The sequence below is a fragment of the Tachyglossus aculeatus genome, unplaced genomic scaffold (assembly GCF_015852505.1).
Source record: "Tachyglossus aculeatus isolate mTacAcu1 unplaced genomic scaffold, mTacAcu1.pri SUPER_32, whole genome shotgun sequence".
Taxonomy (NCBI): domain Eukaryota; kingdom Metazoa; phylum Chordata; class Mammalia; order Monotremata; family Tachyglossidae; genus Tachyglossus; species Tachyglossus aculeatus.
The window spans coordinates 3,430,635-3,502,723 of record NW_024044838.1 but is presented as its reverse complement, the minus strand read 5'-3'; the positions used below and the strand labels follow the sequence as shown (position 1 = coordinate 3,502,723).

The 72,089-nt window shown below is 46.2% G+C and overlaps 1 protein-coding gene and 1 non-coding gene across 2 annotated transcripts; both read right to left on the bottom strand.

Moving 5' to 3' along the window:
• Positions 1–24,106: 24,106 nt before the first annotated feature.
• On the bottom strand, positions 24,107–24,244 carry LOC119921933. Its single transcript, XR_005448606.1, has one exon. It is a non-coding gene; the product is annotated as a small nucleolar RNA SNORA7 (small nucleolar RNA).
• Positions 24,245–35,321: 11,077 nt separating this feature from the next.
• Positions 35,322–36,242, bottom strand: LOC119921905 (olfactory receptor 14A16-like). Its single transcript, XM_038741885.1, has one exon. It carries the CDS (start codon positions 36,240–36,242, stop codon positions 35,322–35,324), a length of 921 nt encoding a protein of 306 aa, XP_038597813.1.
• Positions 36,243–72,089: the final 35,847 nt, after the last annotated feature.

The following is a 72,089-nucleotide window of genomic DNA, read 5'->3' as shown; positions in this document are numbered from 1 at the left end:
AGGGTCTGGAGCAGCTGGCTTCTTCACGGCCCACCTGTTTCTGCCCGCTGGTCCATCAAGAGGATGGGAGTTTTCTCCTGATCGCACGGAATCTCTCCCCATTTCCCTTCCTTCCCGAGGCACCCACGAGCCATAGAACACTCCCAGAAGTGATGTTGCTGCCAATGCAGGCTCCTGAATAATAATCCCTTCAGGCCTTGGTGAAGGGCGGGGACCAGTGGTTCCCAGAGCCCAGCTGGTCCCTTCGTCGTCTCTGCACCATTCTCCCACCTCCATTGGGATGGTTCACTGCACGACCCCGTGGAAAGGCCAGGACAATCCCAAATGAGATCTTGGTGCAGTCATTCCTCTCTGTCTCTCCCCACTTCAGTCCATACTTCACTTCATTTTTCTACAAAAGCGTTTAGTCCTTAAGAATTTCCATTGGCTGTCCATCCACCGGCAGAGCCAACAGATCCTTCTTACTGGCTTTAAAACATTCAGTCTTCTCATTCCCTCCTCCCTTCACCACACTGATCTCCTACTACAGCCCAGCCTACACACTTCACTCCTCTAATGTCATCCGACTCACTGAACCACAATCTCACGTACCTTATGGCCAACCTCTTCCCCACATCCTGCCTCTGGCCTGGAACTCCTGTCCCCTCGGCCACACACCTAGATATACCAGACTACCTCTCTCCCCACCCTCAAAGCATCATTGAGGTCACATCTCTTCCAAGAGGTATTCCCTGTTTAAACCCTCGTTTCCTCTACTCCCTCTCCCTTCTGCTTAGTCTTTGAACTTGAGTCATTGACTTTTGGACAATTGTTATTCACCCACCTTCAACCTCACAGCATATATATATATATAATTCATAAGATATCATATATATGATATGTATATATAAATGACATATTATAAATTATTCATTTATATGAATGCATATGTCTCCTGTCTCTCCCCACTCCAGTCATCATTTTTCTACACAAATATTCAGACCATGTTTCCTCTCTCTTCAAGGAACTCCAATGGTTGACCATCCACCTCCTCATCAACAGAAACCCCTTACTATTAGGTTTAAAGCACTCAATCACTTTGTCCCCTCCTACCTCCCGTCACTAGTCTCATCCTACAACGCAACCTGCACACTTCACTCCTTTAATGCCCACCTTCTCACAGTACCTCAGTCTCATCCATCTCGCCACCAACCTCTCACCCACATCTGGCCCCTGGCCTAGAATGTCCTCCCTCCTCATATCTAACATCTCTTTCCCCACCTCTGCCCACATTCAAAGCCTTATTAAAGGCACGTCTATTCCAAGAGGCCTTACCTGACTAAGCCATCCTTTCCTCTTCTCCCACTCCCTTCTGCATCACCGTGTCTTGCTCCCTTTATTCATCCTTCTTCCCAGCCCCATGGCACTTATGTACATTTGTGTAATTTATTTATTTACATTGCTTTCTGTCTGCCCCTCTAGATTGTAACCTCATCATGGGCAGGGAATATGTCTGTTTATTCATTCATTCGTTTAATCGTATTTATTGAGCACTTACTGTGTGCAGAGCACTGTACTGAGCGCTTGGGAAGTATTATTGTTATAGTGTACTCTCCCAAGTGCTTCCTACAGTGCTGCGCACACAGTAAGCGCTCAATAAATATGAATGACTAACTGACTCTAGAATGTAAGCTCGTTGGGGCCAGAAAACGTGACTACGAACTCTGTTGTATTGGACTCTCCCAAGTGTTTAGTTGAGTGGTCTGCACACAATAAGTGTTTAATAAACGTCATTCGTCTATATAAGAGAGTTTTGAAGATGAGTGAGAGTGTATGTTCACTGTGGGCAGGAAACATGTCTACCAACTCTGTTCTATTGTACTTTCCCAAAAAAGTGTTCTGCACACAGTACGTGCTCAGTAAATATCACTGCTAGATTAATTTTCACATGGTTTCAGGTCAACGGGGCAGAAACAAGCCTCAGACCCTCAGCTTCCTGACTGTGGACTTGTTGCAAAGCTGGCTACATCAAACGTCTGTGTCTCCTCAATCCTGGGACACCTGCACTACGATACAATCAATCAATCAATCATATTTATTGAGCGCTTACTGTGTGTAGAGCACTGTACTAAGCACTGGGAAGTACAAGTTGGCAACATATAGAGACAGTCCCTACCCAACAGTGGGCTCACAGTCTAGAAGGGGGAGACAGAGAACAAAACCAAACACATTAACAAAATAAAATAAATAGAATAGATATGTACAAGTAAAACAAATGAATAAATAGAGTAATAAATATGTACAAACATATATACATATACACAGGTTTTGTGGGGAAGGGAAGGAGGTAAGACGATGGGGATGGAGAGGGGGACAAGGGGGATAGGAAAGAGGGGGATTAGTCTGGGACGGCCTCCTGGAGGAGGTGAGCTCTCAGTAGGGTCTTGAAGGGAAGAAGAGAGCTAGCTTGGCGGATGTAGGGAGGGAGGACATTCCAGGCCAGGGGGATGACGTGGGCAGGGGGTCGATGGCGGGACAGGAGAGAACGAGGCACGGTGAGGGGATTAGCGGCAGAGGAGTGGAGTCTGCGGGCTGTGCCGTAGGAGAGAAGGGACGTGAGGTAGGAGGTGGCGTGGTGATGAACAGCCTTGAAGCCGAGGGTGAGGAATTACTGCCTGATGCGCAGATTGATTGGTAGCCACTGGAGATTTTTGAGGAGGAGAGTAACATGCCCAGAGCGTTTCTGGACAAAGACAATCCGGGCAGCGGCCTGAAGTATGGATTGAAGTGGGGAGAGACACGAGGATGGGAGATCAGAGAGGAGGCTGATGCAGTAGTCCAGATGGGATAGGATGAGAGCTTGAACGAGAAGGGTAGCGGTTTGGATAGAGCGGAAAGGGTGGGTCTTGGCAATGTTGTGGAGCTGAGACCGGCAGGTTTTGGTGACACCACACAAAGTGACTCAACACGAACTCATCTGAAGATAGGTCACCCCATCCTGCAAAGTGCATGTCACTAAATTGTCCTCAGTTCCTCTTCTCCCACTTCACTCTTCCCACCTTCACACTTGGATTTGATTTGCATCCTTTATTCACCACACTTTCAATCCCACAGTCCTTCTATGTATATCTCTAATTTATTTCTTTTAATGTTTATCCTTCCTCTGGAGAATGTAAACTCGTTGTGGGCAATAAATCGGTCCAACAACTCTGTGTAATACACTCTCCCAAGCGTTTAATACATTGCTCTGCACATAGTAAGCGCTCAATAATTACCGTTGACTGATTAATACCCATTTCCCCAGATCTAGACTGTAGCTCATGGGCTGGGAATGTGTCTACCAACTCTGTTGTATCGTACTCTCCCACGCACGTAGCCCAGTGCTCTGCCCACAGACAGCAATAAACAGAAATGATGATGATGATGAGGATGGTTTTCAACGTGTTGGGTGGAATCTTATGAGTAGCGTGGAGTCACTCCCATAGAATGTCTGGCAAGTCAGGATCTTAAAGACAGTAGTTTCAGTGGAATAATCTATTCCACTGTTCCACTAATAATAATCCAATAATCTATTCCACTATCTACTTCAATGGTCACAGCCTGGTCTAGTAGAAAAAGCACGGGCCTGGGAGTCAAAAACTCCTCATATCAGGCAAAAACTCCTCACATCAGGCAAAACTCCTCACCCTCGGCTTCAATGTTCTCCATCACCTCGCCCGCTCCTACCTCACCTCCCTTCCCTCCTTCTACAGCCCAGCCCGCACCCTCAGCTCTTCTGCCGCTTACCTCCTCACTGTGCCTCATTCTAGCCCGTTCCGCCATCGACCCCCGGCCCACGTCATCCCCCTGGCCTGCAATGCCCTCCCTCCGCACATCCACCAAGCTAGCTCTCTTCCTCCCTTCAAAGCCCTCCTGAGAGCTCACCTCCTCCAGGAGGCCTTCCCAGACTGAGCCCCTCCTTCCTCTCCCCCTCCTCCCCCTCCCTATTCCCCGCGCCGTATCTCCTTCCCCTCCCCACAGCACCTGTATATATGTATATATGCTTGTACATATTTATTACTCTATTTTATTTGTACATATTTATTCTATTTATTTTATTTTTGTTAATATGTTTTGTTTTGTTCTCTGTCTCCCCCTTCTAGACTGTGAGCCCACTGTTGAGTAGGGAGCATCTCTATATGTTGCCAACGTGTACTTCCCAAGCGCTTAGTACAGTGCTCTGCACACAGTAAACGCTCAATAAATACGATTGAATGAATGAATGAATGAGTCAAAGAACGTGGATCCTAATCCCGGCTCTGCCACATGTCTGCTGTGTGACCTTAGGCAAGTCACTTAACTTCTCTGTGCCTCAGTTAACTCATCTGTAAAATGGAGATTCTAAGACTGTGAGCCCCATGTGGTACAGGGACTATGACCAACCTGATTACCCCAGTGCTTAGAACAGTGCTTGGCACATAGTAAGTACTTACCAAACACCACGACTATTATTATTGCTACTATTGTATTGTGATTGCATTTTTAAGTGTTCACTATGTATAAAGCACTGTTTTAAGCACCAAGGTAGATATAAGTTGATCAGGAAGGACACAGTCCCTTTCCCACTTTGGGCTACAGTCTAAGTAAAAGGGGGAATAGGGATTTTTTTAATGGCATTTGTTAAGCACTCACTATGTGCCAGGCACTGTTCCAAGTACTGGGGTAAACGCAAGGTTTGACACAGCTCATAACCCACGTGGGGCTCAGCCTTAATTCCCTCTGTACAGATGAGGTAACTGAGGCACAGAGAGTCGTTGAGTTGCCCAAGGTCACACGGCAAACAATTGGCAGAGCCAGGATTAGAACCAAAGTTCTCTGACTCTCAGGACTGTGTTCTTTCCACTAGGCAACACTGCTTCTGAACATAGTCTTTATTGAGCATCTGGTTAGCAGGGATTGTGTCTACCAACTTTTGAGTCTATTGTGTCTACCAACGTTTGAGTCTTGTACTCTTCCAAGAGCGTAGTACAGTACTCTGCACACAGTAAATGCTCCACTGATTTACTCTCAATCATTAACTGATTGATAGCCTGATGTGCACTCGGGACTGTATTACGCAGTTGCAAAAGTATGATACAGAAGAGTTGGGAGACCCAATCAATCAATCAACTAATGGTATTCGTTGAAAGTTTACTGTATGCAAAGGACTGCACTAAGCAATCAGGAAAGTACAATACAGAAGTCGATGGATACAATTAATTGAGAAATTGATGGTATTTATTGAAGGCTTACTGGGTGTAGAGAACTGCACTAAGCACTTGGGAGAGTACAGTACAACGGAGTTGATAGACATGACCCCTGACCACAAGGAGCCTACTTGTTAAGCACTTACTATGTGCCAAGCACTGTTCCTAGCACTGGGGTAGATACAAGTTAGTCAGTCAGGTTGGACACAGTCCCTGTCCTATGTAGGGCTCACACTTTTAAACCCCATTTTACAGATGAGGTAACTGAGGCCCAGAGAAGTGAAGTGACTTCCCCAAAGTCACAAAGCAGACATGTGGCAGAGCCATAATTAGAACCCGTGACCTTTTGACTCCCAAGCCTATGCTCTATCCACTGAGCCACGCTGCTTCAGATGGAGACAGGCATTAAAATAGATTAAGGATAGGAAAAATCTTGGAGTCTAAGAATTTTTACGTGTTTGCTTTGGAGCCGGGGTGAGAATGAAAGTTCCTAAGGGGCACACAGCCGAAATAGTTGGCTAACATAGCAGCCAGCAGTGGCTACTGAGGTTGCTCAGTTATAACACAAAGACTTTGCAATGATACAAAGTTCTGGAAACTCTGACCATGAATGGATGGGTAAAATAATGTATGCTGGCCCTATAGAATGTACTTCACCCCTGACCACCCAAGCACTCAATATACTCCATACCCCAGAGGAAATAAGACTGGCAGGGACAAAGAGGGCAAGTGTGCACTGAGCAGAGGTTAGCGTTATAATCCATTCAGGCATGGTGGTCCTTGATCTTGAGGCCTCAGCAACTGTGCCTTCCCATCCATTTTTCTCTGTTGGAGGCTCCATGGACACCAGTGATTCTCATGTGACTGGGGGGGACCCAACATCTCCTGGCTAAAAATGTCCATGATATCATAGAGAAGGAGGTTCTACCACCATTTTAGAGGCATTGAGCTATTATCATTCTCCTCAGGGTGGCCTTCATGTCCTGTTTCCTCAGAGTGTACATGAGAGGGTTCCAGGTGGCAGGTACCACAGTGTAGAGCATGAACATCAGCAGGTCCAGGGCCACAGGCTTGAGGTGGGGAAAGGAAATGTTCACTACGAAAAAATTCGCAATGGCGAGGTAGGGCAGGCCGGTGGAGAAGGCTTTGGCCCGGCCCTCAGTGGCCGGCATCTTCAGCGTGGCCCAGAGATGCACACATACGAGACACGATGGCAAGGAAATAACCGAAGATGAGGCCGGCAGAGGAAGGTTTAGCCACCAATTCCTGAAGATTTCCATCGGGTTCCAGGAGTCTGATGAGCTGGGGGATATCACAAAAGAACCGAGGGAGGACGTTAGATTACCAGATGGGGACAGATAAGGTGGCAGCAGTGTGTGTCATGGCGCTCATCATGCCAAAGAGCCACGAGATGACCGCCATTTTTACACAGGCCCAATCGTCCATGATAACCTCTTAGTACAGGGGGCAGCAGATGGCCACGAAATGGTCAAAGGACATCGCTGTGAGCAGGGGTGTCTCTGCACAGGCGCACAGTATGAATGCAAACACTTGGAAAGCGCAACCCAGAAACGAGATGTAGCTGCTGTCAGTCAGAGAGTTGAGGATGGATTTGGGTGCGGTGACATAGATGTAGCAGAGGTCGAGGATGGACAGGTGCCTGAAGAAGAAGTACATGGGGGTGTGGAGGCGCCAGTCAAGAGTGGTGATGGTGATGACGAAGAGATTCCCCAACAGGACAGCCGGGTAGACCAGGAAGAACAGAATGGCATGGACCCGCTGCAGCTCCCAGACTTCTGAGAATCCCAGGAGGACGAATGCCATCACCGCCATGCTATTGGCCTTTCACAGGGGAGAGATGTTTTCCAGCCTGTGTGAGTTAAAGGACAATTGGAGAATGAGAAGAATGGTAGAGAACAGGAAGATCGGGGGAACCATTCCGTCTCCCATGTGCACTTGCACAGTTTCAATCCTTCCTGCTTCTGATGCGCTAAACAATTCCTGACATTCTTTTACTGCCCTCATGTTTGTGCGTCTACCAAGAAGCAGCATGATGTAGTGGATATAACACGAATTTGGGAGTCAGAACTAATAGCACTCCTCCACTTGTCTACTGTGTGGACATGGGTGAGCCATTTAACTTCTCTATGCCTCACTTACCTCATCTGTAAAACGGGCATTAAGACTGTGAGCCCCATGTAAATAGGGACTGTGTCCAACCCAATTTTCTTATATCTACCCCAGCATTTAGTACAATTCCTGGCACTTGGTAAGTACAACTAGACCCTCTCTGGGTTGATTTTTAAGGTGTGGAGGAGGAATCACATGAGCAAGTTGGAATTGCCTCTATATTAAGGGCCTTTTTAAATGCTATTTGTTAAGCACTTACTATGTGCCAGCCACTGTACTAACTCTGGGGTAAATACAAGCTAATTAGGTTGGACACAGTCCAAATAATAGTAATAATAATAATAATAATAATAATAATGGCATTTGTTAAGTGCTTACTATGTGCAAAGCCTGTTCTATGCTCTCGGGAGGATACAAGGTGATCAGGTTGTCTCACGTGGGGCTCACAGTCTTAATCCCCTTTTTACAGATGAGGGAACTGAGGCACAGTGATGTTAAGTCACTTGCCCACAGTCACCCCTTCCACTACTTACTGGATACAACCTCACTGAACTTTGGTCATTCCAGGAAGAGGAAGGGGTAGGAATTCTGCTAGGAGGCAGACAACCCAGGTAGCCTACTTTCTTGTTAGTATGGTAGTAACTGTCCCACTTCCCAGAGTATAAACTCCCTGTGAGCAGAAAGTGTGCCTTATGACTCTTTTGTTCTTTCATAAACACATTATACAGTACCTATAAATTACAATTATTATTACTGCTTCTATTAATACTACCTCTATTACATTAACCACTCTACTATTACTACGTCTACTAATATTGCTCCCTCTACTGTAACTACCATTAATATTATTCCTATTACATCTAATGCCACTACCTCCATAACATCTTCTGCTACTATCATTACTATTACCTCTATTAATGCTACTGTTTTACTACATTTATTATCATCATTATTGCTATTAATAGCAATAATAATAACGATGATAGTGTTTGTCAATCACTGTTCTAAATGATGAGGTAAATACCAGTTAACTGGTTTGGATACAGTCACTGCCCCAGATGGGATTCACAGTCCAAGTAGAAAGGAGAACAGATCTTGAATCCCCATTTTCCAGGTGAGAAAACTGAGGCATAGACAAGTGACTTGCCCAAGGTAACACAGTGGATGAGTGGCAGAACTGGGATTCGAACCCAGAATCTATGAATCTGTGTTGTATTCTCCCAAGTAGATTCGAGCTAATTATGTTGGCCACAGTTCACATTCCATGTGAGACTCACTGTCTTCCTCCTCGTTTTACAGTTGAGGGAACTGAGGCACAGAGAAGTGAAGTGACTTTCCCGAGGTCACACAACCAACAGGTAGCAGAACCAGGATTAGACTGTGTCTACCAACTATGTTGTACTGTACCCTCCCAGGTGCTTTGTACAGTCTCTGTACATGGTAAGCACTCAATCAATATGACACTGATTTGTGGAAGATCACCAAACTTGTTTTCAGGGGGACCCCTGACCTATGTTTCAGAGCTACTGCATTCTCCTCCAGGACACATAAGATCATCCAGTGACATATCAATCAATAAATCAATCGATCAAGGGATCATTGGTACTTATCGAATGCTGAGTGCAGAGTATGGCATTAAGTGCTTCAGAGATCAATCCATTGATTGACAAGGAGCTTAAGTCTAGAATTATTTGACAGTCAAAGGTATTCATGGAGTGCTTACTGTGTGTAGAGTACTATACTAAACACAGGGGAAAAGCAAATAGCAAGACTTGGTAGACAGGTTCCCTGCCCACAATGAGCTTCCAGTCTAGTGTTTATTCTGACCAGTAGGAAGCCGGGCTGTACAATAAGGAATTACAAGAATAGCCAGCCTCTAGGACAGAAAACTAGTTGGAAAGATTATGGATGCAATTATAATTAATCCGTGCTACTTATTCAGTGCTTACTGTATGCAGATCATTGTACGAATCACTAACTCTAACCCCCACATCTAAACTGCAAGCTCCATGTTGACCAACCCCGTCATATTGTACTTTCCTAAGTGCTTAGTACAGAGCTCTGTACACAGGAAGTGCTCAATAAATACCATTGATTGACTGACTGATTTCTCTAGGTTGTATGCTCCTTGTGGACAGGGATCATCATAGTGATGGGGACCCCCCATGCACCATGGAAAGGTTGCAGATATTGTTTAAATGTATGCGGTTCTGTTGCCATATTTGGTATGGGCCTTAGACTCTGCAGCCCACTGGCTGGGTCCAGGAACCAAACCAAATAAGGAGATCGACTCCACCCAGCTCTGCACCAAATCTGCACCAAATCTGTACCAAATCTGCACCAGTCCAGTCCAGATTTGTTTTCAAATCTACCAATCACTGTGATCAGCAACAGCAGAATATAAGCCCATTGTATCGGGCACTTGGGGCCTTTTCCCTTAAGGAAATGAGCCCACCGGGTGTGTTACCCCCTATTCAGTCTTTGGGGCCTTTTCCCTTAAAGAAATGAGCCCGCCAGGTGCATTACCCCCTATTCGGTCTTTGGGGCCTTTTCCCTTAAGGAAATGAGCCTGCCGGGAGCGTTACCTATTCGGTCTTCGGCCTTACCAATAAAACTTTATTAAAACTTTCGGCAGTCACATGCTGTCTGCCTAATTCTTTAGTCACCCGGCAACTTGGTGACCATCTGGAACAACCGCTGCTTATATTACTGTTATCAATAGTAATAATAATAAAGTAATAATGTTGATATTTGTTAAGTGTTTCTTATGTGCCAAGCACTGTTCTATGTGCTGGGTAGATACAAGGTAATGAGGTTGTCCCCAGTGGGGCTCATAGTCGTCATCCCCATTTTACAGATGAGGTAACTGAGGCACAGAAAAGTTACGTGACTTGCCCAAGGACACACAGCTGACACGTGGCAGAGTCAGGATTAGAACCCATGACATGTGGCTCCTAAACCTGTGCTCTTTCCACTAAACCACGCTGTGGATCATGTCTGCTAACTCTATTACATTGTACACTCTCAAACACTTAGTACAAACAGGAAATACTCGATAAATATCATTGATGATTGATTGACGTTAGAGAGTTTAGTACAGTGTTAAGTGCTTAGTACAGCAAGCACTTACACAGCAAGCATTCAATAAATATGATTGAATGAGTGAATGGTTCTGGGGGACAACCCTTATCTATCGCCACTATAAAAGATAGAATACTGGACTGGAAGAAGTACCAGCCTAACCCAGATGGCCATTTCTAATAGTCCATGGCTTTTTGGAATCTCCTCAGGAATTAGGGTCATGAAACCAGGGGGAAAAAAGCCTAACGTAATGATCTAATAATAGAGATATTTGTTAAGAACTTACTTTTTGCCAAGCACTGTACTGAACACTGGGATAGATGCAGTTTGGACACAGTCCCTGGCCCAAATGTTCAGAGAAATCAATCTTTTCTGTATAGACACTGGGGAGGATTTTGTTAGTTATCATATAAGGTAGGCACTCAAAGGTGCCCAGAACTGTGATAAGTGGCTGGGGAGAGGCAAGATGTTAAGGGAAGCAGTGTTTTCTAGTGGATAGAGCACGGGCCAAGGAGTGAGAAGGATCTGCATTCTAATCCCATAATCTGCCACTTGTCTGCTGTGCCATTTCACCTCTCTGTGCCTCAATTCCTTCATCTGTAAAATGAGGATTAAGACTGTTAGCCCCATGTAGGAAAGGGACTGTGTCCAACCCATTTACATTGTATCTACCCCAGTTACATTGTAACTACCCCACTGCTTAGTACAGTGACAGAAACATAGTAAACACTTAATGAATATCACAATTATTATTATATCATACACCATCCATGTTGTACTTGGGGCACCTAGCCTAACAGGTAGGGCAGGTAGATGTCAGCCCCATTTTACAGATAAGCAAATGGAGGGGCAAAGTGGATGTGACTTGCCCAAGGTCAACCAGTCTGTCAGTGGCAAAACTGGGATTAGATTAATTGGGTCTCATACCCATATCTGTGGCCTCAGTCTAACCTGCTGGGAGATCCAGATTCTATCTCTCTCTTTCCTAAAGTCCTGTTCTCCCTCTGCCAAAAGGACAGGAAGCAATAAAGAGCACTGTAGGGATTGGGGAGAGGAGGGAAGCAGGTGATCGGTGTGATCTAAATTGGAGATGCCTGAGTCACCTCTCTGTGCTGCTGCTGCTGCTGCTGCTGCTGCATAAATGCTGGGAGTCTCTGGACCCACTCTGAATAGGTGACCTATCAGAAGGACAGCATCTAAGTCTCTGCATGGGCAAGGGCATATGGAGGAAACCTTGGGATTTATCATTCAGAAGCCTTCAGGGACAAGCATGCTGAAATCCCCTGGTGTCAGCCCAGAATGCATCTCTGTATAGACCAAGGGGACACAGCAGTGGAAACACAGTCACCAGAGGAGAGCAGAAGTGATGTCAGCCCTCAAAGTCCCCCAGCTTAAATGCCCAAACTGAGAGAGTTAGAAGAGTTAGGGGGAAAGAATGAAGCAGGCTCTGGAAGGTTCTGACTTGAAGGCAAATAATATCAATCAATCGATCAGTCAAATTGCTTAAGTGTCTACTGGGAAGCAGTGTGCTGGATGAATAATATTTGTTAAGTGCTTATTATGTGCCAAGCACTGTACTAAGCCCTGGGGGCATACATGAGGATTACACTCTAAATAAGAGGGAGAACAAGAATTGAGTGCCCAGATAGTTGAGGGCCTCTTTTTCCATCAACCTTGCCCCTGCTTCATCTTTCCCAACCTTTCTCTCATTAAAATCACATCTCTTTCAGAGGCCTCCACCGATTATGCCCTCTTCTCCACTACTCCATTTCCAGTTTTGCCTATGCACTTAGAACTATCTCCTTTAAGCACTTGATATACCTCCTATCCTCAGGCCCACAGCACTTATGAATGTAACTTAAATCTATTTATATTAATGTCTGTCTCCCCCTCTAGAATGTGAGTTCCTTTTGGTCAGGGAATGTATCTGCCAACTCTGCTGTACTCTCCCAAGCCTTTTGTGCAGTGCCATCCACAGAGAAAGCACTCAATCAATAAAATTGATTGGTTGATTCTCTCTCTTTGACTGGATTTCATGTAAATACCTTTAGAGACTTTAATACCTCCACTAAATAACCTTCTCCCAGTGAGGGATATTTAGGAGTGTTTTTTTTCCTGGGTTCCTCTTCCCTTTCCTTTGTGTGGAGCTATTTTTGGGTTTTCTTTTTTCTATATAATTTGTTAAACACTTACTATGTGCCAGGCACTGTACTCAGCTTTGGGGTAGATACAAGGTAATCAGATTGGACACAGTCCCTGTTCTGCATGGGCTAGTACTTGTGATGTCCACACTTATTATTGTTATTATTACTACTACTAATAATACTAACAATAGTAATAATGGGATTTGTTAAGTGCTTATTATGTGCCAGGCACTGTATAAAGCTCTGGGATGGATACAAGCAAATCGGGTTGGACAGAGGCCTTGTCCTACATGGGGCTCACAGTCCTGATCCTCATTTTGCAGATGAGGTAACTGAGGCACAGTGGAATGAAGTGACTTGTCCAGGGTCACACAGCAGACAAGTGGCAGAGCTGGTATTAGAATCCAGGTTATTCTGACTCTCAGGCACATGCTCTACACACTAGTCCTCAATGCTTCTCTATTTGCCACTTCTGAGTACATTATTATGATTATTATTATAATTAATAAGCTTGCCTTGGGCAGGGAATGTGTCTCTTTATTATTATATAGATCAGAGGCCTGGGAGTCAGAAGGACCTGGGTTCTAATCCCTTCTCTGCTATTTGTCTGCTGTGTGACCTTGGGCAAGTCACTTTACTTTACTTTCCTGTGCCTCAGAGACTTCATCTGTAAAATGTAGATTAAGACTGTGAGCCGCATGAGGGACAGGAATTTAGAACAGTATTTAACACATAGTAAGTGCCCAATAAGTACCATTATTATTATTATTATTGTTATTGTTATTATTATTATTATTAATAGTAGTAGTAGTAGTAGTAAGCACTCAATGAATACACTTAAATGAATGAATGAATATTGGTGAAGGAAAAGGTAGGAGAGATCATAATTTTTCAGCTTATTTCAGGCCGCAAATTAAATGAAGCTAAATCCCAAAGTGTCCAATAAAGGTAAGCAGGTGAGAAAGGAGGCTGAAAAAATAACAAACTATCTTTTTCTAATCAAATGCTGTCAAATTATTTCCGATCCATAGCAACTCCATGGACACACCCTTTCCAGAACATCTCGTCTTCTATCATAAAATCGTACTGGCATAAAATCTTGGTAAAAATATAGAAGTGGTTTTTCATTGTCTTTTTCTGCACAGCAAAAAAAAACCTGAGTCTCTGCTGTTGTCTTTGATCAACATTTTGATCACTTGATCATTCACCTTTGACTTTTTCCCATGCCTCTGCTGCCCAGCACATGTGAATTGACTTTGTTGACTCTTCAGCCTAGGCCTTTTCATTATGGGAACCCGTACATGGCAGAGCTCTAAGCTTCATCAGCATACATAAGTTATCCTGCCACGATTCATAGGAGAGATCAGTCAATCTGTCAATCTTATTTATTGAGCACTTACTGTGTGCAGGGCACTGTACTAAGCACTTGGAGGAGTGCAATATAACAGAGTTGGTAGACACATTCCCTGCCCACAATGAGTTTACAGTCTGAAGAGGAGCACAGATATCAACAGAATTCAATAATCTAATAATTACAATAATTATTATAATAATATGTAAATTGAATAAATATATAAATTTTATAAATATATGAATTGTATAAATATATACATTCCTTGCCCACAATGAGCTTACAGTCTAAAGGGTATCATGTCAGGCGATCCAGTATCACATTGGGCAGGTCCCTACATGGAGGACCCCAGAGGGTCTGGATTCATTCATTCATTCATTCATTCAATCGTATTTATTGAGCACTTACTGTGTGCAGAGTACTGTACTAAGTGCTTGGAAACTACAAGTTGGCAACATATAGAGATGGTGCCTACCCAACAATGGGCTCACAGTCTACAAGGGGGAGACAGACAACAAAGCAAAACATTAACAAAATAAAATAAATAGAATAGTAAATATGTACATGTAAAATAGAGTAGTAAATCTGTACAAACATATATGCAGGTGTTGTGGGGAGGGGAAGGAGGTAGGATGGGGGGAAGGGAGGGGAGAGGAAGGACAGGGCTCAGTCTGGGAATGCCTCCTGGAGGATCTCCTCTCTGCAGGACTTCGAGGTCCACAGGAGCAGCGTGGCTTAGTGGAAACAGCTCGGGCCTGGAAGTCAGAGTTCGTGGGTTCTAATCCCGACTCTGCCACTTGTCAGCTGGGTGACTTTGGGCAAGTCACTTCACTTTTCTGGGCCTCAGATACCTCATCTGTAAAATGGGGACTAAGACTGTGAACCCCATTTGGGATAACCTGATAAACATTATCTTCTACAGTGCTTAAAACAGTGCATGGCACATAGTAAATGTATAACAAATACCATTATTATTGTTATTATTAAAGTTTGGATGGACTTCCAAGAAATGCCACTCCCAGGCAGAACTCCCAAGAGATGCCCTCCGGGAATCCTCCAAGGAAACAGCTAGTGCTTTGTTAAAGGAGTTTCCAGGGTCGACAGGAAAGTATTTCAGCCTTCGTGCAGGAGGAGAGAGGGAGCAGAAGATTATACCTCTACACTGGAGCATCTCAGTAGAGCCAGGAACAGCTAGGAGACGAATGGAAATGTAAATATTTGGGACCAGCAGTGATCGGCACCCTCAATCAATCAATGGTATTTATTGAGCACTTACTGTGTGCCCTGAACATTGTACTAAGCGCTGGGGGAGAGGGAGGTAGAATAGAACAGAGTGGATAGACACGTTCCCTTCCCATAGTGATCTTATGGTTATAAGGTTATAACCATATATAACCTTATATATGGGGGGTTATAGATGATGACGATGATGATGATGATGATGATGATGATGATGATGATGATGATGATGATGATTATAGATTTTAAAGGTCTACAGAGTCAAAACCCCTCATCCCAAAGCTTCCCAAGTGAGTTTAAATAAGGGGGAAGCACTTAGTATAGTGGTGTGCAGACAGTGAGCATTCAATAAATGCCACCTATTGACTGATTGTACTCTCCTAAGTGCTTAGTACAGTGCTCCTACACATGGTAGGTGCTCAATGAATGTATTGATTTAGTGTACAGAAAGTTACAGATAGGTATCTTGTTGTCAGTCTCTTCTATCCCTCTCCCCTCTCTTTTCTCCTTGTTTCCCCCTCTATCCTACTGCCCTCTATTTCTCCCTCTCCTGGTATCTTCCCCCCCTTTTCCCCTTGCTTCTGTCTCTCTTTCTCTTTCCCTCCCTCTCCTTGCCTTGTCTTGCTCACCACTTTCCTCTTTTATTTCTCTTTCTGTTTTTATATCTGATGCTCTTTGCCTTTGTAGGTGACCATCTATGAACCTCTGTATCTGTACCCACAAGTGCTTATTTATTATTGAGTACACAATTTACTATTATTATAATTTATTATTCATTGAGTGCACACAATAAGCACTCAGTAAATACAGTTGATCAATGCATTGATTGCTTCATGGTGGTTCTTTCTCAAACTCTGTTTCTCTAACCCCTTCTCTGCCACATTTCCTTTGCCTTTCTTGGTCTCCGTGTTTCCAAATGTTTCCATGTCTATTTCTCTATCTCACACTGTTTCTGTCTCTGACCTTTCTCTTTATGACTCCTCTAAGTTTGTTGTACTACAGTGTTTTGTAAAGTGGAGATGGTGCTTCCTATGTATCAGGCACTGTACTAAGCACTGGAGTAGATACAAGATAATTAGTTTTGACATAGTCCCTGTACCACATAGAACACACAGTCTAAATACTCATTTTACAGATGAGGTAACTGAGGCACAAAGAAGTGAAGTGACTTGTTCAAGATCATGCATCAGACACGCAGAGCTGGGATTAGAACCCAGGTCTTCTGACTTCTAGGCCCGTGCTCTATCTGTTGGAGCATGTTTCTATATTCCCACTCAATAGAGTAAGCTTTGCCTTATTTGCTTGTTTTATAACTATGGGTCAAAACTCTCAAAGATCCACATTGTACCGTTTAGAAATATCAATAAGATGGGACAAAATACTTGACTAGGATGGCAGGAATGCATAATAACAGTAATGAACTAATAAGAAATATTTCAGAAGTGTTAGAGAGAGACAAAAATGATACTGATTCTTGTCAAAGAAAAGACAATGTATAATGCAAATCCATTCGCTGCTTTTTAAAAATGGTATTTGTTAAGTTGAGGCATACATTAAGTTCTGCCTCACGCACTGTTCTAAGTAATGGGGTAGACACAAGATAATCAGGTCCCTCAAGGGCTCACAGTCTCAGTAGGAGGGAGAACAAGTATTGCATTTTGCATTTGAGGAAACTGAGGCACAGGTAAGTCAAGTGACTTGCCCAAGTCACATAGCAGGCAAGTGGTGGAGCTGGGATTAGAATTCAGGTCATCTGGTTCCCAGGACCATGCATTATCCACTTGGCCATGAGACTTCCAGCTAGACCTAGCTGCAATATTACAGTAATAAAGCAAAGGATGATATAAATGCAGTATTTAGAATGTCACTGAAATGGTAATTGACAGGTGAACTGACTCACAGCTCTAGCTCAATTGGAGAAAATGAGACTTTTTTAATAATATTTGATTTGTTAAGTGCTCACTATGTGCCAGGAATTACATTAATCACTGGGGCAGATGCAAGCTAATCAAGCTGGACATAGGTCATGTCCCACATGGGGCTCATAGTCTTAAGCCCCATTTTACAGATGAAGTAACTGAGGCACAGAAAAGTTTTGTGACTTGTCCAGGGTCAAACAGCAGAAGAGTTGCTGAGCCAGGATTAAAAGCCAGGTCCTCTGACTCCTAAGCCCATGTTCTTTCCGTTAGGCCAAATTGCTTCTCACTAGGCCATGCTGCTTCTCTTCTGTTCATTCCCTGAGGGTTACTTCCTCCCAGGATGCTTTGGGAATTTATTCCTAGGAAGAATAACCCTCGTACTGTTCTTATTTTCTAAATTATTCTTATATCCTCCATGATCCAATTCTCACTTATAAGCCACTGATGAAGCACATTTAACCCGAAATGTTTTCATGCGTGAAGGGATGAAAAAGATTTAATATCTGATGTAGCTTACTATTTATATTTAATTATGTCCCACTCCTGGAGAAGACCCTGAGTTGTTAAATATAATATCTCTGAAGCAGCATGATCTGGTCGAAATATCATGGGCCTGGGAGTCGGAGGACCTGGGTTCTAATATAACCTCTGCCACTTGCCTCCTGTGTGACCTTGGGCACATGGATGTGTGACCCGTGTGGCTTTTTGTGTGACCTCGCTGTGTGGCCTTGGAGAAGCAGCTTGGCCTAGTGGATAGAACACAGAGCTGGATGTCAGAAGGACCCGGGTTCTGACCCCAGCTCCACCACTTTCGGCAAGTCATGTCACTGCTCTGTGCCCCAGTTGTCTCATATGTAAAATGGGGATCAAGGTTGTGAGCCCCATTTGGCACATGGACTGCATCCAACCTGACTATATGTATCTACCCCAGCGCTTAGTACAGTGCCTAGCACCAACAAGCACAAAACAAATACTATAAAAAGCCACTTAATTTCCCTCTGCCTCAGGATCCTCAACTGTAAAATGGAGACTTACTACCTGTTCTCTCTCCTACTTAGACTGTTAGCCCCATGTGGGATCTTATGATCTTGTAATTGCCTCAGCACTTAGTACAGTGCTTGACAAATACCATAAAAAATAACAGAAAACGAAACCACAAAAACCCCATTCCCCATGTTCTGACTAATTGTGTAACCACCTTGCCTGTGAGCCTTATATGATATCTTGGGGATCTCAGTGAGCGGTTCAGAGGTGGTTGAGCTGAGAGTGACATAATTACATGGGGACCTTGGAAAGAAGGAAGAGTGAGAGTTTGGGAGCAGCAGGTGAAGAATAATGGGTGGGGAGATGGGGACAGAAGATAACCTGTTTTCAGTTTCATTTCCCTCCTTCTCTCCCCCTCTCCCCGCTCTACTTTTAATGATGCTTGGTTTTTTTTGATGGTATTTGTTAAGCACTAACTATGTGCAAAGCACTGTTCTAAGCGCTGAAGGGGATACAAGCTGATCACGTTGTCCCACGTGAGGCTAACAGTCTTAATCCCCATTTTGCAGATGAGGTAACTGAGGCACAGAGATGTTAAGCGGCTTGCCCAAGGTCACACAGCTGACAAGTGGCAGAGCCAGAATTCGAACCCATGACCTCTGACTCCCAGGCCCGCTCCCTTTCCACTGAGCCATGCTGCTTCTCTTAAGTGTTAAGTGCTCAGTGTGTGCCAGAAACTCCACTAAGCCCTGGGGTGAAGATAATCAAATTGGACACAGTCCATGTCCCACATGGGGCTCATAGTCTTAGTCCCCATTTCACAGATGAGGTATCAGAGGCACAGAGAAGTGAAGTGACTTACTCAAGGTCCCACAGCAGACAAGTGGCAGAGGTGGAATTAGAAGCCAGGTCCTCTGACTACCAGGCATGGGCTTTTTCTAGGACTTTCTGCTTGATGTAGAAGCTATGGGTAAGCATTGGAGATTCTAGGGGCGACGACCCCAAAACACTATCCATCACATTGACACCTATCTCCTTCTTTTGTTTTGTTGTCTGTCTCACCCTTCAAGACTGTGAGCCCGTTGTTGGGTAGGGACCGTCTCTATATATCGCCAAGTTGTACTTCCCAAGCATTTAGTACAGTGCTCTGCAAACAGTAAGTGCTCGATAAATACGATTGAATGACTGAATCAATGAGTCAATTATCACCTGTGGTATTTACTGGCTGCTTATTGTGGGCAGAACCCTGTACGAAACATTTAGGATACTACAGTGCAACAGAGTTAGTGGACAGGTTACCTGCCCACAAGGAGCTTACAGTCTACAGGGGGAGCAAGACATTAATATAAATAATTTATAATGTATAATTTATAGCCATATACATGAGTGCTGTGGGGCTGAGGGTGGGGAGGATATCAGATGTCCAAAGGCCACAGATCCACCGCAGAGATGACGCAGAGGGGAGTGGGAGCTGGGGAAATGAGGGCTTAATTGGGGAAGGCCTCTTGTAGGAGATATGACTTTAATAAAGCTTTGAAGGCGGGGAGAGTGGTGGTCTGGCATATGTGGAGGGGGAAGGAGTTCCATCATCATCATCATCAATCATATTTATTGAGCGCTTACTGTGTGCAGAGCACTGTACTAAGCGCTTGGGAAGTACAAATTGGCAACATATAGAGACAGTCCCTGCCAAACAGTGGGCTCACAGTCTAAAAGGGCGAGACAGAGAACAAAACCAAACATACTAACAAAATAAAATAAATAGAATAGATATGTAAAAGTAAAATAAATAAATAGAGTAATAAATATGTACAAACATATATACATATATACAGGTGCTGTGGGGAAGAGAAGGAGGTAAGATGCGGGGGATGGAGAGGGGGACGAGGGGGAGAGGAGGGAAGGGGCTCAGTCTGGGAAGGCCTCCTGGAGGAGGTGAGCTCTCAGTAGGGCCTAGAAGGGAGGAAGAGAGCCAACTTGGCGGATGGGCAGAGGGAGGGCATTCCATGCCCGGGGGATGACATGGGCCGGGGGTCGATGGCGGGACAGGCGAGAACGAGGTACAGTGTGGAGATTAGCAGCAGAGGAGTGGAGGGTGCGGGCTGGGCTATAGAAGGAGAGGAGGGAGGTGAGGTAGGAGGGGGCAAGGTGATGGAGAGCCTTGAAGCCCATGGTGAGGAGTTTCTGCCTGATGCGCAGATTGATTGGTAGCCACTGGAGATTTTTGAGGACCAGAGGGAGGAGGGGTTCCTGGTTTGAGAGCCTAAGATGAGTATTAGGGCTCAAAAAGGGGACCCTGTGCTCACTTGAAGACCAACAAAATCGTCCTTCTGACCATGTTTGCTCCGGATGTTTCACAATCTCTTTCTCGGTACCCTCACGCAGACCATAGACCACATGACTAACCTCAACACACTGACTGGATTCCTTCTCTCGGAGGTCTGGGAGCTGCAGCTGGTCCACACCACGCTGTTCCTCCTGGTCTACCTGGAGGTCCTGACAAGGAATCTCCTCATCGTCGCCATCACTGCCCTTGACCGGCACCTCCACACGCCCATGTTCTTCTTCCTCAGAAACTTGACGTTCATCGACCTCTGCCTCATCTCCATCACGTTCTCCAAATTCATCATCACCTCCCCTACTAACCAATGCTCAATCTATTATTAGGGCTGTGTGACACAAGTTCTGTGTGTGATTTTTTTTCATGTGTTCAGAGATGTGCATCCTCACGGCGATGTCGTATGACCGCTACGCTGCCATGTGCTGCCCCCTGCGCTATGACATCATCATGAACCGAGGGGCCTGTGGGAAGATGGCTACCATCTCCTGGCTCAGTGGGGGCCTGTTTGGGGTGATGTACCCCGACAGAACTGTGAGTCCAACACGATCCAGTAGCTTTTCTCTGACGTCCCCTCCCTGATGAAGATTTCTTGCTCCAAAACACACCTTGTCATGGATGTCACCGTGGCCATTGGTATTGGCTTTCATTCATTCTCCATTGTTGCTATTGTCACCTCTTCCTTCTGTGTCTTCTCCATCCTACTGATACTCCCGTCCATTGAGGGCCGGACCAAAGCCTTCTCCACCTGCCCCCCTCACCTAGCTGTGACTAATGTTTTTGTCTTCACTGCCGGTTTTGCACATGTAAAGCCTCCCTCAGACTCCCCCTCAACGCTGTATCTTCTGGTGTCCATGCTCTACACGGTGGTGCCTCCCACCCTGAACTCCCTCATCTACAGCCTGAGGAACAGGGACTTGAAGGCTGCCCTGAGGAGGTTTTTCTCTGGCAATTTCATTTCTGGATGAACTGATCCCCTCTTTCTGTTTCCTCATCTGCAATTTATTTATATTAATGTCTGTCTCCCCCTCTAGATCATAAGCTCATGGTGGACAGAGAATGTGTTGGGCAGGGAATGTGTTAGGCAGGGAGTGTGTCTGTTCTACTGTTCTATTGTACTCACCCAACCGCTAAGTACAGTGCTCTGCACACAGCAAACACTCAATAAATACAATTAAATGAATTAAGGAATGAAGGAATGAATCTGTAAAATGGGGATTAAATCCTACTCACTCCCAACTAGACTATAAATCCCATGCAGGGCAGGATTTGTGTCCAACTAGATAACACTGTATCTATCCCAATGCTTAGAACAGTGCTCGGCACATAGTAACTGCATAACAAATATAATAATAGTAGTAATAATAATAATGATAATACTACTTTCCCTAGGACTTAATACAGTTAATAGAACCCAATTGATGCTAAATAAATAATGTTACTCTACTATTTCCACCATTCCTCCTCCAACTGCAACAATCTGAGGGCGTGTAAATAGTGGAATACAGCTTTATTTTATTGCACACTTCTAAAGGCTTAGTGCAGTGCTTTCCACACAGTAAGTGCTCAATAAATACCATTGATTAACTGATTAATGTCTGTCTACCCTTCTTAATTGTAAGCTCCTTGTGGGCAAGGAACGCATCTACCAACTCTGTTATACTATACTCTCCCAAGTGCTTAGTGCAGTGCAGTGCTGTACATTCAGTAAGCACTCAACAAACACCATTGATTGATTCATAAATGTCTGTTTGCCCCTCTGGACTGTAAGGTCCTTGTGGGTAGGGAACATGTATATCGACTCTGTTGCAGAGAGGCAGCATGGACTAGTGGATAGGGTATGGGCCTGGGAGTCAGAAGGACCTGGGTTCTAATCCTGGCTCTGGCACTTGTCTGCTGTCCAACCCTGGGCAGAGAACTTAAGTTCTCTGTGGCTCAGTTACATCATCTGTAAAATGGGGATTAAGATTGTGAGCCCCATGTGGGACAGGGACTGTGTCCAATCTGATTACCTTGTATGTATCCCAGTGTTTAGAATAGTGCTTGGCACATAGTAAGTGCTTAATAAGTGGCATTATTATTATTGTTATTATTGTACTCTCCCCAGTGCTTAGTACAGAGCTCTGCACACAGTAGGCACTCAATAAATATAATTGATCGATAGCTGTGTGGAAACAGTATGGGCCTAGGAGTCAGAAGGATCTGGGTTCTAATCCCAGCTCCACAACTTGTTTGCTGTATGACTTTGGGCAAGTCACTTAACTTCTCTGTGCCTCAGATCCCTCCTCTGTAAAAAGGGGATTTAGACTGTGAATCCCATGTGGGACCTGATTATCTTGGATCTAGCTCAACACTTGGCATTTAGTAAATACTTAACAAATACAATTTTTATCACTTTTACACTCCCCTCTCCTTTGCTCTCCTGAGTTCCAGATCCCCATCCCTCAATTGACAGCTCTATGCTGGCAGACTCTAATTTGGAGCTACCTGAAGGTCAGAGAACTGTTCCTGGCTGTTTTGCCATGAGGAAACAATTGGTTTATCACCACTAGGGACCCCTCACTCTCTGATCCTACCTGACAGCATCAGGATCCTACCAATAACAATAATGGCAGCTATGGAGGGAGATGAGCTTATGAAATCTTTCTTTATAAGTCATCGTCTCAACTCACTGACCACCAGTCCCTGCTGGCTCAGACATGTCCACATTCGTCCCGTAGACACCAGCCTGGTGAGTGATTTTTTTTTTCTGCCTAAGAATCTGAGACTGGAGATGGAAGGAAACACAAAGACGAGAAGCAGGTAGTGTATAGTGCCGGGTCTGGGAGTCACAGGATCTGGGTTCTAATGTTGGCACTGACACTTGTCCGACTGCGTGACCTTGGACAATGAATTAATAGTATTTATTGACTGCTTACTATGTGCAAACCACTATACTAAGTGCTAAGGAGAGTATGCTATAACAGAGTTGGTTTACACATTCCTTGCACACAAGTTTACAGTTCAGGGGGGGATTTATGTTTCTGAGTTAACTCATATGCAGAATCAAGGCTGTGAATACCTATGTGGGACATGGACTGTGTCCAATTTGATTATCTAGGTGTTTTTACGGTATCTGTTAAGCATTGCATTTTGTATTTGGTATCTGTATTTATATATGGTATTTGCCAGGCACTGTACTAAGCATTGGGGTAGATACAAGCTAATCAGGTTGGACAAAGTCCATGTCCCACATGGGGCTTACAGTCTTCATTCCCATTTTACCTATGAGGTAAAAGACTTCAAGGTCATTGTGTCTTTGGAAATTTGATAGTTGTCCCACCCTCGATCCCATAGCATTTATGCACATTTCAATGTTTTATAAATTCTTGGTTTCATTCATATTAATGTCTGCTTCCCCCTCTAGATTGTTAGCTCATTACAGGCAGGGAACGTGTCTGCTAATTCTGTTGTACTTTCCCAAGTGCTTAGTATAGCACTCTGCAAATAGTCTTGTCTTATTCCATCGAGTCATTTACAACCCATAGCGACACCATGGCCACAACTCTCCCAGAACTCCTCACTCCCCATCTGCAATCATTCTGGTACTGTATTCATATAATTTCCTTCGCAAAAATACGGAAATAGTTTACCTTTGCCTCCTTCTCCACAGTAAACCTGAGTCTCTGCCATCAACACTCTCCCATTCCGCTGCTGCCCAGCATGGGTGAGCTTTGACTTGAGGCAGAGTGCGTTCCACTCGCTAGCCATTGCCCAAGCGAGGAATGGAATGGGTATGCCTCTGCTTGACTCTTCCTCCTGTACCCGAGACTGGTAGAGTACTGGAAACTCTCCAGGTGCGACCCTGAAAGGTGCTGGACATAGTAATCTCTCATAAATGCCATTAACTGATTGACCAATTGATTAACATCTGTTTCCCCCTCTGGACGGTGAGCCCGTTGTGAACAGGGATTGTCTTTGTTGCTGAATTGTACTTTACAAGTGCTTGATGCAGTGCTCTACACACAGTAAGTGTTCAATAAATGCTATGAATGAATGAATGCTACATTGTTACATTTTATTCTCTCAAAAGTGCACAGTAAATATTATTGACTGACTGGCTGACACAGCAAGTGTTCATTAAGTACCATTAATTGATGCAGGATAAATGCATCTCTGTAATAGATGCTAGAAGAATCAATCAAATAACATGAGACATGATCCTCCTTTTCCAGTACTTCACTACTTATAATAACGGTGGTATTGGTTAAGCATTTACAATATGCCAAGCAGAGTACTAAGCATATGGGGTAGATATAGACATGGGGCTCACAGTTTAAGTAGTATGGAGAACAGGTATTGAGACCACAGTTTCATTTTTTCATTCATTCATTCGTTCAATCGTATTTATTGAGCACTTACTGTGTGCAGAGCACTGTACTAAGCGCTTGGGAAGTACAAGTTGGCAACATATAGAGACGGTCCCTACTCAACAGTGGTGTCACAGTCTAGAAGGGGGAGACAGACAACAAAACAAAACATATTAACAAAATAAAATAAATAGAATAAATATGTAGAAGTAAAATAAATAGAGTAATAAATATGTACCAACATATATATGTATGTATATCTATTTCTCTCTATCTATCTATATCTATCTATCTATATCTATCTATCTATCTACCTATATATCTATCTATATATATATACAGGTGCTGTGGGGAGGGGAAGGAGGTAAGGCGTGGGGGATAGGGAGGAGGAGGAGGGGGAGAGAAAGGAGGGGGCTCAGTCTAGGAAGGCCTGAGTTTGAAGATGAGGGAACTGAGGCAGAGAGAAGTTAAGTGATTTAACTTTAACTTACCAAACAAAGATGAGGCTCCATGAGGATGACCTTCCACTGGAATAAATGACAAGAGTATGTTGCTTGCTGTGGGGTAACCCAGGTCAAGTCAAGACATGTCCTAGGCTAGGGCCATTCTTTCGTTCCTTCATTCAATCAATCATGTTTATTGAGCACTTACTGTGTGCAGAGCACACTGTACTAAGCACTTGGAAAATACAAATCGACAACATATAGAGACGGCCCCTACCCAACAACGGGCTCACAGTCTAGAAGAGGGAGACAGACAACAAAACGAAACAAGTAGACAGGTGTCAATACCACCAGAATATATAAATAGAATTATAGCTATATGCACATAACTAATACAATAGATTAATAAATATGTACAAATATGCACAAGTGTTGTGGGGAGGGGAAGGAGCTTTAGCAGAGGGAGGGGGTGGGGGCGATGGGGAGGGGAAGAGGAGCAGAGGAAAAGCAGGGCTCAGTCTGGGAAAGTCTCCTCGAGGAGGTGAGCTCTCAGTACGGCTTTGAAGGGAGGAAGTAAGCTAGTTTGGTGGATGTGTGGAGGGAAGAAGGCATTCCAGGACAGGGGTAGGACGCTGGCCAGGGGTTGACAGCAGGACAGACGGGAACTAGGCATACTGAGGAAATGAGCAGCAGAGGAGTGGAGTGTGAGGGCTGAGCTGTAGAAGCAGAGAAGGGAGGTGAAGTAGGAGGGGACAAGGTGATGGAGAGCTTTTAAGCTGATAATGAGGAGTTTTTGCTGCATGTGAAGGTTGACAGGCAACCATTGGATATTTTTGAGGAGGGAAATGACATGACTTTTTGTATAAAGGTAATCCGGGCAGTGAAGTGTAGACTGAAGCAGGGAGGGACAGAAGGATGAGAGATCAGAAAGGAGGCCGATGCAGTAATACAGTCGGGATAGGATAAGAGATTGTACTAACAAGCAGTGATTTGAATGGAGAGGAAAGGGAGGATCTTGGCGATGTTGTGGAGGTGTGATCAGCAGGTTTTGGTGACGGACTTTGGATATGTGGGGTGAATGAGAGAGTGGAGTCAAGGATGACACCAAGGTTGCGGGCTTGTGGGACGGGAAGGATGGTAGTGCCATCCACAGCGATGTGAAAGTCAGGGGAAAAGACAGGTTTTGGAAGGGAAGATAAGGAACTCAGTCTAGGATATGTATTAATTCCATGGTTACTCCACGATTCTGGTTTAAAGTCACTCTTACTGATTTGAGAAGCAGAGTGGCTTAGTGGAAAGAGCCTGGGCTTGGGCATGAGAGGTCGTTGGTTCTAATCCCGGCTCCCCAACCTACCTGCTCTGTGACTTTGGGCAAGTCACTTAACTTTTCTGTGCCTCAGTTACCTCATCTGTAAAATGGGGATTAAGACTATGTGAGACAAACTGTTTACCTTGTGTCTACCCCAGTGTTTGGAACAGGACTTGACACATAGCAAGCACTTAACAAATACCAACATTATTGTTTACTGTTACTGAGCACCAAACACTGTATTGAGCACTCAGAAGAGAAAAATACAATGGAGTTGTTATACATATTCCCTGTTCACTGGGAGCTTATAGTTTAGAGGGGGAGGCAGACATTGAAATAAATTCCAGATAGGACAAATGGGAGGGGATGGGGATAGACACATAAGAGTTGTGGGACTGAGGATGGGATGAATTCCTGTCTCTATCATTGTATATATCTGTAATTTCTTTATTTATATTACTATTTGTCTTTCCCCTCACCCACTCTGACTCTAAACTGGTTGTGGACAGTGAATGTGTATGTTTATCGTTGTATTTTATTATCCTAATCAGATAGTACAATGCTCCACACACAGTAAGTCTTCAATGAATATGATTGAATGAATGAATGATAAAGCCTAGGATACAGGCTTGTAAGACAGGAAGGATGGCGGTGACATCTACAGTGATGGGAATGTCAGGGGGAGGACACGGTTTGGGAGGGAAGATAAGGAGTTCGGTTTTGGACAGGTGAACCTTGAGGTGATGGGAGATCATCCACGTAGAGCCGTCTTTAAGGGAGGAGGAAATGTGAAACTCCATAGAGGGAGGTAGATCAGGGCTGGAAATGTAGATTTGGGTGTCATCTGCATATGGGTGGTATTTGAAGCCATGGGAGTGAATGTGTTCTCCAAGAGAGTGGGTGTAGATGGAGGATAGAAGGGGACCCAGAACTGAACCTAGAGGGACCCTCATAGGTTGGAGGTGGGAGGCAGAGGAGAAGCCTGTGAAGGAGACTGAGAATGAGCAGCCAAAGAGACGAGAAGAGAACCAGGAGGGGGCATTGTCAGTGAACCTGAGGTTGGATAATGTTTCCAGGAGACGGGGGTGGTTAACAATGTCAAAAGTAATGAAGCAGTTGAGCGGGATTAGGATGGAGTAGAGGCCATTGGATTTGGCAAGTAGAAGATCATTGGTGACCTTTGAAAAGGTGGTTTTTGGGCAGTGAAGGGAATGGAAGGCAGGTTGGAGACATTTGGAGGAGAGGAATTTGAGATAGAGGGTGTTGACGTAGTGGGTAGAGCACGGGCCTGGGATTCAGAAGGAACTGGGTTCTAATTATGGCTCCATCATTTCTCTGCTTTATGACCTTAGATAAATCACGTCTCTTCTCTGGGAACAACGTTTCCTCATATGTAAAATGGGGATTAAGTCTCTAAGGCCCATGTGGGACATGGACTTTGTATCTACCCCATTGCTTAGAGCAGTACTTGTTTACATTACAAGTGCTTAACAAATACCATTTAAAAAATGATTAGAGCTTAGTCTGTGAAGGCCCTTTGGAAGAGATGGGAGTTTTAAGATGACTTTAAAGCAGGGGTTAGTGGTAGTCTGTCGGATATAAAGGGAGAAGACAGAAAGAGGACATGGAAAAGGAATGAACTACGGTGAGTAAGTTGTTTTCTTTTTGTTTTTGTTTTTATTTTGTATTTTATGGTACTTGTTAAGCCCTTACTATGGGCCAGTCATTGTTCTAAGTGCTGGAGTAGATACTAGGTATTCAGGTTGGACACAGTCCATGTTCCACATGGTGCTCGCGGTCTTAATCCGGATTTTACAAATGAGGTAACTGACACACATGTAAGTTAAGTTATTTGCCCCAGGTAACACAATAAACAAGTTGAATACTCAGGACATACTCAGGACTAGAACCCAGGCCCTTCTGACTCCCGGACCCGCACTCTAACGCAACTTTCGTTAGAGAAACAAAATGTGCATGTTGGGTTGTAATAGATCAGCAAGGAAGGGTAAGAGGGGTAGAGCTGTTGGAGTGCCTTAAAGCCAGTGGTAAGTAGATTTTAATAATCACAATAATAATGATGGTATTTGTTAAGCACTTACTATATACAAAACACTGTTCTAAGCTCTGGGATAGATAGAAGGTTATCAGGTTGTCCCACGTGGGTCCCACTGTCTTAATCCCCATTTTACAAATGAGGTAACTGAGGCACAGAGAAGTGAAGTGACTGGCCCAAAGTCACACAGCTGACAAGCGGCAAAGCTGGGATTAGAATTCACGACCCCTGACTCCCAAGACCATGCTCTCTCCATTAAGCCACGCTGCTATGGATAGGCAACCACAGGAGGAGTGGGGAGATTTGGACTCTTCTGTTTTGTAGAGAAACAATGCAGGAAGTGAAGTGAAATATGAACTTGAAGAAGAGACAGGAGGCATGGAGGTCAGCAAGGAGGCCGATACAGTAATTGAAGTGGCATAGGAAAAGTGCTTGGATCAGTGTAGTAGCAGTTTGTTCAAAGAGGGAAGGGCAAATTCTACAGATGTTGTGAAGGTAGAGCTGACAGGATTTGATGACAGACTGAATATGTGATTTGAATGAAGGAGATGAGTCGAGAATAACATCAGGTTTGTGGGTATATGAGACAGGGACGATGGTGATCTTGCCTAAGGTGATGAGAAAGTCTGGGATAGAGTTTGGGGGGAAGATTGAGGTACACTGTTTGGGACAAGATGAGAAGCTGCGTGGCCTAATGGAAAGAGCATGGTACTGGGAATTAGAGGACCTGGGTTCTAATTCTGGTTCTGCCCCTGGTCTCCTGTGTTGATACTGGCCAAGTCATTTTACTTTTCTGCGCCTCGCTTTCCTCATCTGAAAAATAGGAATTAATTCCTACTTCCTAGACTGTGATCCCCATGTGGAACAAGGACTGTGTCCAACCTGATTATGTCGTATGTATTTCAGCATTTAAAACAGTGATTGACATGTAGTAAGTGCTTAACAAATGCAATGATAATAATTATTATTATCGTTGTTATTATTACGAGGATGAAGTTGGATGCCTACAGTTTGTAGACTGCCAGCTTTCTGTGGGTAGGGGCCATGTCTATCAACTCTGCGAGGCTTAGTGGAAAGAGCACGGGAGTGGGAATCAGAGATTGTGTGTTCTAATCCTGGTTCCACCACTTGTCTGCTCTATAACTTTGGGCAAGTAGCTTAACTTCTCTATGCCTCAGTTATCTCATTGTAAAATGGGGATTAAGATTGTGAGGCCCATGTGGGACAACCTGATTACCTTGTATTCACCCCAGTGCTTAATACAGTGTTTAACACATAGTAGGCACTTAACAAATACCATTATTATTTTCATTATTATTCTCCCAAATGCTTAGTACAGTTCTCTGCAAACAGTATGCACTCCGTAATTATGAACGTCTGAGGGATAGTTGGAATTTCTTTGGCCCTGTTCCCTGGGTTCTGTTGGGTTCTGGGTTCTGTCCGATTTTTCCTAGGGACCATTGCACAGCATCTCTGACTTTACATATTCTGTTCCTCTTTAGACTCTACCTACAAACCCTGAGAAGTGAGAATGCTGACTTTCTCCAATGATGTGGTCCAGGGCATCTGCTTTCTCTTCCAGACCGGAGTGGGGGTCATGGGAAACTCCCTCCTCTCCTAATTACTCTCCACGTTTCCACGATCCTCCTGGAACCCAGGTCGAAGCCCACGGACCTTTTCATTTTCCACCTAGCCCAGGTCCACACCTCAATTCTCCTTACTAGAGTGGACACTGTGTCAGCATCAACTTGGCGTCTGCAGCTTCTGCAGACGGATGTCGGATTTTAGACGTTCGCCTATTTGTACTGGGTGACCAGAGGTCCCTCCATCCGCACCACCGGTCTCCTGAGCTTGGTCCAGCCGTGATCATAAGCCCCAGTTCCTCTCTCTGGGCCCAGCTCAAAGCCCGGGTCAGAAAGAATATCCTCCCAATCTGTATCCTCCTGTGGCTCCTCAACTCGATCATGGATAGCAATTTCCTGTTCAACACCTTTGCATCTCCCAACATGACCAGCCACGATCCCAGATTCAGTGATGACTACTGTTCCATCAAGCCCGTCAGCAGCCTCGTAGATCTGTTCCTTTTGTGATGGCACTCCACAACGCCCTTTCCTTGGGAATCGTGGAACGCTCCAGTGTCTATATGGTCCTCCTCCTCTCCCAACACATTCGGGAGGTCTGGCATCTCCACGGCCAGCGCCCGCCTTCTCGGAAATCCCTGGAGACAAGAGCAACCCTGACTATCCTGTTGCTGGTCAGCTGCTTCATGGCCTTCTACTGCACGGACTTCATACTGTCACCATTTCTGGGAAGTTCCCTCAGGAACAACATCACCCTCCTGAATGTCAATATGTTTGTGGTCAGCGGTTATGCCACTGTCAGCTCCTTCTTCCTGCTAAGCAGCAACTCTAAGTTTGCCAAGTTCTGGGAGGCCCATTTGAGGAAGACAAGGTTCCAGCTCCGTGAGGAACCTGTACCCTACTCACGTTCGTCTTTTATACTGCTGAGGGATCCTTCCTGAGGTAGCATTCATTCATTCATTCAATCGTATTTATTGAGTAATTACTGTGTGCAGAGCACTGTACTAAGCGCTTGGGAAGTACAAGTTGTAAACATATAGTGATGGTCTCTACCGAACAGTGGGCTCACAGTCTAGAAGGGGGAGACAGATAACAAAACAAAACATATTAACAAAATAAAATAAATGCAATAGTAAATATTTACAAATAAAATGAATAGAGTAATATATCCGTACAAGTATAGTACCTTTAATATATACAGGTGCTGTGAGGAGGGGAAGCAGATAGGGCGGGGGGATGGGGAGGGGGAGAGGAATGGGGGGGGGCTCAGTCTGGGAAGGCCTCCTGGAGAAGGTGAGCTCTCAGTAGGGCTTTGAAGGGAGGAAGAGAGCTAGCTTAGTGGATGTGCGGAGGGAGGGCATTCCAGGCCAGGGGGAGGACGTGGGCCGGGGGTCGACGGCGGTTCAGGCGAGAACGAGGTACAGTGAGGAGGTTAGCAGCAGAGGAGCGGAGGATGCGGGCTGGGCTGTAGAAGGAAAGAAGTGAGGTGAGGTAGGAGGGGGCGAGGTAATGGAGAGCCTTGAAGCCGAGGGTAAGGTGTTTTTGCCTGATGCTTAGGTTGGTAGTCACTGGAGATTTTTGAGGAGGGGAGTAACATGCCCAGAGCGTTTCTGCACGGAAATGATCCAGGCAGCAGCGTGAAGTATAGATTGACGTGGGGAGAGACAGGAGGATGGGATATCAGAGAGGAGGCTGATGCAGTAATCCAGTCGGGATATGATGAGAGATTGAACCAGTAGGGTAGCGATTTGGATGGAGAGGAAAGGGCAGATCTTGGCGATGTTGCAGAGGTGAGAGCAGCAGCTTTTGGTGATGGATTGGATGTGAGGGGTGAACGAGAGAGCAGAGTCGAGGATGACACCAAGGTTGCAGGTTTGTGAGACGGGAAGGATGGTAGTGCTGTCAACAGTGATGGGAAAGTCAGGGAGAGGGCAGGGTTTGGGAGGGAAGAAGAGGAGCTCAGTCATGGACATATTGAGTTTTAGATGACGGTCAGACATCCGGAGGGAGATGTCTTGATGGCAGGAGGAGACACGAGCCTGAAGGGAGGGAGGGAGAGTAGGGGCAGAGATGTAGATTTGGGAGTCATCAGCCTAGAGAAGATAGTTGAAGGCGTGGGAGCTAATGAGTTCACCAAGGGAGTAAGTGTAGATAGAGAACAGAAGGGGACCAAGAACTGACCCTTGAGGAACCCCTACAGTAAGGGGATAAGAGGGGGAGGAGGAGCCCGCAAAAGAGACTGAGAATGAACGGGTGGAGAGATAAAAGGAGAACCAGGCGGAGACAGAGTAGCAGCATGGCCTAGTGGAGAGAGCATACACCTGGAAGTCAGAGGGACCTGGATTCTAATCCTAGCTCTGCTACTTGTCTGCTGTGTGGCATTGAGCTAGTCACTTAACTTCTCTGTGCCTACATTACCTCGTCATTGATATAGGGAGTGAAACTGTGAGCCCCATGTGGGACATGTAGTGTGTCTTACTGGATTAATTTGTATCTACCCCAGAACTTAGTACAGTACCTGGCATATAGTAAGCACTTAACAAATACCATTAAAAAGAAACAGCGCCCACCACAGTCTGCAACTCAAATTTAGGACTTTCAGATTACAAGATGAATGCACTGTCTTCAGTGATAAGAGAGCTATGGGCTGGGTAATGATGCAGAATTAAGAAGGAGCGAGTGAGCCCAAGTGATCGAATAGAGGGGGATAGAATCAGAGGACATGGGTTCTAATCCCTGCTTTGCCACTTGTCTGCTGTGTGACCTTGGGCAAGCCATTTCGATTCTCTAGGTCTCAGTTTCATCAACTGTAAAATTCAATACTTAGACTGTGAGCCTCCTGTGGGGCAGAGATTGTGTTAGACACGATTAACTTGTATCTAATCCAATGTTTGGAACAGTGCTTGACACATAGTAAGTGCTTAACAAATACAATTTTAATAAAGTGATGGAGCAGAGAGGATTGGTGAAGCAAGGGTGTTGTTCTTGGGAATGGAATTCTGGGGCTTCTTGATGTGCCATTTCTATATGTCCCTCCATAGAGGAGTGTAATTCTCTTTATATGAAGGTCTGGAGCCTTTGCACATTTTAAATTAAGATGATTTCTTTGCTCTTAATTATTTCATCCAGCAACCCCTCTGATCCCTCCAAATCTCCCCTACCCCCAAATTCCTATCATCATCATCATCATCATCATCATCATCATCATCATCATCATCATCATCTCTATTATCACAGCATTTCCAACCCTGAAAGAAGTCTGAGAAAATAATGATATTTGTCAAGTACTCACTACATATTAGATACAAGATTATCAGATCCCTCATGGGTCTCACATTCTAAGTAGGAGGGAGCTGGGTATTGATTTCCCCTTTTACAGATGAGGGAACTGAGGCCCAGAGAAGTAAAGTGGCTTCTTTAAGGTCACATATAGAGAGGTGTAGGAGCTGGAACTAGAACGGGAGTCCTCTCTGAAGACCAGGCTCCTTCTACTAGGCTATGCTGCTTCTTCGTTGCTCCCCGGGGTTTCGGGGGCAACTCTCGGGTTCTTACCCTCTCCGGGTCTTCGGACGTCTCCGGACGCAGGCCTCGCGTTCACACCAGGAAGAGTCAGCCAGAGGTCCAAAGCTTGGTTGCCGTTTATTTGATATCAGCGATTACATAGTTAATAAAGAGAGAGAGAACGAGAGAGAGAGAGAGAGATAGGGAGGGAGAGAGAGCACCTGTGTACCCCCCCTTGTCTTGTTCGTCTCTTATACCCCCCGTTGCCCGGGGGCAGGGTTTTCTCAGGCCATGTAGCACACTCACTCGCCACCCTCCAGCCACTAGCCTAGCAACAGCTCCGTCCATCACGAAGCGTTTGCTCTGGCTGGCCCCCAGCCACCCGTTGCCAACCATCGCTGGCTGCGGATATGGCCTTGAGGTTGCCTCCGAGCTTTGCAGGTGCAAGGTTGTTTTTCTTGCCCTGGTCCCTTTATCTCCTGTTGTTGAGTCTGTTTGGCCTTGAGCTGTTGGGTACGGTTTGTGTGCACATACTCCCTGTCTCAGCGCTTTCCCACGCTCCCCACGCTTCTTGAGACTAGAACAGTAGCCACTGGAGAGTGAAAGGTAAAAGGATTAAATAAGAGAGGAGTAGAAAAGCAAGTGTTTTTGAGAGGTGAAATTGTTTGGGGTCCAGGGTGTGGGTCAACGGGTAAGATGTTACAAACATCATGGAGACCAGTTCTTACCAATCAGTGATATTTTATTGAGTGCTTATTATGCGCAGTGCACTGCACTAAGAACTTGGAAGACTACAGTACCAGAGAGTTGGTAAACACATTCCCTGCCTGAAATGATCTTACAGTCTATAGAAATTAGTCAATCAACCAATGGTGTTTATTGAGTGCTTACTATGTGCATAACACTGTACCAAGCACTTGGGGGAGTACAAGAGTAGAATAGATGCAATCACCACCCACAAAGAGCTTACAATCTAGAGGGGGAGATGGGCATTGAAATAAATTCCTAATAGGGGAAATAATCAGTTAGTCAATCATTAATTAAGTAATCCCTCAATCAACTGTCTAAAAATCCCCAACAAAAATAATCAGTCAACTGTATTTACTGAACACTCACTGTGTTCCAAACACTGTACCAAGTGTTGGAAAAAGTAGTTCAACAGAGTTGATAGACATCATCCCCGCTAACAAAGAGTTTACAATCAGGAGGATAGTTGGGCAGGAAGAGAAAAGGGAATGGGGACAGGATAGTGTATGAGGAGAGGGAGATAGACTCTTTTGCCAACAAAGTAGTAGAGGAGATATGTCAATTCGTCTCACCTTGGGGCAAGATAATTTTCAGCTCTCAGGACGGGTGATTGACCTCCTTCAGAAGAAATGGTCATTTTCTGTTAGAGCCCATTTTCTGTTTGAGACCCATTATGAGAAGCAGCGTGATGTAGTGGGTAGAGCACGGGATGAGGAGTCAGAACGTCATGGGTTCTAATCCCAACTCTGCCACTTGTTTAATGTGGAAACTTGGGCAAGTCCCTTCCCTTCTCTGTGCCTCAGTTACCTCATCTGTAAAATGGGGATTGAGACTGTGAGTCCCAAGTGGGACAGGGACTATGTACAAACCGATCTGCTTGTATCCACCCCGGAGCTTAGTACAGTACCTGGCACACAGTAAGCCCTTACAAGTACCATAATTATTATTATTATTCCAGGCATAACATCCTCCCTAGAACAGCTTTCATTGCCTGATTCCTCAAGCTGTAGATGACAGGGTTCAGAGCCGGGGGCACCATGGAATAGAAAAAGGAAAGAAGCAAGTCTAGACCTGATGGACAATTGGAGGATGGAATCAGGTATTCAGAAACACCCGTGGAGACGAAGAAAGTCACGACGATGAGATGGGGCAGGCAGGTGGAGAAAGCTTTGGACCGGCCCTCTGCTGACGGCATCCTCAGCACGGCTGAGAAGATGCAGACATACGAGGTAGCTATGTATGCAAAACAGATGGCGAAGGAACTGGCAGAAAGGACAATGACTGAATATTCATATATGTTTCCTTGGGGACCAGAGAGCTTCAGAAGCAGGGGGACGTCACAGAAGAACTGGTGGATTACGTTGGGCCCAGAGAAAGGTTCAGAGAAGGTGGCAGCCGTGTGCATGAGGCCGGAGAGCCCCCCACTAAGCCAGGAGGCGGCTGCCATCTTCCCACAAACCCCTCTGTTCATGACGGCCTCATAACGCAAGGGGTGGCAGATGGCAGCGTAGCGATCACAGGACAACACTGTGAGCAGGACCACCTCAGAGACAACAGCCGAAACAAAGAAAAACACTTGCAGTACGCAGCCCTTGAAAGAAATGGAGTTGTTGTTGGTCACTGAATTGAAGAAAGATTTGGGGACGGTGACAGAGATGAGGCAGAGGTCGAGGATGGACAGGTTCTTGAGGAAGAAGTACATGGGGGTGTGGAGGCGCTGGTCGAGGGTGGTGACGGCGACGATGAGGAGATTCCCTGTCAGGGCCGCCAGGTAGACCAGGAGAAACAGCGTGGCATGGACCAGCTGCAGCTCCCGGACCTCTGAGAGACCCAAGAGCAGGAATTCCATCACCACCGTGCCATTAGCCATCTGAGTGAAAGGAAAGTTTGGAGGAAACTTCCGCTTAGTGACATAACAAGAACACATGTTTATTGAATGTCTGAAAACAGTTGTGACAACGGTCCCCATGGGGACAAAAATTGCAAGACAGCACATGAGTTTTTGACTAAGTTTGCCTCTCAGTTCCCCCTTCCCATAACTCTCCTGATTAACAAGTTATTTTTCTTGGTCTCCTGGAGTGTATTACCTCTGGCCTCAGATTCCTAGCACTAATGATAATAATAATAGTAATAATTGTGGTATTTGTGAAGTGCTTAGTATGTGCCAAGCACAATCTTACCACTGGTGTAGATTCAAGATAATCAGGTACCACCTGGGGCTCAATGTCTAAGTAGGAGGGAGAACAGTTATTGAATCCCCATTTTGGGATTGAGGGAATTGAGGCATAAGGAACTTGAGTGACTTGTCCGAGGTCACACAACAGGTAATTGGCATAGTAGGATTAGAACCCAGCTCCTCTGATTCCCAGGCTCATGTTATCAATCAATCAATCAATCAATCACGTTTTTTTCCACTAGGCCGTGTTGCTTGGTCTAGGCATTACTACGAACTGAAAACGAGCATTGAAAGATACCACTATTCCAGTTAAAGATTCACGAAATAGAACTTCCTCCATTTAGCTCTAAGAACTTTTTTTTCCTTGCTGTTGGCCTAGAAAACCTACTTACTTCCGGTATAGTTAAGTACTAGTTTTAAAGTAATAACAAAATGTCTCCTGATACTAGTAGTTGATGCCTAGGATATCTAGTACAGTGCCTCAGCTGTTAGTACAGTGCCTGGCACAAAGTAAACGCTTAACAAATGCCATTATTATCCATTAGGCATTACCTTCTTTTGGGCCTGGTGAACACTGGTTTCGTCTACCTCAATATACCTATAACGAGTTGTGAGAGTCTTGCAGCTAGCCCCACTGGTAGAGGAAGTTGGAAGGAGGAACTGTGGAAGCTGTTAAAGAAGACAAACATTCCTCCTGATCCCTCCCTGAATCAAGCAATCAGTGGTATTTATCGATTGCTTACTGTGTGAAGAGTGTGGTACTAAGCACTTGAGGGAGTTACGCCAGTAACTGGGGAATTTGTTAAGTAGATGCAAGAAAATCAGATTCTAACACAGTACGACCTGTTTTTTTTTTTTATTTGGTAAGTGCTTACTATGTGCCAGGAACTGTATTGACGTAGCTGCAAAAATGGTCACAATCCATGTTTCCCATGGGGTTCAAATTCGTTATCCCCATTTTACAGATGAGGTAACTGAGGCACAGAGGAGTGAAGTGACTTTCTGTGCGAAGGTGAACCCGGGCTACCCATTATCTCAAAGTCAAACGCTATCTTGTGACTGCCCAAGCCATTAAGGAAGAACTCAGAAGTGCAGGTGGGATACTGGCCCCACAACCAAAACAGCTAGATTGACAGCCCAAGCCAGGAATTCAGAAAGTGTCCCTTGCCCCAGTGCCAATCAAATTAGGTATGGAGGAAAGGGGGAGGGCAGACATTGGATAAACTGAGACTGGAAGCTGGAGTAGCCTAGGAGCACACATGATGAATACCTGAAGCCTCTGACCTTTTGTGCAGTGGATCAAGACCTGTAACAACCGGCTGTGGGTCACCGCTGCCCAGAGCTTGGAATGCCCACTCTGCTTGCACCAAGTAAGGAGCTGTGGGATGGCTGAGTGTCCTGTTGAACGCTTGTGGGGCTAGAAGCCAGGCGCTTCGCCATGGGTGGGTCACGCCTAAGTGTATTCATCCTAAATGGGAAGTGCACGTGTGTGGGAGCTAGCCGGCTCACCACGTGCAAACAAACAATAAATTAATTCCTCCTGGGTGGGACCTGGGTGTTTTACCACGTGCCCGTAACATATAATTATATTCCTCCCAGTACGGAAGCTACAATATCACTAAATAATCATATTCCTCCCAAAGAAGAGATTCATTTCACCACATCCAAGATAATCAAATAATTAAGTTCATCTCGCAGGATAAATGTTGTATAAAATTCAGCCTTTAGGTCCCTGGTCTCCCTCTCCAAACCGATTCCAGAACAGACCCGTCCACAGGCAAAGGATGACACTTGCCCAAGATCACACAGCAGACAGGTGGCAGAGCTGGGATTAGAACCAAGGTCCTTCTGCCTCCCAGGTCCGTGATCTATCTACAAAGCCATGGTGTTTCTCCATTCATTCATTCAATCAATCGTATTTATTGAGCGCTTACTGCGTGCAGAACACTGTACTAAGCGCTTGAGAAGTACAACTCGGCAACACATAGAGACGGTCCCTATCCAACAACAGGCTCACAGTCTAGCAGTAATGACAGCATTTCTTAAGCACTTACTATGTGCAATGCACTGTTCTAAAGCGCTGGAGTAGATACAAGGTAATCAGGGTATTCCCGTATGGCTCACAGGCTTCACCCCCATTTTACAGGTGAGGGAACAGAGGCCCAGAGAAGTTAAGTGACTTGCCCAAAGTCACACAGCTGACACGTGGCAGAAGCGGGATTGGAACCCACGACCTCTGACTCCCAAGTTTGGACTATTTCCACTAAGCCATGCTGCTTCTCTAGCACTGTCTACCCCAGCTACCTACTCTATCTATCTCATCATTTAGTACAGTGCTTAACACATAGTAATTGCTTAACAAATACCATTATTCTATAATACCGAATATGATTATTTTTATCATTACAAAAACTCTCCATTCTTTCCATGGTTTTGATCATTTTGAATCTACCCTAGCGCTTAGTCCAGGGCTTGACACATAGTTAATGTTTACCAAATACCATTATTATATTATAAAAAATGCGATTATCATTACAAGACTGCCACTATTCTGTCCATATGTTGTTGGATGACAAATAGTTAACCTTATCAGTTTTCTATCTTTGACTACTTTCCTCCATTTTGTTCCTACTTATAGCAGCGGCCCATTTTGGATTAGATAGGAACAAAAACTTTGAAATTATATTAATCAGTTAGTGAATCACTGGCCTTCAATGTCACTCACTCAATCAATCGATCATGTTTACTGTGTGCAGCGCACCTGTACTAAACACTTGGGAGAGTACAATATAATAGAATTGGTAGACACATTCCCTGCTTACAACTAGCTTAGAAGAGTTAAACAGAAGCAAGGTACATTTTCCTGACCTCAGGGACCTTACCCCAGAGTTTAGTACAGTGCCTGGCACAATTAAGTGCTTAACAAATTCATTCATTCATTCATTCAATTGCATTTTTTGAACGCTTACTGTTTGCAGAGCACTGTACTAAGCGCTAGGAAAGTACAATTCAGCAACAGAAACAATCGCAGCCCACAACGGGCTTGCAGTTTAGATGGAGACAGACAGACATTTTAATGATTTAACCATCTCAGGGAGAAAAGTACTGAAAGTTTCCATTTTTTCAATTGAATTTGTTAAATGCTTACTATATGTCAGGCACTGTACTAAGCACTGGGCTCGAAACAAGCTAATCAATCAATCAATCGAATTTATTGAGCATTTACTGTGTGCAGAGCACTGTACTAAGCGCTTGGGAAGTACAAGTTGGGAGCATATGAGACAGTCCCTACCCAACAGTGGGCTTACAGTCTAGAAGGGGGAGATGTGCCAAATTGGACACATTCCATGATCCATCTGAGGCTCACAGTATTAGTTCCCATTTTACAAATGAGGTAAATGAGGCACATAGAAATTAAGTGACTTGCCCAAGTTCACACAGCAGACAAGTGAGAGGGCTGGAATTAGAACCCAGGTTCTTATTACTCCCAAGCCCATGCTTCATCCCCTAGGCCACACAACATCTCATCTACAAGCTCCCTTAGAGTTTAAATTATTCCTCAAATATAAAATGTACATTGTGGGAACATGCAGAAAAAAATCCCCAACAGTCTGCGTCAACAAAATTGAAACAAGTGACCTTTTCATGGTAATAATCAACTGCTTAATTCAGGCTCAAGAAATATTTGACTGACCTCACCTGTTTCCTAGGTTTTTAAATATGTTACAAGAGAGACAATAATTAGACAATACAAATATCATCTAACAAATCAAGGCACATGTTCCCTGCCCTCAAGGATCTTTCAATCAAACAGGGGAGACAAAAATTTTGGTCCCAAATACATATTTTAGATTCTATCCTGCTGTACCCCAACAAGATAATTATACCAAAGGACACTGAATCTGTTTGAGATCACAAACTCATCACAGCCCCTTGATGTTTACCATATGGAAATACTGATTTTTTTCTGAGACAAGGGCAGTCTGGAAGGCTGACTGACAGACAGATGGAACAGATTAATCTGAGATCTGATCCCAGGTCTCTTGCTGACTCGCTAGGAGACCCTGGGCAAGTATCAGCCTCTCTTCGTGTTTCAGGATCATCATGGGAACGAAGAGGATGGAGAGTGGAAGGAACTTGTTTACAGGGTCAGATCACCCAGTGTGAGGGATAAGCTCCATCTGTACAGAGGTGGTCAGTGTTTCAGTTCTTCTACTGTCATTGAAACACGCTGAGACCCACAGAGACACTCAAATGTGTGTCTGAAATGCTCTGAAGTACAAATCCATTTCATCAGGTCTCAGTGCATTGAAGGGAAACTGGTGATATTTAATGACCTGATGTGGTTTTTGGACACAAGAGTCATAGGGAAAGTCCCGTGGCGGGAGATGAAGGCAATTAGCCCCAGTGGACACAATTGTGGAGATGTGGTCTGCTGGGAGAGGGAGAGGAGAAAGGGGAAGGCAAAACAGGATTTTAGTGCTGTTAGAAGTTCATATTTCCGGACTGTGAGCCAGTTGCTGGGTAGGGACTGTCTCTATTTGCTTCTGAACTGTGCTTACCAAGCACTTAGTACAGTACTCTGCACACAGTAAGTGCTCAATAAATACGATTGAATGAATGACTGAATGAATATTTGCAGAGGCACAATATTTGTCTAGTGGAAAGAGCATTGGTCTGGGCGCAAGAGGTCCTGGATTGTAAACCTAGCACTGCCACTTGCCTGTTGTGTGAGCACGGGAAAGTCACCAAACTTCTCTGTGCCTCAGTTTTCTCGACTGTAAAATGGGGATTCAATACCTGTTCTCCCTCCTACTTAGACCGTGAATTCCATATGGGGCTACTTGTGAGGAGCAGCGTGGCCCAGTGGGGAGCACATGGGACTGGGAGTCATAGGACTGAGAAGCCATGTCCAAATCTGAGCTTCTTATCTGCTCACCCAAACTCTGTCCACTCCCAGACTTTCCTGTCACTGCAGATGACACCACCATCCTTCCCATCTCACAAGCCCGAGTCCTGTCTGTCACACCTTCACAACATCGCTCGTATCTGCCCTTTCCTCTTCATGCAAACTGCTACCACGTTAATACAATCACTTAGTCTATATCGCCTAGATTACTGCATCAGCCTCCTTGCCGTCCTCCCAATCTCCTGCCTCTCTCCACTCCAGTCCAGATTTCACTTGGCTGCCTGGATCATCTTTCTAGGGAAACGTTCAGGACATGTCACCCCTACTCCTGAAAAATCTCCAGTGGCTGCCTATCCATCTCCTTATCAAAAAAAAACTCCTCACCATTGGCTTTAAAACACTCCATCACCTAGCCTCCTCCTACTTCACCTGGCTTCTCTCATTCTACAACCCAGCCCACATACTTGGCTCCACTGGTGCTAACCTTCTCACTGTGCTTCGATCTCACCTGTCCCACCATCGACCCCTGAACTACGGCCTAGTTCTGGCCAGGAATGCCCTCCCTCCTTAAATGTGCCAGACAATTCTCTCTCCCTGCTTCAAAGTCTTACTGAAAGCATATACCCTTCAAAATGCCTTCCCAGACTTAGTCCTACTTTTTCTCATCTCCCATTTCCTTCTGTGTTGCCCTAACTTTCTCCCTTTGCTCTTCCCCCCCTCCCAGCCCCATAGCACTTATGTACATATCTGTAATTTTGTTTATTGGTATTGATGTCTGCTTATTTTTACTGATGTCTGTCTCCCCCCTTCTAGACCATAAACTCATTGTCGGCAGGGATGGCCATTCTTAATTGTTGTATTGTACTTTCCCAAGTGCTTAGTACAGTGCTCTGCACACAGTAAGTGCTTAATAAATATGAATGACTGACTGACTGACTGAATGAATGAATGAAGGACCTGGATTTTAATCCCGGCTCCACCATTTGCCTGTGGAGTGATCTTCAGCAAATCAATTTTTCTCTGTGCCTTAGTTCCCTCATTTGTAAAATGGGAATTAAGACTGTAAGCCCCATGTGCGACATGGACTAGATCCAACCTGATGATTTTGTATTTACTCCAGCTCTTAGTACAATGTCAAGCACATGTAAATGCTTACCATCATCATCATCAATGGTATTTATTAAGCACTTAGCATATGCAGAACACTGTACTAAGTAATTAGAGTAGTTCAATGCAACATACTTGGTAGACATGCTCCCTGACCACAACCTGCTTACAACCTAGAGAGGGAGAGAGACATTTTATGTAACTGCTGCTTCGGGGGAGAAGCAGCATGGCTCAGTGGAACGAGTACGGGCTTGGGAGTCAGAGGTCAAGGGTTCGAATCCCAGCTCTGCCACTTGTCAGCTGTGTGATCTTGGACAAGCCAATTAACTTCTCTGTGCCTCAGTTACCTCATCTGGAAAATGGGGATCAAGAATGTGAGCCCCAAGTGAGACAACCTGATCACCTTGTATCCCCCCAGTGCTTAGAACAGTGCTTTGCACATAGTAAGCACTTAACAAATGCCATTATTATTATTATTATTATTATTATTATTATTATTATTATTATTATCATTATCATAAATAAATGATTCATAATGTTGACTCTGAAGACACGCACATATTTGCTGTGGGGCTGAAGATTAGGTGAATACCAACTATCAATACCACAAAAAAGGGAAGAGTGCCAACTTGATTAACTTCTGTATCTAACTCAGGACTTACAACAGTGCTTGATAAGTGACAAGTGCTTAACAAATATTATTATTATTATTATCATTGTTGTTATCATAATCAATTCACATCTTTCAGAGCAGGGACAATAGAATCTTTGGTCTGATGGTCCATGAAGGTGACTCTAAATCTCTCGAAGTCTAGCATCCTCAGCACTAGGTTGATCTGAAATGTCTGGACCCTCAAACATGAAGGCCACAGCCCTAGCTGACCTTCAGAACTCCCCTGGGAGTGGATCAGGCTCAAGGCCAGTGAGGGAAATGTGCTCCTGAGGAGACCAATACCCTTCTGTGTGCAGGACACTGAACTATGTACTTGGGAGAGTAAAATGCAACATAGTTGCTGATGTGTTCCTTTGCCACAATGAATCAATCTAGTAACGTCATTTATGGAGTGCTTACTTTGTACAGACTGCTATACTAAGAGCTAGGGAGAGTACAACACAACAGAGTTGGTAGATATGCTTCCTGCCCATAATCAATCAATCAATCAATGGTGTTTAATGAGTATTTAGTCTGTGCAGGACACTGTACAAAGTGCTTGGGGGAATACAACACAAGTATATTATATATAATATTATATATATATATATAATGATGGTAGTTGGTTAGTGCTTACTATGTGTCAAGCACTGTTCTAAGTGCTGGGGTAGATACAAGGTAATCAGGTTGACCCACGTGGAGCTTCCAGTCTTAATCCCCATTTTACAGATGAGGTAACTGAGGCCCAGAGACGTTAAGTGACTTGCCTAAAGTCACACAGCTGACAGGTGGCAGAGCCAGGATTAGAACCCATGTCCTCTGACTCCTAAGCCTCTGCTCTTACCATTAAGGCATATATATATATTTATTCAATCGAATTTATTGAGCTCTGTGTACAAAGCAATGTACTAAGCACTTGGGAAAGTACAATACAAGAATAAAGAAACAGATTAATTCAATCGCATCTTTTTCATTCATTCAATCATATTTATTGAGCACTTACTCTGGTGCAGAGCACTGTACCAATTGCTTAATTGATTCCCTGTCATTTATTCATTCAGTTGTATTTATTGAACACTTCCTGTTTGCAGAGCACTATACTAAGTGCTTGAAAAGTACAATCTGACAACAAATAGAGACAATCCCTACCCAACAGTGGCTCACAATCTAGAAGCGGGGAGACAGACAACAAAACAAAACAAGTAGACAGGCATCAATAGCATCAGTATAAATAAATAGAATTATAGATATATGCATATCTTTAATAAAATAAATAGATTAATGAATATGAACATATATAAACAAGTGTCGTGGGATAGGGAGGGGGGTTCAGCAGAGCGAGGGAGTCAGGGCAGTGGGGAGGGGAGGAGGATCAGAGGAAAAGCAGGGCTCAGTCTGGGAAAGTCTCCTGGAGAAGGTGAGCTTTCAGTAGGTCTTTGAAGGGGGGAAATGTGCTAGTTTGGTGCATGTGAGGTGGGAGGGCATTTCAGGTCAGAGGTAGAATGTGGGCCAGGGGTCGACAGCAGGACAGGCAAGAATGAGGCACAGTGAGGAGGTTAGTGGCAGAGAAGCAGAGTGTGAGGGCTGGGCTGAAGAAGGAGAGAAGGAAGGTGAGGTAAGAGGGGGCAAGGTGATGGAGAAGTTTGAAGCCAATAGTGAGAAGATTTTGCTGTCCACAATGAGCTTACAATCTAGAGGTATGAGAGAGACATTAATATAAATAAATTAATTACAGATATGGGCATAAGTGCTGTAAGGCTCGGGGGGGGGGGGGATGGACAAAGGAAAAACTTCAGGGAGATGCAGAAGGGAGTGGGAGAAGAGGAAAGGGAGGATTCGTCAGGGAAGGCCTCTTGAGGGAGATGTGCTCTCAAGAAGGCATTGAAGGTGGGGAGAGTAATTTTCGGGTTTAAAGAGGGAAGACATTCCAGGCCAGAAGCAGGACGTGGGTGGGGGTTCGCCGATGCGATAGATGAGATAGAGGTACAGTGAAAGGTTTAGCATTAGAGGAGTGAAGTGTGCAGGCTGGATTGTAGTAGGAGAGTAGCAAGGTCAGGTAGGAGGGGGCAAGGTGAGTGAGTGTTTTAAAGCCAATGGTGTGGAGTTTTCGTTTGATATGGAGGTGGATGGGCAGCTACTGGGGTTTCTTGAGGAGTGGGGAAACATGTCTTGAATGTTTTTGTAGAAAAATGATCTGGGAATCAGAGTGAATTATGGACTCTGGTTGGGTGGGACAGGAGGCTGGGAGGTCAACAAGGAGGCTGAAGCAGTAATCCAGGAGGAATAGGATGAGTTATTGTATTAATATGGTAGCAGTTTGAATGGAGGTGAAAGGACTGATTTAAGTGATGGTATGAAGGTGGAACCGACAGGATTTAGGATTTAGGATTTTAATATGTGGGTTGAAAGAGAGAGAGGGGTGAAGGATAACGTCAAGGTTATGGGCTTGTGAGACCAGAAGGATGGTGTTGTCGTCTACAGTGATGGGAAAGTCAGGGAGAGAACAGGTTTTGGGAAGGACGGAAAGGAGTTCTGTTTTGGACATGCTAAACTTGAGGTGATGGGAGGACATCCAAGTAGAGATGTCTTGAAGGCAAGATGAAATGTGAGCTTGCAGAGAGGGAGGGACATCAGGACTGGAGATGAAAATTTGGATGTCATCTGCTTAGAGGTGGAAGGTGAAGCCATGGGAGCAAATTAGGTCTCAAAGGAGTGGGTGTAGGTGCAGCAGCATGAGGTACAGACTGAAGTGGGGAGAGATAGGAGGGCGGGAGATCAGAGTGGAGGCTGATGTAGTAATCCAGTCGGGATAGGATGAGAGATTGAACCAGCAGGGTAGTGGTTTGGATGGAGAGGACAGGGCGGATCTTGGCGATGTTGCGGAAGTGAGAGCGGCAGTTTTTTGTGACGGATTGAATGTGAGGGGTGAACGAGAGAGAAGAGTAGAGAATGACACCAAGGTTGCGGGTTTGTGAGAAGGGAAGGATGGTAGTGCTGTCTACAGTGACGGGAAAGCCAGGGAGAGGGCAGGGTTTGGGAGGGAAGATAAGGAGTTAAGTCTTGGACATATTGAATTTTAAATTGCGGGCAGACATCCAAATGGAGATGTCCCGAAGGCAGGAGGAGACACGAGCCTGAAGGGAGGGAGAGAGAGTAGGGGCAGAGATGTAGATTTGGGTGTCATCAGCGTAGAGATGAAGCCGTGAGAGCGAATGAGTTCACGAAGGGAGTGAGCTAGTGCTCCTCTGCCGCTAGCCTCCTCACTGTGCCTCGTTCTCGCCTGTTCCAACGTCGACCCCTGGCCCACGTCCTCCCCCTTGGCCTGTAATGCACTCCCTCCGCACATCCGCCAAACTAGCTCTCTTCCTCCCTTCAAAGCCCTACTGAGAGCTCAACTCCTCCAGGTGGCCTTCCCAGAGTGAGCCTCCTCCTTCCTCTCCCCCTCCCCATCCCCCCGCCCTACCTCCTTCCCCTCCCCACAGCACCTGTATATATATTTGTACAGATTTATTACTCTATTTTACTTGTACATATTTACTATTCTATTTAGTTTATTTTGTTAATATGTCTTGTTTTGTTGTCTGTCTCCCCCTTCTAGACTGTGAGCCTGTTGTTGGGTAGGGACCGTCTCTATATGTTGCCAACTTGTACTTCCCAAGCGCTCAGTACAGTGCTTTGCACACAGTAAGCACTCAATAAATACGATTTAATGAATGAATGAATGAATGAACATGGACCTGGCTGTCATACAACCTGGGTTCTAATTCAGGCTCCATCGCTTGTTTGCTGTGTGAGTTTGCTCTTCCTCTCTGTCTCTGTTTCCCCATCTGCAAAATGTGTATAAGGTCTACTCCCTCTACTAAGACTATGAGTTCCATGTGGAACAGGGCATGTGTCCAGCCTGAATATCTAGGCCACGGTGTTCTAGACTGTAATCTAGACTAAGAAAATTGAGAAGCCTAGTGGAAAGAGGCCTGGATTCTAATCCCAGCTCCACTTCTTGTGTGTTGTATAAATGTGGGAAAGCTACTTCATTTATCTATACCTCAGTTCCCTCAACTTCAAATTGGGGATTCAACACCTGTTATTAGTAATAATAATAATAATGGCATTTGTTAAGTGCTTACTATATGCCAAGCACTGTCTTAAGTAGTTACAAGGTAATCAGGTTGTCCCACGTGGGGCTCACAGTCTTAATCCCCATGTTACACATGAGGTAACTGAAGCACAGAGAAGTTAAGTGACTTGTCCAAAGTCACACAGCAGATAAGTGGAAGAGCCGGGATTAGAACCCACGACCTCTGAGTCCCAAGCCCATAATCTTTCCACTAAGCCATGCTGCTTCTCTGTTCTCCCACCTAGTTAGACCGAAAACCCAATGTGGAACTTGTTTATCTTTTATCTACCCCAGCACTTAGTACAATGATTGGCACACAGTGAGTTCTTAATAAGCATCACAATTATTATTGTCATTATTAGTTATTATCAGTTTTAATAATAAGCTCCTTGAGTGCAGAGAACAAGTGCCTGGTTACTGTTGTTTTTTCCTAAATCTTAAGCAGAATGCCTAACGTTTAATAGGAACTCAATAAACGTCATTGATGAACAATGAGAAGCAGCATGGCCTTGTGGATAGATCCCGACCCTGGGAGTCACAAGGACCTAGGTTCTAATACCAGCTCTGCCACCTGCCTACTGTGTGACCTTGGCCAAGTCACTTAACTTCTCTGGGCCTCAGTTCCCTTATCTGTAACATGGAGATTAAGACTGTGAGCCCCGTGTGGGACAGGAACTTTGTCCAACCTGAACAGGTCTTATCTAACTCAGCGCGTAGTACGGTGCCTGGCACATAGTAAGCACTTAACAAATGCCATAAAATATTCTGTCCTTACTCAGTGACAATCCTGACTCACTCTGGGTGGGCACCATTGATTTCTGAGAGGCCGTGGTGTTGAAGTCACAGAAAACTAGCCTAAGGCAGGACTCCAAGTGGCATGGTCCACAGCCCAGTGGCTTTGAGGATAGGATGAGAGGATCTCTCGTGATTTCAAATAGGACTCTGTTAAGACATCAGAGGAGTTCTCACTTTTTAGTCATCCTCTAGACTGTAAGCTCGTTGTGGGCAGGGAATGTTTCTACCAACTCTGCTATAATGTACTCTCCCAAGCACACAATACAGTGTCTGCACACGGTAAGCACTCAACAAATGCGACTGATTGATATATTCCTCTAGACCGTAAACTCATTGGTGCCAGGGAATGTGTCTACTAACTCTGCTGTATTGTGCTCTCACAAGTGCTTGGTATAGTGCTCTACACACAATAGGCACTCAGTAAATATAATAAATATTGTTAGCAGGGACACAGTCCTGACCTAGGGCTCTCAATCTGCATGATCCCCATTTTACATATGAGGAAACCGAGGCACAGAGAGGTTACTAAACTTTCTTAAGGTCACAAAGCAAGCCAGTGGCAGAGCTGGAACCTGGTAACCTGGTGTCCAACCCAGTACTCTATCATTTGGGCAACATTGTCCACTTTTCCCCTCTCTTATTCAATACAGGCATATCCCGACCCATGGCCAATGTCACCACCATGATGGAATTCCTCCTCCTGGGATACTCTGAGGTCCAGGAGCTGCAGCTGGTCCACGCCGTGCTGTTCCTGCTGGTCTACCTGGCGGCCCTGATGGGGAATCTCCTCATCGTCGCCATCACTGCCCTCGACCGGTGCCTCCACACCCCATGTACTTCTTCCTCAGGCACCTGTCCATCCTCGACCTCTGACTCATATCCGTTACCGTCCCCAAGTCCATTAGTAACGCCGTGATAAACAGTAGATCTATTTCCTCGGCTGGATGCAGTCTTCAAGTCCTCTTCTTTGCCTTCTGTGTCTGTTTGGAGGTGGGCCTCCTCACAGCGATGTCCTACAACTGCTATGTGTCCATCTGCCTCTCCCTACGCTATGACACCATCATGGCTTCAGGGGCCTGTGGGAAGATGGCCCTCGCCTCGTGGCTCAGCGGGGAACTCGTGGAGATCCTTTATGTCTCTAATATTTTCTCCCTGCCCTTCTGTGGCCCTGCAGAGATCCACCATTTCTTTTGCGATGTCCCCCAAGTATTAAAGCTCGTCTGCCCTGGAGACACAGTGGGAGAAGTGGGTGTTATCTGCCTCATCACTACTGTGGATTTTTTCTCTTTTATTTTAATCATTTACTCTTACATCAACATCTTCTGGGCGGCACTGAAGTTTCCATCCACCAAGGCGCGAGCCAAAGCCTTCTCCACCTGCCTGCCCCACCTCGTCATCGTCACCATGTTCCTTTCCTCTGGTGGCTTTGAATACCTCAGTCCAGTTCCTGATTCCCCTTCTCTTCTGGACTTTTTCCTCCCCGTAGTCTATGCCATAGTACCCCCACTCTGAACCACGTCATTTATAGTCCGAGGAACAGGGACATAAAGACTGCCCTGGGGGAAGCCTTCAGAGGGGAAGGAATTTGCTTAGGATGAGGGTCTTTGCCTTAGAATAAGGTTTCTGGAACTACTGATAAAGCAGAGCCTAGGGGTCACCAAGTAGACTCTCATTTATTTATTTTTATGTTAATTTCTGCCTCCCCCTCTGGACTGTAAGCTGGTTTTGGGGAGGAAATATTTATGTTATGTTGTTCCACTGTACTCTCCTAAGTGCGCAGTTCAGTGCTCCGCATGCAGTATCAATAAACAAGATTGACTGACTGACGGAATGACCCCCAGATTGGGGTTACTGGCAAAAAAATTCAATCTGCTTCCACTTCTGCTATTATTTCTTCTACTGCTACTGCACAAGGAGCAGCACAATCTAGTGGAAAGAGCCGGGGCCTGGGAGCCAGATGGCCTTGGCGCTCATCCCAGAGTCTACCACTTGCCCGCTGACTTTGGGCAAGTCACTTCCCTTCTCTGTGCCTCAGTTTCAACTGTAATATGGGGATTCAATCCCTGTTCTCCCTTCTACTTAGACTGTGAGCCCCATGTGGGACAGAGAGTCTCTTCAGCCTGATTATCTTGTATTTAGCCTTGTATCTTCTCCTCGAAGAGACATTCCCTGATTAAGCCCTCTTTTACCTTGCTTACACTCCCTTCTGAGTTATCTATGCACTTTAGCCTGTGACTTTTGGACACTTGATGGTCACCCCATCCCCAACCCCAGTACTTATGTTTACATTTTTAAACTATATATTACACATTATTTATTCCTATCAATGTCAGTCTCCCTCTCTAGACTGTAAGTTCATTGTGGGCAGGGATCATGTCTGCTAATTGTGTTGAATTGTACTCTCCTGAGCACTTATTACAGTGCTCTGCACATAGTAAGCGCTCAAAAATGCAATTGATTGATTGATTGATCTACCCTAGTGCATATAACAGTGCCTAACACTTAGTAAGCACTTAACAAATACTATTTTAAAAAATCAATCAATCCTATTTAGTGAGCAACTTTCATCTATTTTTTACCTCTCACTTGCTTATTTTCTAGTGAGTTGCTACTTCTTTAGTACTTACAACTTATGCCTACTTACTCTACTTGTTGCTTTACAGAACAGTAGCAGTGTGGTGTAGTAGATAGAACACAGGCCTGGGAGTCAGAAGGGCCTGGGTTCAAATCCCTGCTCTGTAACATGTATGCTGTGTGACCCTGAGTAAGTCACTTCACTTCTCTGGGCCTCAGCTACCTCTTCTGTAAAATAGGTATTAAGATTGTAAGTCCCATGCAGGACAAGAACTGTGTACAACCTGATTAGCTTGTATCTTCCCCAAAGTTTTGATCAGTGCCTAACACATAGTAAGTGCTCCCCAAATACCATAAAAAAGTATTAGAGCTGTCTTTTGGTTTGAAGATGGGGCTGCCAGTGGTAAGATGGATCTGTGGCTGTGAATATATCCACCCACAAGGCTTAGAACAATGTTTGGCACATAGCACTTAATAAGTACCATTCTTAATATTATTATTATTTTGAGAAGGAGTATGATACTTTCTCAGTAAAAGTTTTAGAAAGATGCTTTGAGCAGTAAAAGTTGCTCTAGGATGAAGACAGGAGATAGAAGGTGACTGAGATTCTAGTGGGGTCACTGGTGCCCGAAATAACCTGAAATCACCATACCCAATAGTCCCTGGCTAAATTGCCAGGCCACAGCTCTCTCCAACTTTAATGCTCCCCATAATCAATCAATGTTATTTATTAAGAGATTAGTGTGAGCAGAGTTACATACTAAACGCTTGAGAGACTGCTATTCAATAGAATTGGTAGACGTGTTTCCCTGCCCATAGCGAGTTTACGTTCTAGAGGGGAGACAGACATAAATGAATAAGCAATTGAATGATTCCAATCAATCAATCATAATTATTGAGCATATATAGTGTGCAGAGCACTGTACTGAGCACTTGGAAGAGTACAATATGAAATAATTGGTAGACACATTCCCTGCTCACGACAAGCTTGCAAGGTTTTCTGCTCTGCTCTGGCCACTGAGCATATGCACAGTGAAAATACTGAAGCTGGGATTAGAAGCCAGGTCCTCCAACTTCCAGTCCCAGGCTCTTTCCACTAAGCCACACTGCTTCTCTTGGGTGCATAAAGGGAGAATTTGGGATGAGTGATAACTGGGACTTCTTCTGTCCATGGTGTCCAGAGCAGCAGAAGGCCAGACCCTCTACAAAATAACTGTTCTGAGCACCTCATGGATATCTATACCAGGGAAATGGGGTTGTCTAGGAAAAAGAAGGGCAGTTATTCAGCTGGGAGCCTATGAGTCCTTGGTGGTCCTTTGATACAGAGACAACGTCCAGGCTGAGGGATCTTCCTTCTCTGGGGACTGATCCTCCCACCTGGGCATAGGGGAACAGGGTTCAGCCAATCTCCTGCCACCCAGACTGCCAGGGGGTGGCAATCTCAACACAGCAACACCACCGGCAGATAAACACATTTCTAGCAATCCAGGGTGCCCACCTGTTGCTGGGCTTAATAAGACAGATGGATATTCGGCAGAGTCAAGGATGGAGGGAGAGAAAGGGAGAGAGAGTGAGAGAGACCCTCACCCATCCTCATAGGCACTGGGGACCTGAGGTAAGGGGAAAGATGTATTCCTTTGAGGGTGGCTAGAGGGAATGAATGGTATTTGTTAAGCACTTACTAAGTGCCAGGCACCGTTCTAAGCCCTGGGGTAGATACAAGCTCATCAGGCTGGGCACAGTCAGTCAATCATATTTATTTAACATTTACTGTGTGCAGAGCACTGTACTAAGCACTAGGGAGAGTACACTATAACAATAAACAGACACATCCTCTGCCCACAACGAATCTTATTGCCCATTTTACAGATGAGGCAACCGAAGCCCAGAGAAATGAAATGACTTGCCCAAGATCACACAGCAGACAAGTGGTGGAACCAAGATTAGAACCTGGGTCGTTCTGAATCCCTGGCTCTTTCTCTATCCACTAGGCCATGCTGCTTCTCTCCTCTGGATCATCCAGGGAAATGGGTTTTTGAGGGTTGAATAAAGAGGGAGAGGACTCCTTCATGAACATTTCTCCTTTAGTTTCAAAGACAATTCTACTGGAGCCTGGTAGGCGGTTGTCAGGAGAATGGATGATCACAGGATACGTGGACAGCTTAATGGAAGGGCTCTGAGATAAGGTTGAAAAGAGAGAAAGGAGAGAAGGAAAATACTGTCACTGCCTATTAGGGTAGAAAGGCAGAAAGGTAGACGGTATTGTGTCCATCTTTGACTGAATATAACCAGCTGATCTCTCACTAGATTTTTCAGTCACATTTGCATGTGTGAATGGGCTCTTTGAAACCTAAAGCCAACAACAGAAGTACAGGTGGGAATAGATACCCACACCAAGCCATTTAATCCTTTCACAATGAGAGTATGTCACAAGGACTATCCAGTTAATGCATTGATTCAATCATATATGCTGACCAGAACACTGCACAAAGCGCTTGGACGAGTACAACAATAAATGGACACATTCTCAGTCCAGAATGAGCTTACTGTCTAGAGGGGAAGACAGATGGTAATATAAATTAATTACATATATGTACTTAAGCGCTATGGGGCCGGGAGAGGGATTGAATAAAGGGAGCAAGTCAGGGAAACCTGAAGGAAGTGTTAGAAGAGAAAAGTCAGGGAAGTCCTTTTGGAGGAGATGTGCCTTCAATAAGGCTTTAAAGGAGGGGAGAGTAATTGTCCTTCATGAGGAGGTCCTTTATGTCTGGTATGAGGAGGGAGGGTGTCCAAGCCAGAGACAAGATGTGGGAGAGAGGTAGGTAGTGAAATAGACGAGATCAAAGTAGTGAGAAGGTTCGGATTAGAGGAACAAAGTGTGCAGGCTGGGTGTAGTAGGCGAGCAGTGAGGTGAGGCAGGAGGAGCAAGGTGATTGATTGCTTTAAAGAATATGTTTGTACATATTTATTACTCTATTTATTTATTTATTTATTTTACTTGTACATATCTATCCTATTTATTTCATTTTGTTAGTATGTTTGGTTTTGTTCTCTGTCTCCCCCTTTTAGACTGTGAGCCCACTGTTGGGTAGGGACTGTCTCTATATGTTGCCAATTTGTACTTCCCAAGCGCTTAGTACAATGCTCTGCACATAGTAAGCGCTCAATAAATACGATTGATGATGATGATGATGACTTTCTGTTCGATGCGGAGGTGGATGGGCAATCACTGGAAGTTCTTGAGGCATGGCCAAACATGGCCTAAACATTTTTGTAGAAAAGAGACCTGGGCAGCCCTCTGTCAAATATAGCCCTCAAATCCAGGACCTGGAAAATCACCAAGATCAGAAACACCGCTACTTCCATCCTACCTTGTTCCAGGTCTTTTTAATTCTTACAGTCGATCAGTGGGATTTGTTGAGCACTTGATGGGTGCTGAGCAGAGAAATGATAATTGTGGTATTTGTTAAGCACACCCAGCACTCTGTGCCAGCACTGTATAAGTGCTGGGGTAGACACAAAATAATCAGGTCCCACATGGGGCTCGCAGTCTAAGTAGGAGGGATATTGTTATAGTGTTGTATTGTACTCTTCTAAGCTCTTAGTTGTACTTTCTCTGCACATAGTAAGTGCTCAATAAATATGATTGAATAAATGAATAGTAAGTTCTCAATTAATAAGATTGACTAAGGAAAAACAGGTATTCCATATCTCAGAGGAGGTATGCGAGGCACAGAGAAGTTAAATTAACTGCCTAAGGTCATTCAGAACCTAAGTGGCAGAGCAGGAATTTTTTTTTACGGCATTTGTTAAGCACTTATTATGTGCCAGGCACTGTTCTAAGGGCTGCGGTAGATGTAAACTAATCAGGTTGGACAGAAAACTCAAAGTGTTAATCCCCACATTACAGATTGAGTTAACGGAGGCATTGAGAAGTGAAATGACTTGTCCAAGGTCACGCAGCAGCTAAATGGTGGAGGCAGGATTAGAACCGAGGTCTTCTGACTTTTTGGCTCATACACCTTCCTCTAGGGCATGCTGCTTCTCTCACAATACAGATTCTAACTTCTGATTCCTCTAAATCCATAGTCTGTCTTGTCTTGTCTTATGCTGCCGAGTTATTTCTGACCCATAGAGACACCACGGACACATCTCTCCCAGAATGTCTCTCTCCATCTGCAATCATTCTGGTAGGGTATCAGCAGAAGTAGTTTTCCATTACCACCTTCCACGTAGTAAACTTGAGTCTCCACCTGCGACTCTGTCCCATGCCGCTGCTGCCCAGCATTGGTGAGTTTTGGCTTGTAGCATATTACCATCGACTCGCCAGCCACTGTCCAAACTAGGAATGGAATGGGTAGGCCTCTGCTTGACTCTCCCTCCCGTAGCCAAGACTGGTAGAGTAGTAGAAACTCTACAGGTGCGACCCTGAAATGGGGCATAGTCTCTCACCCATCCTAAAATGCAGAGAATTACAGTGAACGTTGACAACTTGGGAAGCCTTTGGTACTAAAATGGTCTGGGGAGGTGATCCAGGCCCATTTGGTAGGGGGCAGAAAAAGAGGAGCAGTTCTTTGAGAATTCAGATTGCTTTCATCCCAGAAATCCACCTGGGAGGAGAACATAGCCCGTTCCAGGTCTTTGTGGGTGACCAATCATTTTTTCTATAACATTTGTTAAGCAGTTAGTGCTAGGCAGTCTACTAAGTCCTGGGGTGGGTACAAGCTCATCAGGTTGAACACAATCCCTATCCCACATGAGACTCACAGCCTAAATTGGAGTGAGGAAGATTTAATCTCCATTTTACAAATGAGGGAACTGAAGGGCAGAGAAGTTAAGGGACTTGTTGAAGGTCACACAGCAGACAAATGGCAGAGCCTGCACTATAAGTCAATTGTGTTTCCTAAGCATGCACTATGTGCAGAGCACTGTTCTATGCTCTTGGAAGATTACAAAACAACAGAATTAGCAGACACATCCCCTGACCATAATGAACTGACTCAGAGGCCTGTGCTCTTTCCTCTAAGCCATGCTGCTTCTCCTGTAATGCTGTGACCCTTAGACCCACTGCAAACAGAGAGATCAGCTTCTAGTGCACATTCAGCAGGGAAACTGATTATTGTGATTCGATGCCAAATGGAAGACAAGCCTATCAGGAGTGAATTTACGGGTCAATGTCAGCAAAGGACACAGGCCTGGGGGTCAGGAGACCTGGGTTTCAATCCCAACTCCACCACTTGACTGCTGTGTTACTTTGGGCAATTACTTAAAGACTCTGTGCCTTAGTTTCATTATCTGCAAAATGGGGATTAAATACTTATTCTTGTGGGCAGGAAACTCTGTTATATTTTACCCTCCCAAGTGCTTAGTATAGTGTTCTGTACAAAATAAGTGCTCAATAAATATGATTAACTTATTGAAGCACCCTAATCTCTGTGTGGAAAATATTCCCTACCTCTTCGAATTTCAGAGGCTTATTATGAAGATACATTGAGAAAATTTGTCATAAACAAAATCCAGGCTCTGCCACCTGTCTGATGTGTGATCTTGGATAAGTCACTTCACTTCTTGATGCCTCAGTTCCCTCATCTACGAAATGGGGATTCAATACCTGTTCTTCCCCCTACTTAGACTGTCAGCCCCACATGGACAGGGACTGTGTCCAACATGACGTATCTACCCCACTCAGAACAGTGCTTGGCACACAGTAAGTGCTTAACAAATATTTTTCTTCTTCCTTTTCTTCTTCTTCTTCTTCTTCTTCAACTACTATCAATAAATCAATCAATCGTATTTATTGAACATACTACTACCACTACTACTAATACTACTTCTTCTTCTTCCTCTTCCTTAGTAGAAAGAGCACAGGCCTGGGAATCAGAAGATCCGGGTTCTAATCCCGGCTCCACCATTTCTCTGCTGTGTGGCCTTGGGTAAGTCACTTGACTTCTCTTTGCCTCAGTTCTCTCTTCTCCAAATGGGGATTCAATACCTGTTCTCCCTTCTACTTAGACTGTGAGCCCCTTGTGGGACCTGATTTTCTTCCATCTATCCATTCATTACTATCTCAGGATCTCACCTAGAGAGTATCCAGTAGTGTACCAGTCGTGGATATAGGAGGGCATGCACTATGATCATATACTATTGAGCATGTACTATGTGCAGAGCACTGTTCGAAGCTCTTGGGAGATTACAAAACAACAGACATAGCAGAAACATTCCCTGACCATGATGAGCTGACACCGAAGCTCACTGTGTCAAAGCTCACCTGTGCTGGGCAGCAATTGCATAGGAGAGAGTCAAGGGTGGATACTCAGGTTTACTGCATCGAAGGAGGCAATGGTAAACCACTTCTGTATTTTTACCAAGAAAACTCTATGGGTACGCAACCAAAACAATTGCAGGTGGAGGTGGGGCGATCTGGGAGAGATGTGTCCATGAAGTTGCTATGGGTCGGAAATGACTCCATAGCATTAGATAGGACAAACCCCATTCATTCACTCAGTTGTATTTATTGAGCACTTACTGTGTGCAAAGCACTGAACTACGTGCTTGGGAGAGTACAATACAACAATAAACAGACACATTCCCTGACTACTATGAGTTTACAGTCTAGAGGATCTTATTTATGTATACTAATGTCTGTCTCCCCTTCTAGAACTTAAGCTCTTTGTACAGTTCTTGACATCTAGTAAGAACTTAACAAATCCCATTATGATTATGGTAATTATTATTATTGTCATTATTATCAGCAAACAACCATGACCCAACTGGTCCAGGGTGCCTCCACCAGCCCAGGAAATCCCAGTCGAAGGTCCTGGATGGGGTCATTTAGCTATGGGGAATCTCACCACCATCCCTGAGTTCCTCCTCCTGGGGTTCCAAACCAGGCCTTGGTTGCAAGGCATGCTATTTCTAACGTTCCTGGTCTTGTACTGCGTGACCATGGTGGGCAATCTCGGAATGGTCGCCATCATCAGCCTGGACCCCCAACTTCACACTTCCATGTACTCCTTCCTCTGCAGCCTGTCTCTCCTGGACTTCTGCTGTTCCTCTACTATCACCCCCAGGGCCTTGCTTAATTCACTCTCAGCACAAGCAGCTATCTCCTTCCCAGCCTGCACCACTTAGATATTCTTCCTCTCCCTCTATGGGACGACGGAGGCCTTTCTCCTGGCTGTCATGGCATAAGATCATTTTGTCACCATCTGCAACCGCCTCCACTATTCTACGATCATGTCCATAGAATCTGTCAGCTGCTGGTGGGGGGCTGTACCTCTGGGAAGTGGTCAATAACGTGACCCAAACCACCACGAGCTTCCGGTTACCATTCTGTGGGCCCAACAAAATTGATGGCTTCTTCTGCGACGTCCTCCAGATCCTGACCCTGTCCCGCTCTAAAATGCTGACCAACCAGCTGGTCTTGCTCGGCTTGCGTGGCTCCATTATCGTTGGCACCTTCTTCATCGACTCGATCTCCTATGTCCTCATCATCTCTACCATCTTGAGGATCCACTCGGCAGAGGGATGGACGAGAATCTTCTGCATCTGTGTCCCCCACCTGGTCGGGGTAGGTCTGTTCTATGGCTCTGTCTTCTTCATGTACATTCAGCCCGGTGCCATCTCAAACATGGGGCAGAGCAAGGTGGTGTCCATCTTCTACACCATCATCATTCCGATGCTTATCTCCCTGATTTCTTACTATATTCTAGCCCACACATTTCACTCCTCTAGTGCCCATCTCACTGTACTTCTATCTCGTCTATCTCATTCATTCATTCATTCAATCGTATTTATTGAGAGCTTACTGTGTGCAGAGCGCTGTACTAAGCACTTGGGAGAGTGGAACTATAAACAGACATATTCCCCGGCAACAATGAGCTTACAGTCTAGAAGGGGGAGATAGACATTAAAATAAATAAATGAAATGCAGATATGTACTGAAGTGCTAGGGGGTTGGGAGGGAGAAAGAACAATGGGAGCACGTCAGGGTGATACAGAAGGGAGTGGTAGAAGAGGAAAGAGGGGGCTTAGTCACGGAAGGCCTCAGGAAGGGACTGTGCCTTCAATAAGGCTTTGATAGGGGAGAGGAATTGTCTGTCGGATTTGAGGAGGGAGGTCATTCCAGACTAGAGGCAGGACGTGGGTGAGGGGTCAGCAGCGAGGTAGGGGAGATCTAGGCACAGTGAGACGGTTAACATTAGAGAAGTGAATTGTGTGGGCTGGGTTGTAGTAAGAGAGTAGCGAGGTGAGGTATGAGTGGGCAAAGTGACTGAGTGCTTTAAAGCTAATGGTAATCAGTTTTTTTGATGCAGAGGTGGATGGGCAACCACTGGAGATTTTCGGGGAATGGGGGAGTTCAGAACGTTTTTGTAGAAAAAATGGTCCGGGCGGCAGATTGAAGTATGGACTAGAGTCTCGCCACGAACCTCTAGCCCACGTCCTGCCTCTGGCCTGGAATCCCCTCCCTCTTCATGTCTGACAGATAATCACTCTCCCCACCTTAAAATCCTTATGAAAAACACATCTCCAAGAGGCTTTCCCTGACTATGCCCCCATTTCCCCTGAGCCCAGAGGATTTTCTCAGGTAGAGAAAAATCCTATTTGGGTTGATTATATCAGTAGGAAACATCCCTCCTACCTTATCTTGCTGATTTCCTATTACAACCTAGTCCACATACTTCATTGTAATAATAATGATAATAATTGTGGTATAAGAACTTTCGGGGTGCCAAGGACTGAACTAGGCACTGGGGAGGATATAAGATAATTAGGTCCCATATGGGGCTCTCAGTCGAAGAAGGAGGAAGAACAGGTATTGAATCCCAATTTGGCGGATGAGAAAACTGAGGCATAGAGAAGTTAAGTCATTTACCCCAGGTCACCGAGCAGGTAAGTGGTGGAGCTGGGATTAGAACCCAGATCTTCAGATGCCTAGGCCTGTTCAGTTCCTCTAATGCCAACCTACTCTCTGGACCTCAATCTTGTCTCTCTCTTCATCGATCCTTAGTCCATATCCTCCCTCTGGCCTGGAACTCCCTCCCACTCTATATGTGATGGACCATCACTCTCTCTACGTTCAAAGACTTGTTAAAATTATATCTCCATCCAAAGGGCTTACCCGACTTAGTCCTCTTTTCCCCTATTCCTTCTCCCTTCTGCTGCACCCTTGCACTTGGATCTTTATCCTTTAAGTACTTGCTAGTCACCCCACCCTCAACCCCATAACACGTATGCACATACCCACAATGTAACCATTTATTTTAATGTCTGCCTTCATCTCTAGACTGTGAGCTCCTTGTGGTAAAGGGATGTGCCTACCAACTCTACTGTGTTGTCTTCTCCTGGGTGCTTAGTAGATCGCTCTGTACAAAGTCAATGCTCAATAAATGGCACTGACTGTTTGATTTATTAAGCATATGCCAGGTACTAAATGAAGGGTGGCCATAAAATAATCAGAATAGGCATAGCCTCCAATCAAAGTGATAGAGGGAGTGGGTATCATTCTCATTTTATAGATGAGGGAGCCAAAGCCCAGAGATGTTAAGCGACTTCGCCATAGTCACACAGCAGGTCAGGGGCAGGGTTGGGATTACAGTTCAGGTCTACTGAATCCCAGCCCATGTACAGTCCACTAGCCCATGGTGCACCAAAGATGGTCACAACGAAAAGAGTGGGCAAGGGTTACACCAGAGGGGTCAAGGAACCTCTCCTCTAGTGTCCTGTAGTCTCTAAACTCATTTTAGGCAGGGAATGTGTCTGTTTATTGTTATATTGTACTCCCCCAAGTGGTTAGTATGGTGTTGTACACACAGTATGTGTTCAATAGATATGATTGAATGAATGAATTCCTGGCACTGAAGGGAGACATGACTCCCTTAATATTACTTGTAATGTTACTTGCACCCATTAGTCTCCTCTCGAAGTGGTTTTAACCTAACCCACTCTATTTCTCACTCACACGGCAGCTGGATTCCTTAGGACTCCTTAGGATTTCTTCCTGCCACACCAATTCCTGGCTGATTATTCCCCTTTCACCTCCGAGCCATCCAACGTCTGTATCCATGGAAACCAAGGCAGCAATGCACACTGTGGACCCCGGTTCCTTCTAATGTAATTCACCTGCCCCTGGGTGCACGATACCAGAAACTCCTCACTCCATTAATAGCCGATGTATTCCCGGCCCCTTTACTGGGGCTACCAATAAATATGATAAATGCAATTGATTGAATAAATGACTGAATACCCCCACCATCGGCAATAGTTGGAATGGGGACTGTGGAAAACAATGCCTTTCTTCCTCACTGTTAGTCTCTCCTGGAGATAGGAGAGCTTGCTGCTGATGTAGGGAAGGATGTTCCCCCTTGAACTCTTGATGATTTCTCACAAGGGAGAGAAAGCTGGCAACCAGAGCAGTTGAAGCTGATAACAGCCTGGGGCTGGATGCATTCAGGTGAGTCTTTCACTAAGTAAGCGTCCCATCTTCGGCAGGGAATCTATCTACCAAATTTGTTGTATTGGACTCTTCCAAACGATTAGTACAGTTCTCTGCCCACAACCATTGATTGATTGATTGATTGATTAATACATGTCTCCACTTCTAGGCTGTGAGCCCCTTGTTGGCTGGGAAGATGTCTAATAACTCTGTGGTGGTTACTCTCCTAAGTGCTTAGGACAGTGCTCTGCACTTAGTAAGTGCTCAGTAAATTATTATTATAAGCAAAGGGCCTGGGTTCTACTTCCACCTCGGCCACTTGTCTGCTCTGGTACCTTGAGCAAGTCACTGAATTTCTCAGTGTTTCAGATCTCTCATCTGCAAAATACAATAGATACAATACGTGTTCTCCCTCCTTCTTAGACCGTGAGCCCCACGTAGGACCTGATTATTTTATATCTACCCAGCGCTCAATACAATGTTTGGAACATAGTATGCACTGAATAAATACCACAATTAGTATTATTAATCATGAATACCATTAATGAATTGGGTAAACATGAGTCATTCATTTGCTAGATCATATTTATTGAGTGCTTACTGTTTGCAGAGAAGAAGATGGCATTTGTTAAGCACTTACTATATGCCAAGCGCTGTTCTAAGAGCTGTGGTGGTACAAGGTAATCAGGTTGTTCCACGTGGGGCTCACACTTTTAATCCCCATTTTACAGATGAGGTAACTAAAGCACAGAGAAGTTAAGTGGCTTGCCCAAAGTCACACAGTTGACAAGTGGCAAAGCTGGGATTAGAACCCATGACCTCCCAAGCCTGTGCTCTTTCCACTGAGCCACGCTGCACTGTACTAAGTGCTGGGGAAAGCAAAATAAAGCCATTAAGAGGACAATCCCTGTAAATAGCGAGCTCACAGTCTAGAGGGGGGGAGACAGACATCAGCACAAATAAACAGACATCAATATAAATAAATGAAGTTACAGATATATACGTAAGTGCTGTGGTGTTGGGAAAGGTGGGAAGAGCAAAAAGAGCAAGTCAGGGTGAAGCAGAAGGGAGTGGGAGTGGAGGAATAGTGGGACCTAGTCTGAGAAGGCCTCTTGGACGAGATATGCCTTCAGTAACGCTTTGAAAGAGAGTGATTATCAGATTTGAGAAGGGAGAGTATTCCAGGCCAGCGGTAGGATGTGGTCCAGGGGTCGGTGGTGAGACAGACAAGAATGAGGCACAGTGTGCCTCAATGAGGCACAGAAGGTTAGCAAAATGTGCAGGCTGAGTTGTAGAAGGAGAGAAGCGAGGTGAGGTAGGAGGGGGCAAGGTGATGGAGTGTGTTGAAGCCAATAATGAGGAGTAGTTATTTGATATGGAAGTCGGTAGGAACCCACTGGAGATTTTTGAGGAGGGGAGTGACATGTCCTGAACTTTCATGTGGAATGATAATCTGGGCAAAGGAGTGAAATATTGACTGGAAAGTAATGCAGTAAACTAGGAGGGATAGAATGAGTGATTGTACTAACGGGGTAGCAGTTTGGATGGAGAGGAAAGGTCGGATTTTAGCAATGTTGTGAAGGTAAAACCGACGGGATTTGATGACAGATTGGATATGTGTGTTGAATGAGAGAGCGGAGTCAAGGATAACGCCAAGATTGCAGGCTTGTGAGAAAGGAAGAATTGTGGTGCAGTCCACAGTGATGGGAAAGTATGAGAGAGGACAAAGTTTGGGTGAGAAGATAAGGAGTTCTGTTTTGGACGTGTTAGGTTTGAAATGATAGGGGGACATCCAAGTAAAGATGTCTTGAAGGAAGGAAGAGATGTGAACCTGGAGAGAGGGAGACAGACCAGGATAGGAGATGTGGTTTTGGGTATCATCCCCCTATAGATGGTAGTTAAAGCCTTGGGAATGAATGAGCTCTCCAAGCGTTGCTCCCCGGGGTTTCGGGGGCAACTCTCGGGTTCTTACCCTTTCCGGGTCTTCGGACGTCTCCGGACGCAGGCCGCGCGTTCACACCAGGAAGAGTCAGCCAGAGGTCCAAAGCTTGGTTGCCGTTTATTTGCTATCAGCGATTACATGGTTAATGAAGAGAGAGAGAAAGAGAGAGAGAGAGAAAGGGAGGGAGAGAGGGCACCTGTGTGTGCGTGTGAGCTGCGTGCGTGCTTGCTCCCCCTTGTCTTGTTCGTCTCTTATACCCCCCGTTGCCCGGGGGCAGGATTTTCTCAGGCCATGTAGCACACTCACTCGCCACCCTCCAGCCACTAGCCTAGCAACAGCTCTGTCCATCACGAAGCGTTTGCTCTGGCTGGCCCCCAGCCACCCGTTGCCAACCATTGCTGGCTGTGGATATGGCCTTGAGGTTGCCTCCGAGCTTTGCAGGTGCAAGGTTGTTTTTCTTGCCCTGGTCCCTTTATCTCCTGTTGTTGAGTCTGTTTGGCTTTGAGCCGTTGGGTACGGTTTGTGTGCACATACTCCCTATCTTTCCCACGCTCCCCACGTGTCCCCCTCCCGTTATGGCGGGGACCGCTAAGGGCGTCCGCACAATGGGAGCATCTCGACCTTAAGCTCGCGGACCACCCGGGCAACAATGGAGCAAAAGAGACGAAGGAGGCACGGGAGGCACATGAGCAAAAGCAAAACCCCCCCAGTGGTGGCAAGGACCGAGACCAGCCAAGGGGCCAATCCCCCGGCATCACGCGTTTAATCCAGTCCCAAAGTTCCTCCACCACGTCCTCCCCGCGGCCTAGGTCGTCCCAAGCCTTGGGGAAGCGCAGCGACTGGGCGTTGAGCTCGTCAATAAGGCGGCACAGTTCCTGTAACTCGCCGGTCACGTTGGCGGCCAGGAAAAGTCCCTCCAGGTGTTGCTTTACTCCGTCCCAGGAGGCAGGGAACGAAGAGTTGGTGGCATTGCATCGGAGCGGAAGCACGCAGACATGCCGATACCGGTAGTCGCATTTCACCGCCTGCCGTAGGGACAGGAGGCGAACCTCGTCGCCGAGCGTCTCGATCACGTGCTCAAGGCCGATCAGCTCCTGCTGCAGGGAAGCGTCCAGGTGACGCTGAACCGCCCACGCCAGTTGGGTGGAATGCATGAAGGCCGAGAGCTGAGACGCAAGGAAACCAGTCCGATCGTACAGATTCAGGATTTGCCATTCCTGGAAGGCGGAAAACGCGAGGTTCGCGATACCCAGCATGGCCTCAAATAATTCCCTGCGGGTGCGCAAGCCGCGCAAGCGGGTCGCTAGGGTGTGCCATCGATGGTCGGAGGCCTGGGAAAACCAAGGGTCAGCGGACTTAACAGGTATAAGGGTGTAGCGGGGCCGCCGGACCAGCCAAACGGCGTAATCTGCCGCACCCTCCGTGGTCATGGGTCACGCCTGAGACATAAGGACGCATCGTGAGGAACCCGTGGTGGACAAGGAAAAGTCGCCATAAGCTGACCGGGAGGCAGTAAGGTTCCAGCTGGGATCAGTACTTGGGCAGGCTATAAGCGCGTAAGGGGCAGGGATAAGGGCGTTCCCTTTAAAGACATAATCATGGTCTGCACAATTGCCCTGCAAGTGCAGGGAAACGTTCAGACCCTCACGGAAAATAATACGATACACTGAGAAAGGGTAATCCTGGCACGTCGCCCCGTCAGGGCAGGCGCACGAGCGGACCCTAACAGTCGCGGTGGGGGAGCGCAGGGAAGCAAAGGCTTTCCAGAGACCGGGGTGATGCGTCCCCCACGGTAGCGCGTAAAGCCCTGGCGCGGCCGCCTCTGTATATGTGCGGCCCCCAATGTGGTCATCCCAGGAGAGCAGGAGGGTACCGTTAGCACTATGGGGAATACAGCGGAATATGCCTGTGGAACAGTCAGTTAGAGGCATCCAAACCCCACCCCGACCCTCGGCGCACATTCTCCCGGGACCGGGGAGCAAGCTCGCATTTCGGATAGGGCCAAAATACCCCCCGCTTCCCTCGCTGGAGTTTGTGCCGCCGGGGGTGCACTGAAGTGTGCCGTGGATCCCCAGCAGGGTAAGGTTTCGGTGTGTGGGGTGCCCCTGACCTTGGGGAATGTTGACTTCCAGTGTAGAAGTAAAATTTAGCAACCGCAAGCAAGATCGGGTCACCTCGGGCCGGTTCGAGAAAGCCCCATTGCCGGTGTACCAGCATATGGGGGGACCAGTGCTGCGCAAGATAGCGCCCCAAATACGGATCTCACGCTGGTCAGTGTCTGGGGACTGACCCTGGTGCTGGCCCGTAAGCTTGGTCACATTCCCTTGAAATGAGAGTTGGGGGGAGTCCTCCCTCCAGGAGACCATGCGTAACAAAGGCGCATTGGCGAGGAGGGCCCACCTCCAAACCCCGCTCTGCTCCTCAACATCCTTCAGGTGGCTATTTACCAGAGCAGTCCAGTTAATCCACGTCCCGGCCTCCCTCCCCACCGCGCCCCCGGGAAGAAGAAGGGGAAGGGGAAGGAGGGGGAGGAGGAGGGGAATCAGGGCGCTGGGACTTCCCCTGCGGCCGGGCATCGTCTTCCTCGACGAGGCGGAGATGTCGCGAGGAGATCCAAACGGGGCCGTCACCTGTGGAGATACAAGCATATCCTCGACCCCGAATTAGTACCGGATCAGGACCGCGCCAATCGCCCTCCACAGTACGCCACATCGCTCGCCCCATAGTGCGGGCGTGCGGGTGGTGGCGCCGGGGTTCCACGGTCGCGGACCTGTGGCAGAGTTGCCGCATGGCGGGGGAGAGTCCCGTCTCCCGATCAACAGATAGAAAGTTATGGGTGTACGTTGCCTTGTCTAGGGCGCACTGCGTGACCCGCTTCCCCACCCCCTGCTTCTGCAGGAGAGTTTTCAGCGTCCTGTTTGCCCTTTCCACTATACCTTGACCGTTGGGGTTGTAAGGTATCCCAGTAACATGGGAGATGCCAAAGGAGGAGAAAAAGAGGGACATGGCTTTGGAGACATAGCAGGGGCCATTATCGGTCTTTATCTCCTGGGGTGTGCCTATAGTGGCAAAGCAATGGTACAAATGGTTTTGCACATGTTTTGCGGCTTCTCCTGCTTGGCGTGTCGCCAGCATGAATCCAGAGAAGGTGTCAATGGTCATATGAATCGTGGAGGTCCCCCAGTGGGTGACATCCATTTGCCACAGCTCGTTCGGCGTGAGCCCCCGGGGGTTCACACCCGTCGACCCTGCCGGCCGTGGGGTGAACGGAAGACAGCGAGTACAGCGCCGGACAATAGACCGGACTTCCTCTCTAGTGACCCCATACAGCCGACGGAGCGAGGTGGCCGGGAGATGGAACTCCCTATGCGCCGCAGCCGCGGCATCCAGCCCCATTAGTGACGGCCCTGTGGCGTGTAAGCTGGCATCCACAGTTCGGTTGCCGTCAAAGATCGGCCCTTGTCCGTCCGTGTGGGAACGGACGTGCATGAGGTATACCTTACATTCCCTAGCCGCTACAGCAGCCTGAAGCTGAGAGATCATGTTCCCAATCTCCGAGTACCTGTCGAAAAGTATGGAGGTTTCAATTCGCCGGGCAAGATTAACGGCATACAGGCTATCCGAGATAATGTTGATCGCCTGGGGGTAGGTAGTCATTGCCCATATGATAGCGAAAAGTTCATTTCGCTGAGTCGAGCCGTATGGCGTGTCGAGCACCGACAAGGCACCGGTGGTCTGATTGAAAACTGCCGCCCGGTGTTCCTTGGTAGCGTCCGTAAAGACATTGTCTCCTCCGACCGGAGTATCGGAGATCACCCGAGGGGTCAGAATGTCCGATCCCTCGTATAAGTGACTAAGAGTCAACGGGGAGCGTTCCGTAAAGGTGGCCTGCTGTAAGAGCATGGCCCACAGGAAGCTGTCCCTGGCTATCGCCTCAAGGTCTCCCATGGCTATCCCGACATGGACTATAGGGTAAGTGGCCGAAAGCGCCACTACCCGCTGTATGGCGTTCTGGCAAAAGCGACCGAGAAGCTCAGTCTCCTTTGGGAGAACACGGGAGGGGTTTCGAGGATGACACCATTCGAGAATCTCGGTCCCCTGGTGTATAGCCGCGAAAAGGCTACCCTCCCGAAATATCGTGACCTCCATAGGGAGGTGGGGGTTCAGCTCGACAAGTATGGCTACCCGCCAACCGCTGTGTGATTTCTCGGAGTGCGCTTTTCGCGGCTCCGTCCATTCGCGGTGCGATTTAAGATTGGGGTCTCCTTTTAGGAGATCGTACAGGGGTTGCATGAGGGCGGAGGGGATGGGCGTTCTCGCGCGCATCCATTGAATCCTCCCTACCAAACCCTGCATATCGTTTAACGTGACATATTTTCGGGGGTCAATTTGGGGTGGTCTTTGAGTCACCCGGGTCTCGGTGACGTCAAACCCAAGGTACGTGTACGGGGCTGATTCTTGTACCTTCTCTGGTGCTACGAATAAACCCTGGGCTGCGAGGGCAGCCACCACTCGCCGGGTGAGCGTCTGTACCTGCCCTTGATCGGGCATACCCAGAAGGATGTCGTCCATGTAATGGACGATCGTCGCCCCTGGGAATTCCTTGCGGAAAGGGGCGAGTATCTGCCCCACGAACCACTGGCATATGGTGGGACTACAAGACATGCCCTGTGGCAGCACCTTCCACTGGTACCGGAGTGCTGGTTCCGCGAAATTCGGGCTCGGGACAGTAAAAGCAAACTTCACCCTGTCGTCAGGGTGTAACGGGATGCTGTAAAAGCAGTCCTTAATGTCTATGACCCGGATCTGGTGATTTTTTGGAATCATGTTAGGGGAGGGCAATCCGGGTTGTAGGGGTCCCATTGGCACAATGAGCGCATTGATTTTTCTTAAATCCATGAGGAAGCGCCACTTCCCTGCGGCCTTCTTTTTTATAACGAATACGGGGGCATTCCAGGGGCTGAACGATTCCTCTAGGTGCCCCTGTGCAAATTGGAGCGCAACTAATTCCCTCAGCGCCTGCAGCTTGTCCTTGGTCAGGGGCCACTGGTCCACCCATACCGGTGGGTGTGGAAGCCACACCAGCGGGGGTGTGGACAAGCCCCGGAACCCAGTGGCCCCACCTAAAAAGGATCAGCTTCATCTATAAGGTGGGCTCCCAGCCCCTGCAGCACATCTCTACCCCACAGATTCATACGGAGCCCTCGAACGCACAGCGGGACGAACGCACCTCGCCTTCCCCGGCATGACCAAATCAATGGACGGCCCACCTCTCTTGCGGCTTGCAGTCCCCCTACGCCTTGCACCCCCATCGAGTGGTTTGCTAGTGGCCACTCCGAGGCCCAGCAGCAATCCTGAATAACGGAGCGATCGGCCCCGGTGTCCAGAAGCCCTTTAAGGGGCTTTCCCTCAACTAAGAGGGTCCGCCACGGTTTATCAAGGGTTATTTCCTGTATTATTCCAATAGCTGGGGGCGGGGGATCAGGGGGCGGGGGGTCAAGGGGTGTAGCACGAGCAATGACCATTCCCGATCCTAGGTATATACCATACGGATGATGGTTGGTGAGGGGAATCTTCCCGGGCCCTTCCCCCCGTTCGGATGAATGAACGACCCCCGCCGCTCTTGTCTGAAGCCCCACCACTAGGGCCCTCCAGCGGAGGGGCTGGATTGGGACGGTTACAGTGTCCCCTGGTCGGATTTCCACTGGGGCCAGGCATCGGACTTCAGCCCAAGTGGCTCCCGGGACCGAAGCCTCTGGTACTCCTCTTTCCTGCCCCGCTTCCTCCTTGTCAGTCTGGCAGGTCGCGTCAAACTTACGAACGAGTCTCTCTGGCCCTTGAAAGGCCGCACGGAGGATACCGTGTATAAGAAAGTCCACGTCCTTTAACTCCCCCGGGTGGGAGTCTTCATAGGCCGTCATCTGTTCCCCAATAAAGTCCCATCTCTCCTCCGTGATCCCGGAATCAAGTATCCACGGGGAGGTCATAGTTACCTTCCCTATAAATTCCCTTATTGTTTTCAGCTCAATTTTTACCCCTTTACTTTTCAATATCTTGTAACAGTGCCGGGTGTACAATTCCTTATCTTCTGGCTTATATATGGGCAGCGATCGTACTGTCCCCATCTTCCCGCCTGACCTTTAGCTACCAGGCCTACGGGGCACTCTCCCTGATCTTCCCCTATGGGGGTACCCGAGCCCCACGTTGGGCGCCAGTCGTTGCTCCCCGGGGTTTCGGGGGCAACTCTCGGGTTCTTACCCTTTCCGGGTCTTCGGACGTCTCCGGACGCAGGCCGCGCGTTCACACCAGGAAGAGTCAGCCAGAGGTCCAAAGCTTGGTTGCCGTTTATTTGCTATCAGCGATTACATGGTTAATGAAGAGAGAGAGAAAGAGAGAGAGAGAGAAAGGGAGGGAGAGAGGGCACCTGTGTGTGCGTGTGAGCTGCGTGCGTGCTTGCTCCCCCTTGTCTTGTTCGTCTCTTATACCCCCCGTTGCCCGGGGGCAGGATTTTCTCAGGCCATGTAGCACACTCACTCGCCACCCTCCAGCCACTAGCCTAGCAACAGCTCTGTCCATCACGAAGCGTTTGCTCTGGCTGGCCCCCAGCCACCCGTTGCCAACCATTGCTGGCTGTGGATATGGCCTTGAGGTTGCCTCCGAGCTTTGCAGGTGCAAGGTTGTTTTTCTTGCCCTGGTCCCTTTATCTCCTGTTGTTGAGTCTGTTTGGCTTTGAGCCGTTGGGTACGGTTTGTGTGCACATACTCCCTATCTTTCCCACGCTCCCCACGTCCAAGGGAATGAGTGTAGTTGGAGAATAGAAGGGGACTGAAGGGGATTGTAGAACCCTCACACGCAACGATTTGGCCACCGACTTCATCTGGAAAATTAACACCACCAGGTCTAAACTTGAATCACCACTTTTCCGTCCCCCCTCCTCTCGACCCCCTCTTCTACTTTCCCATCCTTCCTTGCAGTATCTTCAGAGGAGATCTCCTCCCTCCTCAAGTGCCACCCCCTCCAGATGCACATCAGACCCCATTCCCTCCCACCTTATAAAAACTCTCATCCCTTCCCTCCTCTTCTCCTGAACTTCCATCTTCAACTGCTCATTCTCCTACAACGTCTTCCCCTCTGCTTTCAAACATACCCACGTTTCCCCCATCCTAAATAACCCTCCCTTGATCCCACAGCTCCCTCAAGTAATCGCCCCATTTCCCTCTTTCCCTTCTTTCCAAACTCCTGGAGTGAGTCGTCTACTCTCACTGCCCAGAATTCCTCTTCTCCAACTCTCTCCTGAACCCCCTCCAATCTGGCTTAGGTACCCTCTACTCCACTGAAACCACCCTTTCAAAGGTCACCAATGATTTCCTTCTTGACAAATCCAATGACTTCTCCATCCTAATCTTCCTCGACCTCTCAGCTTGCTTTGAAACTGTCGACCATCCCCTTCTCAACATGTTATCCAACCGTGGCTTCACTTACTCCATCCTCTCAGAGTTCTGCTCTTATCTCTCTGGCCATTAATTCTCAGACTCCTTCGCTGGCTCCTCTTCTCCCTCCCATCCCCTAACTGTAGTGGTTCCTCAAGGGTCAGTTATTGGTGCCCTTCTATTCTCCATCTATACTTACGTCCTTGGTAAACTCATTCTCTTCCATGGCTTCAGCTATAACCTCTACGTGGGTGATACCCAAATCTATTTCTCCTCCCCTATTCTTTCTCCCTCCCTGGCTCGCATCTACTCCTGCTTTCAGGACATCTCTAATTAGACGTCCTCCCGCCACCTAAAACTCAACAAGTCTAAGACAGAGCTCCTTATTTTCCCTCCTAAACCTTGTCCTCTCCCTGAATTTCCCGTCACTGAGGACGGCACTACCATCCTTCCCATCTCACAAGCCCACAACCTTGGTGTCATCCTTGACTCCGATCTCTCATTCACCCCACATGTCCAATCCGTCACCAAGCTTTTCAGTCTCACCTTCACAACATCGCCAAAATCTGCCATTTCCTCTCGATCCAAACCGCTACCACGTTAATGCAATCGCTCATTCTATCCTGACTGGATTACTGCATCAGCTTCCTTTCTTACCTCCCAATCTCCTGTCTCTCCCCACTTCAGTCTATACTTCACTCTGCTGCCTAAATTATCTTTCTACAAAAACGTTCTGGGCATGTCACCCTTCTCCTTAAAAATCTCCAGTGTTTGCCTATCTACCTCCGTATCAGTAAAAAAAAACTTCTTACTATTGGCTTCAAAGCGCTTCATCACCTTGCCCCCTTCGTACCTCACTACCCTTCCCTCCTTCTTCATCCCAGCCCGCATATTCTGCTTCTCTGGTCCTAACCTTTTCACTACGACTCATTTTTGCCTGTCCCTCCGTCGAACCCTGGCTCAAGTCCTACCACTGGCCTGGAACACCCTCCCTCCTCAAATCCGCCAATCACACTTCCCCCTTCAAAGCTCTACTGATGCCTCTCCAAGAGGCCGTCCCAGACTAAGTCCCCCGTTTTCTTAGCTCCTTCTCCCCTCCCAATCAGCCCGACTCGCTCTTTGCTGTACTCCCCGCCCCACAGCACTTGTGCATTTATATCTATAATTCTATTTACTTTTATTAATGCCTGTTTACCTGTTTTGATGTGTATATATCTATAATTCTATTTATTTATATTGATGGTATTTATTGATGCCTGCTTACTTGTTTTGATGTCTGTCTCCCCCTTCTAGACTGTAAGCCCATTGTGGGCAGAGATTGTCTCTCTTTATTGCTGAATTGTACCTTCCAAGCACTTGGTACAGTGCTTTGCACACAGTAAGCACTCAATAAATACTATTGAGTGAATGAATGAATGAATTTCTCTTCGCTGGTGCCAATTCACTCATTGTACCTCATTCTCATCTATCTCATTGCCAACCTCTTGCCCACATCCTGTCTCTGGCCTGGAACAGCCTTCCTCTTCATATAGACAGACGATCATTCTCCCCAACTTCAAAGTCTTATTAAAATTACATCT

Excerpts from the sequence above, each read along its gene's own strand:
- LOC119921905 (XM_038741885.1), bottom strand. The coding sequence starts at position 36,242 with ATGGCTAATGGCACGGTGGTGATGGAATTCCTGCTCTTGGGTCTCTCA.